This window comes from Mesocricetus auratus, unplaced genomic scaffold (genome assembly GCF_017639785.1).
Source record: "Mesocricetus auratus isolate SY011 unplaced genomic scaffold, BCM_Maur_2.0 Super-Scaffold_100006, whole genome shotgun sequence".
Lineage (NCBI taxonomy): Eukaryota > Metazoa > Chordata > Mammalia > Rodentia > Cricetidae > Mesocricetus > Mesocricetus auratus.
Genome location: NW_024429190.1, coordinates 104,273,203 through 104,342,088, shown reverse-complemented (window position 1 = coordinate 104,342,088; position 68,886 = coordinate 104,273,203). Strand labels below are relative to the sequence as shown.

Below are 68,886 nucleotides of genomic sequence, written 5' to 3'. Positions count from 1 at the left end.
TCTCTTTTTAAAAAGGTTTTGCTTATTTTTATTTTATGTGTATGGGTGCTTTACCTGTGTATGCGTCTAGTGCCCGAGGAGACCAGAAGATGGAATTGTAAGCCCTGGAACCGGAGTTAACAGATGGTTGGGAGCTACCACGTGAGTGCTGAGAACTGATCCTGGAGCCTCTCTCTTCAGCTCTGGAAATACCTCTTTTGATAAAGTGCCCCAGGAAGGAGACCACCTCTAGTTTGTTTTGGGTGGAATTAAGTAATACAAACAACACCCCTGCAAATACAAAATGACCAACCAACAAACAAAACACTTCAAATTCCTGATTCTAAAGGAAGATATGCTTATTGTAAAATCCCCCACCCTCCAAATGAACCAGGCCTGTAATTCCAGATGTTTAAAGCTTTCTTGGTCCACATATTGAGTTCAAGTTTGGCCTGGGCAACTTAGTAAGACCCTGACTCACAAGAAAAAAATGATTATTATTATCATTATTATTACTATTTTGAGATAGTGTCTCCTGCAACTCAAGCTAGCCTTGAACTCCTCATGTGGTTGAGGGTGACCTTGAACACTTCGTTATCCTGCCCTCATCTCTTAAGTGCTGGATTACAGGTGTGCAACATGAAAAGAAAAAAAATTAAGGGTGAAGAGTCATGAATGCTGGCAGATGCCTGTTGTCCTAGTGCTTGGAGGTGAGGCAAGAGGACCATCGCAAGTTCGAGGCCAGCCGGTGCTGTGTAGTGAGTTCTAAGCCCATCTGTGCTTCATAGTGAGATCCTGTCACAAAGAAATAAAAGAAAGCTCGGAGCTTTCTTTTTAAAGGCTGTGTTTGTGGCTCAAACGGAGTACTTACTTAGTTCCCACAAGGCCCTGGGTTCAATCCCAGCACATTACAGAAACCATGCATATCCAGTATACAGAAAACTCATAAGTAAACTAAAATATTGTATAATTTCACACAAAGAGGATCCCTGTTAGCCTGCTCATTCAACAAATAATGATTTTTTTTTTTTTTTTTTTTTGCTTTTTCGAGACAGGGTTTCTCTGTGTTGCTTTGGAGGTTTTCCTGGAACTCCCTCTGTAGACCAGGCTGGCCTCGAACTCACAGAGATCCGCCTGCCTCTGCCTCCCGAGTGCTGGGATTTTAAAGGCGTGCGCCACCACCGCCCGGTACAAATAATGATTTTTAGGTTGAGCTAAGGAATGACTGCAGAATAGGGTTGGGGTACCCACAGGCACCTCAGATGGCCAATCATAAGGCTGTGTCTATGTCAGGGATGTTTGGGCTGTTTCCCCCTTTTCACCGTGATGAGTTCCTATGTCCTGGTGGCATGCCTTACGAACCAGGGCCCTACACAAGAAACTACCGGGTCAGAGGTTGGCTAGCCTTCTACAGCTCTGGATGTATTTGGCAAAGGGCACTCTGGAAAAGCTGGTCCTGCTGGCTCAGTCACCTTTGCCTTTAACTGGGTGTGAAGAGATCTCAAAGAGAGAGACCAAAAGCTTACTCTGTGTTGGATGGCTCTTTGGCCACTACTGGGCTTCAGATTCTTTGTGTCTGTAAAATGGGTATGTATCAGAACACCCATTGCAACCAAAGTTGGGTTCCCCTTTCGTGTCAGACCCTGTGTGCTGGCTCAGAGCCTTGGGGGACCAGTCTTCATCTGGGAGAAGTACGTACCACCAGGAGTGACATCTGGAATCTGCCAGCATGTTCAGACAATACTCTTTTTGTTTGTTTGTTTTGTTTTTCGAGACAGGGTTTCTCTGTGGCTTTGGAGGCTGTCCTGGAACTCGCTCTTGTAGACCAGGCTGGCCTCGAACTCACAGAGATCCGCCTGCCTCTGCCTCCCGAGTGCTGGGATTAGAGGTATACACCACCATTGCCTAGCCAGACAATACTCTTTTTAAGCAGTGGGATATAGGTGCAGGGAAGTTATTGGAGGCCCACCCTTCTTAGGCTTCAAAAAGCAACCTGGGGAGGAAGGAGTTCATTTGGCTTACACATCCTTATCACGGTCGGTTATGAAGGGAAGCCAAGCAGGATTCAAAACAGGACCTTAGAAGCCGGAAGGAAACAGAGGTCTTGGAGGAACACAGCTTCCTGGCTCGCTCCGCAGGGCTCTGGCTCCCTGGACCTCTCCAGCACCGAGGGGCTTGTCCAGTTTGCTTTCTCATACCATCCGGACCACTTGCTCAGGGATGGAACTGTCCATCATCAATTGTTTTTAAAATTAGCATTAAAAATTACCTACACCAATCATTAATTTAAAAAATATCCACAGACTAGCTGGGCAGTGGTGGCCCATGCCGTTAATCCCAGCACTGGGGAGGCAGAGGCAGACAGGTCTCTGTGAGTTCAAGGCCAGCCTGGTTTACAGCATGAGTTCCAGGACAGGCACCAAAGCCACACAGAGAAACCCTGTCTTGAAAAAAGCAAAGCAAAACAAACAACAGAAAACCCCAGGTATGTGCACAGGCCGTTTTTTTCCAGTGATATTTGTACAGATAAAGCCAGTCTGAAGATCAGAGAATGGAGCTTGCCTGCCACTAGTGGCACTAGACCAGACCTCCGCCATTTATGGAGGTCTTTTCTCAGCTAAAGTTCCTCTTTCCCCAACGACTCTAGTTTGTGTCAAATTGACGAAACTGAGTGGCACATGCCACACGGCCAGTGAGCAAAGGACCAAGGAGAAACCAGGAAAGCCTTATGGGTTTCTTGCTCTAGGACCTTTGCAGGCTCTGGGCTCTGTGCAGCAGCCGGGCCAGCCCCCGAGAGGAAGGCACGGACAGAGAAAGGGAACGTTGGACCCGGGAGAGAGTTGCTGCAGCGCCTCAGCTTGGCTGGGAGCCGGCTGGCGCAGGCGCACACTGCTTTCCCCTTTTCTCCCTGTTCGTATGTTGACTCTGTTGTTTTGTTTGAAAACCACAGTCTTATTGTGACACAGCAAACACACCATGAAAGTCACCCTTTGATTTTTTACTCTATTGTGTTTTTTAAGACAGGTTTTCAGGGGCTGGAGAGATGGCTCAGAGGTTAAGAGCACTGGCTGCTCTTCCAGACGACCTGGGGTTCAATTCCCAGCAACCACAGGGTCGCTCACAATGAGATGTGGTGCCCTCCTCTGGCCTGCGGCATACATGCAGGCAGAACACTGTATACATAATAAATAAATCTTAAAAAAAAAAAAAAGCCGGCCTTGAGTTTACCTTTTAGCCAAGGGCATACAATGCACTGATTTGGGAATCCAAGCACAAGTACACCAGCTGGAACCCTCCAATTCAATCCCATTCTGACTCCATCTGCCTAGAGGGAGTGTCTGACCTCACAGTTTGAGGTTCAGTCCCAGGACACTCCATTCACAGATCTGGATTTCCAGAACTTCTGATTTGAGGTTCGCACAAACCCCTTCAGGGGACAGACTAATTTACTAGGATGGCTCACATACTTAAGGAAACACTTCCCTTACATTTGTCCATTTTTTTGGAGGCTGTCCTGGAGCTCGCTCTTGTAGACCAGGCTGGCCTCGAACTCACAGAGACCCGCCTGCCTCTGCCTCCCGAGTGCTGGGATTAAAGGCATGTGCCACCAACGCCCGGACATTTGCCCTTTTGTCATAAAGGATACGGATGAACACCAGATAGGGAGAAAGGCCAGGTGAGGAATTGATGAGCAAAGGTTCCAGGCCCTTCCTAGGAGGGACCACTTTCAGCATCCATATGCTCAGCAACCCAGCAAGTCATCAAATCTTATTCAGAGGTGGTTTTTTTCTTTTATTTGTAGAGGCAGGGTTTCACCGTGTAGCTCTGGCTGTCTTGGACCTCACTCTGTACTGACCAGGCTGGCCTTGAACTCACAAAGATCCACTTGCATTTGCCTCCCAAATGCTGGGATCAAAGGCGTGTGCCACCACCGCCTGGCTCGTTTCCTTTGTTTTGTGTATTTTATTATGTGAACGTTTCCACACGCTGCGTGTATGTATGCCTGTGTGAGAGCCAATGTGGAGGTCAGAGGTCAACTTTCGTGGAGCTGAGCCCGCCTTCATGTGGGTTCCGGGGTGGGACTCAGATGGCCAGGGTCAGTGGGAAGTGCCTTTCCGTGCTGAACCATCTCACTAGTCCCTATTGAGTTTCGTTTGAGGCAGGGTCTCGGGCAGCCAGACTGGCTTCAGGTTCTCTACGTAGGCCAGGATGACCCTGACTTTCTGCCTTCATGATTGTGTCTCCAGAGCACACAGCGTGCCCGTTTTATGTGGTGCTGGGCTCACAGTCAGCCAGAATAGTGTTCTGCCAACCGAGCTACACGCCCAGCCCTCCAAAGTATGAAAGTGGTGGTGTGGCACTCAGGAGGCAGAGGGCGACCAACGGATCTCTGAGTTTGAGGCCAGCCTGATCTCCGTAGTGAGTTCTAGGACAGCCAGGACCGTTTAGAGAGACCCTATCTCCAAAAAAAATAAAAAAAAAATTAAAAAAAAATAGAAGAACAGCTGAGAGATGGTGGCGCACACCTTTAATCCCAGCACTCGGGAGGCAGAGGCAGGCGGATCTCTGTGAGTCTGAGGCCAGCCTGGTCTACAGAGCAAGTTTCAGAACAGCCAGGGCTGCACAGAGAAACCCCTCCCATAAACGTAACAAAATTGAATCAGTCTAAAAGAGAAACAGAGCTCACACAAAGATGATCTCAGCACTTGGGATCCCATGCCTTTAATTCCAGTACTAGAGAGGAATCTAAGGCGGGAGGAGACAGGAGCTCAGTGCAGCCTGAGGTTTGGTGGAGTCAGACGCAGCCTGGAGATGCAGTCTGAGGACAGGATCGCCCCTTTGGTCTGAGCATTGACAGAGTGAGAACTCTAGTGGATGGCCACGTTGTGTTTCTGGTCTTAAGCACTAATCCCAGTGTGTGACTTTGAGCTTTTATTACGAAGAACAATCAGAGACGCTTGGGTACTGCCTCCCCACAAAGAGCCCTGGCGCCATCGGGAGCCGTTCTCTCTTTCCTACTCTCCACCCCAGGCCTCCGTGGTCATCGTCTTTTTCATCTCTGTGTAGTTTCCTACTCTGAACACGCCACGCTTCTTTCACTAAGAACAATGCTACCGAGGTCCGTCTATCCACACACGGCTGGTGCTGGTTCCCGCCTCCTTTCCACAGACGTGTCGCACTCTACAGTGTGGCGAGGCCACGTTTTGCTTATCCAGCCGCTAGCTGACGGCCCCTCCTGCTCTCGTTTCCACGAATGCCACTCTGGATGGCGATAGGAGAACGTGTGTGTGTGTGTGTGTGTGTGTGTGTGTGTGTGTGTGTGTGAGAGAGAGAGAGAGAGAGAGAGAGAGAGAGAGAGAGAGAGAGACCGTGTTCCCAGTTCTCTTGCGTGGACGCTCGAACTTGAACTGCTTTTTCTTGCCCTCATCCTTCCAGTGCTGAGGTTACAGGGGTGTACCCCCCCAAATCAGGCTGCCATTGTAGGTTTCAATCATTTGAAAGTCTACCCACAACTGTTTTCCAAAATAGCTATTATTTTGTTATTTCACCAATGATAGGAGAAGTTCCCAAGTTTTTTTTTTTTTTTTTTTTTTGTCTGCAGTCCTTTCTTTCCTTGCCCCCTCCCCCGCCATGCTGGAGCTCCAACCCTGAGCTTTGAGCTTTGTGCGTGTTGGGTTTTTTTGTTTTTGTTTTTTCGAGACAGGGTTTCTCTGCGTTGCTTTGGAGGCTGTCCTGGAGCTCGCTCTGTAGACCAGGCTAGCCTCGAACTCACAGAGATCTGCCTGCCTCTGCCTCCCAAGTGCTGGGGTTAAAGGCGTGTGCCACCACCGCCTGGCGCTTTGTGCATGTTGGATAAGCATTCTGCCACTGCGCTACAAGCCCAGGCCCCCCCCCCCCAAGCATCCCAGGTTCTTCAGGACCTTAGCAACCCTTGCTACAGTATCTTCTTTGTTGAGTGTGTGGGGGACCTCAGGGAGGTTTTGACATTTCTTGCTTTTTATATTTTGTGATACCAAGGACCAGACCCGAGGCTTTGGAAATTCTAGGCAAGAGTTCTACTACTGAGTTATAATCGTATCCCTCATTGCTTAAAGTTTTCTTGGAGCAAGGAGATGGAGCAGGAGGTCATGGTGCTTGCTGCCCAAGCCTGACAAGATCCGCTTTCAATCTCCAGGATTCACAAGGAGGGGTGGGGGGTGGGGATGACTTTTTTTTTAGATTTATTTATTTATGAATACAACATCCTGGCTCTATGTATGTCTGCACATCAGGAGAGGGCAACAGATCTCATTATGGATGGTTGTGAGCCACCATGTGGTTGCTGGGAATTGAACTCAGGACCTCTGGAAGAGCAGTCAGTGCTCTTAACCTCCGAACCACCTCTCCAGCCCTGTTCTTGACTTTTATGTGTGTGCATGAATGAGATAAATAAAGGTAATTTTTAAAGTTGAATGTGTGTGTGCGTGCGCATTGTGGGTGTCTGTGAATATTCATATGTGTGTGCGTGCATGCGCATGTGAGTGTGTGTGAGTGTGTGCGTATGTGTGAGTGTGTGTGTGTGTGGTCATGTTTAAAGAGTTTATGTAGCTAGTCCGCACCACAGTTATTCAATGAAACGCTTAGCTGTCGCTGTGCTGTTATGCAGATGTGACTGAGGAAATGAGCTACCCAGATGATCCACGGAGTCTGACCTGCTCGGGTGAGAGGATAGGAAAGAGTTCCTCTGTGGAGAAGAGCTTCAGTGCTGAGAGTCCAGCACCCTGACAAATCTCCAGCTCGCCAGTCAGCCTCCAGGTTGACGGGGACCCCTCTGTGCAACTCATCTCTTAGGGCCCACTTCCTGTAGGGTCTATTTTTGAAGCAGGGTTTGTTACATATCCAGGCTAGCCTTGAAGTCACAATCCTCCTGCCTCTGCCTCCTGAGTGCTGGGCTTAAAAACCTGTATTCCCAAGCTGTCCCTTTCCCTTCTGATCCTGGATTACTCCTGGTACAGAGGAAGATCAACCATGTTTTCTACTGGGTAAACTATTGCAGGGTTTTTATGCTTGCAACACATGAACGCTCCAACACACACACACACACACACACACACACACACACACACACACACGCACGCACACACGCAGGCACGCACATGCTGGCCTCAGGGTGAGGAGCTTGCATGTCATCCCATAAATGCAGCCGGCCCTGCTGGCCTTGCTTTCCCTGAAAGTACAGAAAAGGTGCCAGGCATTCTAACTTGTAATTTCAGAAGCCATGTCCTGCTGACATTGCCCAAGGCATGGATATCTCCCTGGGGAGGGCAGGCATCCTCTGTGGGCTCTGCTCAGGGGGTCATGTTATACAAGGCTGGACTGGGGATGATCTCATCTCTGATAGCTCCCGGATTATCCTGTGCACGAGGAGGTGGTGAAGGGTCTGCAGTGCTCCCATGGATGTAAAACTGAGTTGTGTGGGGCTGGAGAGATTGCTCAGTGGTGAGGGGCACTTGCTGCCCTTGCAGAGGACCTGAGTTCCCAACACCCACATCTCGGCTCACAACCAATCCTAACTCCAGTTCCAGGGAATCTGATAACTGTCTTTTGACCTCTGGGGACATCAGGCACACATGTGATATACATGCAGCCAAAACACTCATACACACAAAATAAAATAAACAAATCTAAACTTGTTTTTTAAAAAGATGAATTTTGTTTTGCTTTGTTTTGTGGGCGGATCTTCTCCGGGCCTGGTCGTTGAACAGCTTGCTGACAGTGGATGACTATTTGGGGTAGTGCCAAGAAGCTTGGGAAAGAGTTAGGAAAGGGGCTCAACTCTGACCCACAAGCACCCCTGGGACACTTGGAAACCACTGACTGCATCTTAGTGACAACGTTGGGGCAGGGACAGTGAGGAGACACGCTAAGTTCCAAGCTCAGGTTCTTTGTCCCACCTCTCAGAATCCTAATCCCCAGCCTCTAGATCCCGCAATGGCGTTCGGCTGGCCCAGATGAAGAGACCCTCGTCACGTGTCTCCTGCTCTCCCACCCGCTCGTCCGCTGATCACCGGCACTTATGTGTGTGTGTGTATGTAACACCCGTGGAGGTCAAGAACAATCTGGAGGACCTGTTTTCTTTCTGCCACGAGGGTACAGGGATTAAATTCAGGTTATCAAGCTTGACAGCAGGTGTTTTACCCACGGAACCTCGAAGACTACTCTAGTTTATAGCCTAGCCTGGCCTTGAGCTACCGAGCTTGTGATGGCAGCAGATGTCGGATCCTTCTGCATGTGTCTCCCAAGGGCTTGTCAATTAAATCTGTGAGTTATGTCATGTGGTGCTGGGGATGGAACCCAGGCCCGCGCGTGTGCGTGTGTGCGCATGTGTGTAAAGTAAGCTGCATCTACAACCGAACTGTTAATGACTAGCAGCAACACGAATGACCCAAGAACATACAACCCAGAACAATTTATCAGGGAGGGAGTGGAGTGAAGAGAAACTTTTTAAGAAAAACAACAGAACAAAGGAGGCTTTTACTATGTAGCTCAGGCTGGCCCCTTTGGATTTGCGAATCTTCCTGAGACAGGTTTCATTCACATAGCCCAGGTCGATCTTGAATTTGCTATGCCGACGAGGATGACCTAGAACTCACGCTCCCCCTGCCAAGTGCCAGGACACAGGTGTGAGCCACCAGGCCTGCAAGGTTCTGGACTTGTGTCAGACACAAACGTTTTCTTCTATTCAGCGGCTGCCTTCACTCTCTTGATGTTGCCCCTCAGCGCACAAAACACATTTAAGGATACAGTGTTCTTTGACAACTTCCAGGCAGGCCCCTTGCAGCTGGCACAATTAGGAAGTGCCATCTGCTCTAACCTCTGTAAAGAGTAACTGTGAATTAATTTGCTTTCATTTTCTGCTATAAGACCAACCTCGTAGGAAGTGGGACTATGGTTCAACCCTAGAGTGTACATTTAGTGCAACACAGCTAGCTCTGGGTTGAATTAAAAACAAAAAGGAAGCATTGAGGGTTCTAGTTACAAGGAAAGCCAATTTAGATCTTAAGCAGAACATGGTGTAGCGTGGTCACGTGACACACCAAACCCTTTCCTGTACAGACGCACATCTTTGCCTGCGTATGTATGCCTGTGGGCACATGTAGAAGCCAGAGGTGATATCACATGTCTTTCTAAATCGCATTTCCACTTTATTCTTTTGAGACAGGGTCTCTTACTGAACCTGGAGCTGTTTAAACCAGTTGGCCAGTGAGCTCCCAGGACCCATCTGTCCCTGCCTAACTAGTACTGGGGTACAGTGGCGTGCATTCATACTGGCAACAAACAAATCCAAACCAGTTGTTAAGGGTGTGAACTCAAGTCTTTATAGCCACGCAGCAAACACTTAACCACAGGTACACACATGTCTGCTGGTTTTCTAGAGAAACATATATGACTTGTTTTAATTTTGGCTGGTTTTGTTCCCTGTCCTTATCTGAGAAGTACAGGGCTCTGGCAAGGTACAACTCATTTGACAGTTCCCATTTATACAAACGAAATAAAAACACAAGTAGAATTTTTAGTAGGTGCTAAAACTTGGTTTTGAAATTTTATTAAAAAAATATATTTGCAAACATATAAAATTTAGGATGAAAAATGCTCATTTTAAAACATGTAATAACTTAATATTTGCAAACATACACAGATGGTATAAAATCCACTAAAAAGGTTAATGAGGTGGCATTGCGTTCATGGAACAAAAGGTCATGGCGGCGCAGGGCTTCTCACCTCCACGAAGGAGCTGAGGGCCCGGTACAGCGAGAGCCACACGGTCAACGCCATCGAGGAAAGACCACTCACAGTACGCACACTAACACGCTTCTTAGGGATTCCAGATAAAAGGGAAACACAAACTTTGCATTTTTCCCACTTCAAAGTGATCGCTATTGCAATGCAGCATTTTAAAGAGTGATGCCAAATCTGAATCATGTGAAACATTGCACATCTCTTCCGCTGAAACTTGAAGAAAAAACACGAAAACAAAGTAGCCCCAAACCTAAAACCCACAGGCTCCTTGAGGCCCTGGCTGCACGTGGAAACCTCTCAAAGGCGTCTACTGGACGGTGTTCCACTTAGACCCGAGGGCTTTGGGTTCTGAAAACAGGGCACTGTTAGTTCTAGAAGGTACTCTGAACACAACGGAAGGAAACCAAAGGCAGGCAAGAAGAACACATGGTCCACAGTAGATGTGCCAAAAGGACTCAGGACTCAGCCATGACCCCTCCTCAGTCCTTGTCCCCACAGGGTTCTGCTGTGTCTGTGCCCTTCTCTTCCCTCCACGCTAAGGTGGGATGGCTAACTCTGCTTTGTAAGCAGCTAGGCACCTTCAGTTTCAGGTTGCATTGTTAGTATTACAATGGCAGTTATGGCCTCTACTGCCCAAATGAGAAAACTTCAAACAACATTCTTTGGGGGAAGGGAGCAATAAAGCTGCATGGTTTCAAAAGACTACTTACTAGCGGACTCGATGGCATTTATAGTTCCCACAAGAAGACTCAGGCCACAAATAGAACCAATGCTTGCACATGCAAAATCTGGTCACTGGTATGTAACCCAAGCCTGGGCCAAGGCCTTGAATGAAACACCACTGTCCAGGGCAAACTGTGGACAATACATATGAGACTACAGGGGATGCCTCTCCTGACACTGAGGGTCACTTGAGATTTACAGCTCAAAGTCAAGTAGATCAAGTGGCAAACCTTATGGGGCCCAGGAGAGGCATACAATTGGGAAAAAGGCAGTCTGAGGGACTGGGGGTCAGCTGGGGTGTGCATCCATCCAAAGATATAACATTAACTACAATGAAAAGAGCAGTGTCACTCACCGGTGACATCCCAGACACAATGCATTCCAAACGCTGGGCTGCTAATCCCAGACCCCTTGACCATAGGAGTCAGGGGATGGGGTGTATACACAGGCAGGCAGAGTGGCCTGAATGCGGTCTCCTGGGCTCTGTCAACCTAGCAAGAAGCATCTCCAATGTCCCTTTCAGTTCAGCTAAGGTTCCAGCAAGGACACTGTAAACACGCACGTTATGCTGGCAGAGGTTCTCGATCGCACGCCTGAATGAGGAATAAGGCAACGGAGCTGACTTCAAGGCCAGGCTCATCCAATTGCAGCTATCCAGGCCTGGCCTGGTGCTCTAGGGGGGGACTTCCTAAGAATCATGATCTGGGACTTCTGGCTGCTGAATTTTATGTAAATGCTTGGAATATATAAATCTGGGAGTTGAAATAGGTTTGCCCTTTTCAAGTCTCCGTCACTTCGGCACTTAGAAGTTTATGTTTACACTGAGGAAGCCTTCTAGGAGACTCTCCTTCACTGTCTGTCAGTCATTCCTAGGAACAGATGTGACTGCAGACGCTCTTTAGAGTAGCAATTCTTCATCCTCTCCTAACATCACACACTCGGAAGCATCAGCCAAATCCAATACCTGCTGGAAGAAGAGTGCTTCGATTCCCGTTTCCTGATGTCCGCTGAGACCCGCGCGGGGATGATCACACCCGCAGGAGCGCTCATGCTAAAACAGCCCCGTGGTTCCTTGCCCCCCACACCTCCTACCGTCAGCAACACATCTTCCCACTACAACTTCATCTTCCTTAGATGACGCGTGAACAATTCATTTTTGGTTGCTAAATTTACACACTATCATGAAAACAAACTACCCCTAACTGAGTATGAAACGTCTAGGCTTCCCTGAATTCTGCACACTCCACACATAACTAGGTAGACAACAAGAGAAGAAAGATACGGAACTGAGAAGCAGAAACATTGTCCAGGAAGCATGTTGAGATCAGCACGAGCCAACCCAAGTATTCTTTAGGCTAAAAAACTAAGACCAAACTAAAATAAGTAATTAATAAGTAGTTATCTAAAATTTCACTAGAAAGAAAGCGATGAGCCTTTGATTGAGTTCCCATTAAAGCTTAAGCGACTATTCCTGTGGGACTGTCACGCCGTCGGTCAGCGCTATTCACAGCGAGTCCTTATGCTAGCTGGTTGAGCCAACTGGGTTCTTACCCATCATTAAATAGTGCTCAGAAAAGTAAGCAGTGCATCTTAATTGGTTAAATACTACAAAATGACCTGTATCATAGAAACAAAGACACTTCTCATTCAAAGAATATCTCAAAATTACTATTGCTGAAATCATCAAATTCTACATTAAAATATTACTAAACACCATTACATGCCATAAAAGAATAAATAGAAACCATGGCAGATCAATAGCAGCATCACAAAGCATCTTTACAGTTTCACACCGAGGCTGGAGGAGCTCAGCCTAGGAATATACTGGTGAGGCTCTGCGTCTCACACGGGCTCTTTGACTCCATATTCTACAACAAAGGAAGGCAGTGTGAGCACAGCTCCCTTTTCTGCATAGCTTTAAAACTGCTCTCAGCACGTTTGAGGAATGGAACCAGAATGGCTTTGTCAGATTGGTCCACTGGTCCTTTTGTCAAAGTGTTAAGGAAAACAATCAACAATAACTTTAACTGTTGAGACAGAAAAGGAAAATAAGGCTGTGCTTCACACACCAACTTGATACTTCCAAACCACTGGAGAGTTCACTAAAAGTGGAGCCTTCTGGGAGGATCTGCATCTGTGCAGCCCCAGCCTCTGCTTCAAAGGTTTCGAGCCTCCTCCACGAGAGCCCAGCCGGGCCCTGCCCAAACAAACAGCCATACTTCACTGGAGTTTGCACACGGCAGGACCAGGGACACTGAACGAAATACAAAGAAATCCCAGAAGTCTTAAGGCCCAAGAGGGATGCTCATAGAAAACATACTTCACTTGAGAACAAACACCTTCTAAAGAATCAACTTAAGCTCCGATCCTTAAAACTTGAAGGTACTCTGTGGAGCTGACATCCGTTCAGAGCTTGTAGGGCCAGAAGTGGAGGGAGGGCGCGGGCTCCACGGCGTGGCTCAAGGCTGGTGGCCCCTCCCAGGCCTGGAGAGCAAGCTGACAATCAGGCTCCTCATCCCACACACACCCACGGGACTCAGCACAATGGTCGTTTTTGTCAAACAAAGGTCTGCTGGTGATGCTTCACAGTGAAACCTCCATCATCACTGAGAACGTCTCTAGAAAACATCCTTAAGGAACAAGGCTCTCTCAAAGGCTCAAAGTCAGGCTTCTCAAAGCTCCAGGTTCTGCTGAGATGTGCAGGAGGAAGCCTGCTTGTTTCTGAGGTGCACCCTCTACCCCACACTGACTCTACTCCAGTCATAGGTTGTGCTTGTCTTTGTTCTTGGTCAAAACCTGCAAGTAGACTTCATGAAGTGTACTTAGGAAACTAGAGTCATTCTGGAAGAGACGGGAAAGGTGGAGATGCAGTGTCAGTTATCTCTTCAGAACTTACTTCATCAGCAACAACTTAGGAAGACACAAAAATGATTGGTGTAACCAATCCCCCCAAACCTCACCCCAGAGACAGTCTTGGAGTTTACAGTCATCATTCCACCAGGAGGGTATACCTGGGAAGAGAGATGTTTCTCCCAGGCAGCAATTTTATCGGGATACGAAGTGAAAAGCTGACGCCCTCCTACCTTTATTAGATGTATGAGGGTGTCCTGCAGCTGAGACTTGCTGAGGATGATGGAAGGCCTCCTCTGATTCTCGGGCGTTCCCACAGTGAGGGGAGAAGGGGAGCTTGCCTTCCTCTCTAGGTCTGTGGACCTGGGGACTGTTTGCTGGAACACACTGGGGGACAGCAGGATGGAAGACACTGCTGCGGTTGCTGCAGTAGCCAATGCAGGGCCTGCGATCTGCGGGAGACAACAGAGCCACAGTGACTTGCACCGCAGTGCAGCAGCAAGCACGCAGGCACAGAAGGGACACACGGCGAGGACCACTAGTGTGAGACTGCAGCACAGGGCGGCTAAACACTGACCCTGCCCTCTCTCCTCTTTCTTTTTAGAGAGGGCCCCACTATGCAGCCCTTGTTGGCTTGGAACTCACTATGTAGACGAGGCTGGACCAGAATTCCACCTCCCAAGCGCAGGGTTAAGGGGCACCACCACTCCTGGTGTCTTTCTTTTTAAAGTGTCTGTACTCCATTATGAGTCCCACGGAGCAGGTATGGGGGCGTCGCCTTCCTTTCCCTGGAGACTTCATGTATATGGCTTTGCCTGCGTGTGCGCCTGTGTACCATGTGCATGGCGTGCCCACACAGGGGCCAGAAGAGGATGCTGGGTCCTCTGGAACTGGAGTGACAGCTGCCAGTGCTGCTCAGTAGCCGCTGAGCCAACTCTCCAGTCCCTCCCTTGCTTTTCAGCATACAGCTGGGCTGGGACCTCCGCAGACAACAAGAGGACAAGCTAACCTAAGCAGGCTAACTTCTGAAAACCCGGGAGGGTACAGGCCCACCAGCAGCAGGTGAGCAGACACGGAAGACCTGCGTCTTTGAAGGACTGGGTGAAGGGTGGTGGACGACGTGTGTAAAAATGAGGCCAGCGCGTCATAAAGGAGGACTGAAGTATGCAGGCCTAGGAGGCTTTGTCATCACAAGTGAGGACTGAGGCGGGCAGTGGTTGTCTCCTGGGACTCTCTGCTTTTCCAGGTCAAGGAATATCTCTTAATTACAGAACATAAGGTCTATAAGCAACTCAGTCCTAGAAGGGACACCTAGACAAGCCACAGCTTGAGTGTCAGAGCTTTCACTAAGGTGGTAAGAAGAGTGTACCTCACACCAGCAGAATCCAAAAATGTTCAATGTGCTCTTCAGGGAAAAGGAAGTCCCAGGGTTGGGAAATGGCTACGTGTTTGCTATGTCTGTTTTAGGTTAGCTTGTGAGGACCTGAGTTTAGATCCCTAGGAACATGCAAAAAAAAAAATCCAGATGCACAGGAGGTGGGGACGACAAGGTGACCAGGCTCAGCCAGAGACCCCGGCTCAGAGCATAGTGAAGAACTAAGGAAGACACTTAAAGTCAGGGATAGCCGCGCGCGCGCACACACACACACACACACACACACACACACACGCACACACACACGCGCACACACTGTGAGGTGGGTAGGTCCTTACCGGGACGGCACCGGGTAACACCTTAGGCTGGGCAAATACTTCAGGATCCTGGTTTTGCTGCATAGACTGAAATGTTTAATGGGAAAAAACGATCAGATACAGGAAGTTTTGTTAGTTATTGGTGACAAATCTAAGTTATCAACAAGGAATATTCAGAGGCTGGGAGAAACTGGTGGGCCAGACAGACAAAGATGCCTTCCCACAACAAGCTTTGGACAGCAGTTCCCGTGGAGTCGCCCTGGGGTGAGGTTTTCCCGTGACTCTAAGATGTGAGCTGGGGACTTGCAGGCTCTACTAGTGAGCCATACCCTCAGTCCTGGGCTTGGTGTCTAAGTTTTTGAGGCTGGCTTCCAATTTACAATCTTCCTGTCTCAGCCTCTTAAGCAGCTGGGATTTTTTTTGTTTTGTTTTGTTTTGAGACACAGTTTCTCTGTATAGCCCTGGCTGTCCTCGAACTCATAGATTTCCTTTCTGTGTGCAGCACCACTGCCTGGTACATGTGTTTTTTTGAGACTGAGTTTCACTGTGTGGCCCTGGCTGGCCTGGAACTCACTTTGTAGACCAGGCTAGCCTTGAACTGGATCTCCCTGTCACTATCTCCCAAGTGTGGGGATTAAAGGTTTGTGCTACCATGCCTGGCTTTGGAACATGCATCTCCTGTAAAAGCTGGGGATAGCCCAGGCTTATGCTTGCTGCTGAGTGTGTATAGACCACATGATTAAAAAATATCTTCCCAAGCTGGGTGTTGGTGGTGCATGCCTTTAATCCCAGCACTTGGAAGGCAGAGGCAAGTGGACCTCTGTGAGTTCGAGGCCAGCCTGGGCTACAGAGCTAGTGTCAGGATAGGCTCCAAAGCCACAGAGAAACCCTGTCTCGAAAAACCAAAAGTTAAAGAAAAAAAAATGTTTTCCTTTGCATACTTTTCCAGGCAAGTGACTCTACTATGTCCCCAGTCCCATTTCTTGAAAGGTTGTTTGAACTTGGATAGATGGCACTCAACAGACTTCATCCTAAGTCACATTTTAAACGCTCAGTTTTCTTGAAGAGAATTTCCCTTTGCTGTTGTTTCTTTTGAGACAGGGTCCTCCAAGCTGGTGTCTAGCTTGAGATTCTTCTGCCTCAGCTTTCTTACTATAGTGTGCATTGTCAGAGCCTTTGGGAAAGAGTCAGTGCTGCACAGGGTAGACCAATGTAGACCAAGGCTGCCTGCCTGCCTGCCTCTTTCTTCCTTTTTTTTGAGACAGGGTTTCTGTGTAGCTTTGGAGGCTGCCCTGGAACTCACTCTGTAGACCAGACTGGCCTGGAATTTAGAGACCCTCCTGCCTCTGCCTCCAGAGTGCTTGGATTAAAGTCATGTGCCACTACTGCCTAGCTAAGGTCTTTTTCTTTTGAGACAGGATAGCCCTGGCTGGCCCAGAGCTTGTTATGTAGACCAGGCTGGATTTGAAATCACAGATTGCCTACTGAGACTAAAGGCATGTGCCAGTACACCAGGCAAATGCAAGATCTTAGTCAGCTGCTTCCATCTAGATGCGTATTCACACGCAGGAGTGTGGTTTCTGCCAGCACCACGCAGGAGTGTTGTGCCGTCTTTCAGGATGAATGTGGAGAAGGCGGGGGCAGGACCACTGCCCAAGTTCCCAGATGAAGGGAGTGGTGGGACAGACTCTTTCCCTCTGCAATCAGAAGCCCTGATAAGTTTTCTTCCACACATTTCTTTAGGTATTTTATCACAGCAAAAGAAAAGTAGCAGGGCCAGGGACAGTGGTGGTGTACACCTTTACTCCCAGCACTTGGGAGGCAGAGGTCTGTGAGCTCAAGACCAGCCTGGTCTACAAGAGTGAGTGCCAGGAGAGGTTCCAAAGCTACACAGAAACTCTGTCTCTATAAACAAACAGACTGAGAAAGAAAGAAACAAACAAAGAAAGAAGGAAAGAGAGAGAGAAGTAGCAGGAACATTTCAGGGTTATGGCACCTATCTCCCCAGCAGAGTCCAGCCCACAGCGCAGCACCCCCCAGTCCTTCTGCTGTGACCACTCATCTGAACTCAACTCAGTTTTTTTTTTTTTTTGGTTGTTCCAGACAGGGTTTCTCTGAGGTTTTGGAGGCTGTCCTGGAACTCGCTTTGTAGACCAAGCTGGCCTCGAACTCACAGAGATCCGCCTGCCTCTGCCTCCCGAGTGCTGGGATTAAAGGCATGCGCTACACCGCCCGGCTCCCCCCTTTTTTTTTTAAAGATTTATTTGTTATGTATACATGTTTTGTCTGCATGTACACCTGCAAGCCTGAAGAGGGCACCAGATCTCATTACAGATAGTCGTGTGGTTGCTGGGAATGGAACTCAGGACCTCTGGAAGAGCAGCCAGTGCGCTTAACCTCTGAGCCATCTCTCCAGCCCAAAATCCACTTTTGTTTTGTTTTTTGAGACAGGATCTCATCCTGGAACTCTCTCTGTAGACCAGGCTGATCTCAAACACACAGAGATCCGCCTGCCTCTGCCTCCCAAGTGCTGGGAGTAAAGGTGTGCGCCACCACCGCCTGGCTCATTTCCTCACTTGTAAACTTGCCATTTATGAACTACTTCGAAGGAGGGCAAATGTCTCCCTTTCCCTCCACAGCACTCTACTATGAAGCCTCACTGACTGGATATTTTAAAAATTCACTTGTCCATGCTACCCAGCCCAGGTCCCTATTGCTCACACACACGTCTCATACTACTCAAAACCACAGCTTCTATAGTACACACACACATACAGTGTCTCATATTACTCAAAACAACAGCTTCTATAGTACACACACACACACACACACACACACACACACACACACACACACACAGTGTCTCATATTACTCAAAACCACAGCTTCTATAGTACACACACACACATACACAGTGTCTCATATTACTCAAAACAACAGCTTCTATAGTACACACACACACAGTGTCTCATATTACTCAAAACAACAGCTTCTATAGTACACACACACACACACACACACACACACACACACACACAGTGTCTCATATTACTCAAAACCACAGCTTCTATAGTTTCCCTGCGTCACTCCCTCCTGCTCCGGTCATTACCTGGAGAGTTGGAGCAAGCACCATGTTGCTCAGGGAGGCGGAGTTCGCTGCTCTCGCTGCTGCTGTCTTAGAGGGAGGCTCTATGAAGCTCTCGGGGGTGGCCAGTTGGCCAGCTGCTGAAGAGAAGTTGGGTGCCATTGCACCTTTTCCAAGAGGCTGTGCCTGTATTTGGTCATGCTGTGAGGTCAACCTGAGTTTCTGGAGCAGATCAGCGCTTGGGAGGGATGTGCCAGTTGTACTTGACAGGCTCACCGGGGCCCTGAAGGGGCTCTGGCTAGCAATCAGACTGCTGTGGCTTAGCTCAGGGACTGGCTGGTTCAGGAGTGGAGACTTCTGTCTGGGTGTGGTCTTTACTGCTTGCATCATGGTGCTATTCCGAGGTAAGTGGGGAACCTGTGTGACAGGAGCTTCGGCTGGCAGTGTAGGACTTAGGACAGGGCTCAGGGGGATTGTGTAGTTTGGGGCATGCTTTTCAGCCGACTGTGCAATGGAGGCAGGAGTGATGAGCACTGGGGTGGCGACTTCAGGCTGGACGACTGTGTGGTGAGCAACAGAGCGGACACCTAGGCTGTCAGACTGAGGCGTGCCCCCTGACTGCTCAAAGGGCAACGGGAGAAATGAGCCGGGCTCTTTCTGAGATGCATCTCCAGGCAGCTTCTCCACATCCTCTGACTCTAGACCCACGGCTGCTGGCTGCTCCTTTGGCAAAGAGGTGCCAAACAGCTCTTCCACTGTCAGATGTTTGTGACCAGACGGGGCAGACTGAAAAACAGAACCAAATGACACAATGAAAGAAATCTCTGCCAATCAATGCAACCAAATTCCTTTTCATTACACAAAGATATATACAAGTAAGGATAAGAGTGTGAAAAGACAAAACCCTGTCTGGGGTAACTTAATATGCAATAGGGTTCAAGTAGCTTCTATCAAAGCAGATAGAAATCTAATTACTAACAAAGCTCTGTACTGTGGAGTTCCATGTAAATAGTTTAGTTTACTTTCTTCCCCCTGGTGAATGTGGCTAAGGTTATATCACAACAAAGCTCCCAGCACCTAAGGGCCCATTGTTACTAACATACTGGGACATGATGCCAGCAAGAAAGGGGACCAAATTCTAAGAAATTCACTTCTATTGTTCATGACAAAAAGCTAGCATTGAACTGCAGGAACCTAAATATCCCAAACAATTGTGACCATGTATTACCAAGCCTTTCCTGTTCCATACCCTCAAATAACAGACCCTGAAGGAGAAGGAAAATATCTGCACTGAAGATTAGAGCTAGGGAAGAAGCTGGGTGGTGAGCCTGATCCAGCACACGTACATTGCAGAGGATATTTTATTCCTCTTACTTTGTGATGTGCTCTTTAGTTAAAGTGAGGTTCTAAATTTGGAGTGGCTTTTTTTTTTTTTTTTTTTGACACAGGGTCTCTCTACATAGCCCTGGCTGTCCTGGAACTCACTGTGCAGACCAGGCTGGCCTTGAACTCAGAAAGATCCCCTTATATAGTGAGGCTACATCAAAACCTGTTTATAAACTGTAGAAGAGGAATAGTAATAATTCACATGGTTCAATTTCCTTATATTTTTACTTCTCCAGAGTCCTGTATCTAAATAAAAAAAAATACCAAGGTTAAATTCTCAATTATTAACTGGAAAATTTTTGTGTAAACATAAAAATTATATAATCATACACATAATTGTGACAATTATTTCACAGCTCTACTACCAAGCTGTGTATACTTCAGATCTTGGGTTGTTTTATTTTTTTTGGAGGGTGTATCCGGGCTGGCCTTGAGTTTCCAACAATCCTGGCTTTAGCTTCCTGACTGCCAAATGCCTAACAATTAAAAAAATTCTTCATGATAAAACAAAATGGCTCAAGACTGTGTGACAAGAAGACCTGTGTGCAGCAGTTCGTGCCTATAATCCCTGCCTATAATCCCAGGGTAGGGAGAGGAGGCAATAGGGTTAGTCTGGATCTAAGGGAAGCCTAGGCTACACAGTGCTCTATGGACAACCAACCACAACCAAGGCCACGGCCAAGCCAACCAAAACCCCAATCAATTCTACTAACCCTCTAACCTGGGAGTAAAGCACAACTGTAACACTACAGTTAGGAGATAGCGGTAGAGGATCATAAGTTCAAAGGTCACCACTGTGTTCTTGAATACATAAGACTATCCCCGACAATCTAATCTAATCCAGTTCAAGTTAACTTAAGCAAAACAAAACCAAAGCAAAGTACTGGAAAACGATATTCATGTTCATTAATAGAAATTAATGTGGATCATAAAATCATGCCATATATATACTACATATATGACCAACATTTAGATACTCTTATTTTGAAAAAAGAAGTACTGGGGCTATTCTGCAGAAATTTCAGATAGGAAGCCATACTTCTTTTTTTTTTTTTTTTTTTTTTGGTTTTTTGAGACAGGGTTTCTTTGTGGCTTTGGAGGCTGTCCTGGAACTAGCTCTTGTAGACCAGGCTGGCCTCGAACTCACAGAGATCCGCCTGCCTCTGCCTCCCAAGTGCTGGGATTAAAGGCGTGTGCCACCAACGCCCGGCTAGGAAGCCATACTTCTATGTTAAATAGGAATAACTAAATCACATGAAAAAACAAAGAAAACACACGGGGAAAATATTCCCAAGAGAATTTAACAGATGAGTGGATTATGGAAATGAAGCTCATTGCTCTGCGGGTTGCACTTGCGGGCACACACATGTGCACATGCAGGTAATGTGCGTGTAAGTGGAGGACAGAGGACATGCTAGACATCCTCTGTGAACAGAGCTGACCTACTCAGCTGACAGTGAGGTCTGTGTCTCCCTCCTCAGTGCTGGGTTAAAGGATGAGTGCCACCGAGCCCAGCTTTTTTGTGTGGCTGCTGGGGATCCAAACTCTGGTGTCATGCTTGCATGGCGGGCACTGTACTGACCTGAATCACCTCAGCGGCCCTCATGAAATGGGATTCAATGCTGAAGTTTGACAGTATCAGTTGCTACTCAGCACTAGATGGCAGTGTTACCAAATAGATACAGTATCTGTGTAGGTCAGAGTAAGGATTTGTAATTGTTTTAGACAATCACACAGCTTTTGACAATGTCCAAATCTCAATACTTTATAATCTGTTGGTTTTAGCAGAAAAAGATGCAATTTTATTTTATTTCATTATTTTGAGGTAAAGTCTTGCTATGCAGCTTACATAGCCTTCAAACGTGGGAGTTCCCCGCTCAGTTTTGCATACTTGTAATTCCAGCCCTAGGCAGGTGGAGACAGGTGGAAACAGGGACTTGCTGGCTAGCCTAGATAGCTATGGCAAGCTATGGGCTAGTGAGAAACTCTGCTTAAAAAAATAAGTTGGGCAGTAGTGGTGCACGCCTTTAAACCTGGTACATGGGAAACAGAGGCAGGTGGATTTCTGTGAGTTTGAGGCCAGTCTGGTCTACAAAGCAAGTTCTAGGATGGGCTCCAAAGATACACAGAGAAATCCTGTTTCTAAAACCCCAACACCACCACCACCACCACCACCACCACCTCCACCACCACCATCACCATCACCATCACCACCACCACCACCACCACCACCACCACCACCATAGATGGAGTATAAAGAGTGGCATTTGAGGTGGCAGGGTCCTTCTCATGCGCATGTGTGAGGGTACCCTCACACACATGTGCACACTTCCCACATGCTCCTAGAGCAAACAAATCTGTGGAGATGTGCATGGTGGTGCTTGCTTGTAATCCCAGACCTTGGGAGAGAGAAGACAGGATAATCAAGGTTGATCCTAGGTTACACAGGAAGTTTCAGGCCAGCCTAGGCTATGAGACCCTCTCTCAAAACAACTGAGAAGACAAGGGTGGAGAGGTAAGGCACTGGCTGGTGTACTTCATATATACAAGACTGTAACATAACAACATGTATAATCCATGCTAATACACACAAACTTAGAAATACTCAAAGATAATTTTTTGTTGTTTGTTTTGTTTTTTTGAAATAGGGTTTCTTTGTATAACAGTCCTGATTATCCTGGAATTTGTAATCCAGGCTGACCTTGAACTTACAGAGATCGACCTGTCTCTGCCTCCCAAGTGCTGGGATTAAAGGCATGTGCCACTAACACCTGGCCATGTAATTCTTAATAGCTAAAAAACTGCATACTACCCAAATGTCCTTTAGTGGGGAAATATTTCAGTCAAAATGGTTAAATTAAGTTACACAGGTTACGTATTCCTAGTCTAAAAGGTTCCCCAAATCCAAATCCTTTAAACCCCGATGTGAGGCCAGAGATGAAAAGTGCACTTCACCTGTGGATAGCGCTTGTGTATCGTACATGGAGGGGAGGAAACCAACCCCACACACTACAATTTCAGTAAGTTTGGGAACTCTGCTAAATGGGAAGGACTCTCAAAAGACTGCATACTATGACTCCATTTGCATAACACTCACATTCTTTATCTGGAAAAACAAGTGGTTGGCAGGGGTAAAAACGGGGGCTGCGTGTCGTGATGCATACCTTTAATCTAAGAACTCAGGAGGCAGAGAGAGGCAGGCAGATCACTGAGTCTGAGGCCAGCCTGGTCTACATAGTTCCAGGACAGCATGCACTACAGTGAAAGACCTTACCTCAAAAAACAAAAAATGAGAAGATGGTGGAAGAAAGGAAGAGCACGACAGGGAAGGTAGTGTGGCTACAAGAGGCAACACAAAGGATCCTCGTGCTGACTGAAACAGTGTCTACTAACACAGGACAAAACTACAGACCGAGTGCACACACACACATTTAAATGAGAAACTATGAGCAAGATGGTGTGTGGCTTGTGTCAACATCCTGGGTGTGTTAGTATACCACACTCTACAAGATGTTATCCATGGGGAACAGGGGATGAGCACACGGATTCTTTCTGTATTATTTTATATGTATATTTAGTATTTGATAGGATCTGCTTTTGTTATCCAAGGTGGCTTGGAAAAAGTTATGCAATACAGCAGACAGGCCTCAAATTCATGACCCTCTGCCTCAGCTGCTGAAGTTCAGGGGTTACAGGTGTGCACTACCAAGTCTGGCTCTTTCTATCCAACTTATCACTTTATTCCTGGGTGCTAAAGCCACAACAACAGTACAAAGTGAATTCCAGGGTGGGCTCACAAAGAGAAACCCTGTCTCAAAAAACCAAAGACACACCATTGAACAGGGAGAGAAAACTGCTGGTCCTGGGTGGGTGTGATGGTGTATCCTTTAATTTCAGCACTTGAGAGGTAGGGGCCAGCCTGGTCTATACAGCTAGTTCCAGGTCAGCAAGGGCTACAGAGTGAGACCCTGCCTCAAAAAATAAACAAGGAAACAAACTGCAGATCTCATTAACATGAGAAGTGAAAAAAGAAACAAAAAAACAAACTATGCTAGCTAATTAAGGTCAGCGAGAAAACAAAGCAAGCAGGACAGAGATGTTTGTTCCAGAGGGTGCTGACTAAATGAAGGATGTTGGAGACCAGCAGAAAGAAGACTGCACATTCATGGAGAGAAGTGCTATAAGCCAAGGGAAACACCAGGTCAGAGGCCTGCAAGGAGGCAGGGGCTAGGTGGGCAAGACAGATGGTAGGAGTGGTTGGCACAGGCAGAGGGAGGGACCAGATGCCAGGTAGTCTCGTGGGCCGTTATTATGAGCGAGACAGGACACCACTGGGGAGTTGTAACAGCAGAGGAATGGACGTTCTATTTACCAGGATAACTCTGCTCATCTGGTTGAGCATAGAGAAAGAAGGCAATATCAATAGGAAAAGCTAGGGGACTAGAAAGGAGGCTGCTGCATAGTCCAGAAGAGGGTTTCGTGGGCCTGGGGAAGGAGTTGGATATATGTCATTATGATGTCACACGTGATCTGACAGACAAGCCACGTACCAAGCTTGCACAGTGGTTCAAGTTCTTAAAAAATGTCACTGTTCTGTTACTTTGACAAAGCCAGGGCTTTAGCTGTACAAACCTTATCTTGTAACCCAGAGGGTGTCTCTTCTAGAGTCTCGGTGCTTCCCAGATTGGAGAGCTGAGTGCTTGGCTGTAACCCAGGGCTGGAGATATTTGAGCCGCCCATCTGATTCTTGGAAAAGAATTAAAAGAAAAAGTCTATCATCTGAAAAAAACGATTGCTGTCTAATCTGGTTCACATTTGAAGTTACCAAAAATTCCTTAACTAAAAAATAAGCAAAAAAATCTGTATGTTTCTATCAATTTTCATAACTTCTCTAGTAAAATTTCTATGAAGTGGAGAATCTATTTCTATACATGGTAGCTCTAACCATCACACATTTTAAGGAAAAGATGCCATGATTCTAACATATTTTTCCATGATTTAATTAGACAGGACACTGTAACTGTTGGGAGACACAGCTCTACCTGTATGCCCACCTCTACAATCAGGATGCAGAGCACGTCCGTCAAAGATGCTCTCCTGCGATGGTCCACTAACATCATGACCCCGATGACTCCAAGAAGCCAGTGGTTTGTCCTCTGCCATGGCTTTGTCTTTTAAACAACGCCACACAAAGTGGAATGGAATATAAGCCTGGTACTGGTTTCTGACACTTGGCATAAAGCCTCTAAGATTCACGTATGCTAATTTATAGTATTCCTTTTTAAATGCTGAGCACATAACATTTGGATTATTTTTAAAGAATTTTCTTTTATGTGTATGAGTGTTCTGCCTGCACGTATATATGGGCCTTATTACGTGTGTCTGGTACTCAGGGAGGTCAGAAGGAGACACTGGATTTCCAGGAGCTGGGGTTACAGATGTGGTGAGCTGTGGGCGCTGGGAACTGAACTAGTGTCCTCTGTGAGAGCAGCGGGAGCTCTTCGCCCTGGAGCCATCTCTCCAGCCCTTTGTCTATGTATAGTAACCACATGCACGGGTGAGCGCCTGTGTGGAAGGAAGCCAGGAGGGTCTCAGAATGAACCTGGGTTCACTCTGGGCTGTTTGCCTACACAGGTTGGTCAGCAAACCCCTAATCTTTAATTAACCCAAAATACTTACTCCTCCTGTTCCTTCCAGCCTTCTGAGCTGGGGGTATAGGCTGACACAGCCATACTTTTTACAAACGGAGTCATCTCCCCAGCCCCCTTTTCAGTTTCACTTATGAACACAGCTTGAATAACTTGTGTAGACAAAAGTCTTATTTCACTAGCGTAGACAACAAGCAAAGACCAATCAGGGTATGATGGTAAGTATCATTTTCTTCTAAAAGATTTTTTTCTGAGACAGTCTTGCTATGTATTTCAGATGAATCCATGATCTTCTTGCCTCAGGCTCCTAAGTCTTGAAATTACAGGTGTAACAACTACACTTGACTCAGTTTTTTTTTTTTTTTTGCGTGTGTGTGCATGTAGTTGTTTTTTATGTGTGCATGTGGAGGCTGGGAGTTGCTGTTAGATATCCTCAATCACTCTTTATTGAGGAAGGGTGTCTCACTGAATGGGAGCTCACAAATTCTGCTATACTGAATGGCCATCAAGCTTCAGAGGTCCTTAGTCTCTGCCTTCCCAGCACTGTCCTGAACCCCAAAACATGGGCATGGGGAGTCCAGCTCAGGTCCTGATGCTTGCATAACAAGTGCTTTTCTGACTGAGCCATCACTCCGGTCCTTAGTTGAGCAGTCTGATGTTTTCTTGCCATTTAATTTATGGGTCAGTTTGAACTGAATTTTGAGTAAGATGCTACAGTTTGGTTAAGACTCATTTTGTGTATATGTATATACACATGAACACCCAATTATTTTAATACCACTTAAATTCAAACTTGTCAAAAGTGATACTATGAAGAAAACAAAAAACAAACAAACAAAAAAACCAACCCCCCAAAACAAAACAAAAAACTGCCGGGTGCTGAGGGGCGCACACCTTTAATCCCAGCACTCGAGAGGCAGAGGCAGGTGGATCTCTGTGAATTCGAGGCCAGACTGGTCTACAGAGCTAGTTCCAGGACAGCCTCCAAAGTCACAGAGAAACCCTGTCTCGAAAAACAAACAAACAAACAAAAAACTGATACTACGATGACAACGGGTGATGGTAGTGCATGCCTTTGATCCCAGCACTCAGGAGGATCTCTGTGAGTTCGAGGTCAGTCTGGTCTACAAAGGGATACCCAAAGCTGCTACACAGAGAAACCCTGTCTCTAAAAAACAAACGAATAAAAATATTTTTATTATAAGGAATCTTTAGTTGGGTACGTGGTTTATAGTGGAGTGCATACCTAGCATGTCCAATGTTCTGGGGCTTAAGTTCCAATATTGCAAAATAAACAACACAATGTAACATACATAAGAATCCTTAAAGATGACCACTGGTGGATATACAATTACAATGTTTTGGAAATGTAAGTTACATTTTAAAGATTTGTTCCAGCTTTTCATTAAGTACTGTCTGTGTCAAGATAACAAAACAAACAAACAACTTCAAAACAAGAAACATCTTCAAACTTCATTGTAAGACAGAACAATTCTAACAAGAAAACACGCTCAAGAGGAACAGGGTTGCAAAGGATGCATTTCTCTTATACAAGTGGTAATTCTCATATTATTTCAGAACATTTTTGTTTTTGTTTTAAAGACAGGGATCCTTCAGACAAGCCTGAAATTTACTATGTAACTAAAGCTGGTCTTGAACACTGACCTTCCTGTTTCTACTTTCCAAGAGTCAGGATCACAGGCATGTGCTACTATGCCTACGTAGCTCTAGAACACATTCAGTCAGGGCCACCCATGTGAATTGGGGTGAAAACAGTCTGCAAAGGCTATGAGATACTTTAATCTTCTAACATGCTGCTTTCTGAACAGGGTCATCATCAATTACTATCAACCCCACTACAGGGAATGACTGGCATTGATTAGAGGACATAATATTGTTCCCGAGAAACACTTAAAGCAGAAGGTATAATGCTCAGAAATATTAAAAATTGGGAGCCTCCCTAAAAATCCAGATCTGTCATTTTTCAGAGTGAGGCTGGATGATCTGAAATTCTTACAGAGTTTTAAGTTTCAAACAGTCTTTATAAATACTATGCAAAATGCTGGATTTGTGCTTCAATAGTCAGGAGGCTGAGGAGAATCACTTGTTTGGGGCTAGCCTGGGTTACAGTGAGACCCAACAAAAGGAGAGAGGGAAGAGAGAGACAGAAAGGGAGAAAGAGAAGCGATAAAAGAGAGAGAATACAAAAGACATGATTATCTTATATAAACTGAGTCGATAGGGAAGTTAGAATTGGAATTAAATCTCATTAAACCTGAGGCCTTGCCTACCCTTCCTGCCCTTGGCTGCCAGTCTCTTAAGCCTAGCAAAAAGAAACAGAGGGGCCATCTGTCTGTGCTGCTGGGGAGAGCCCATCCCAACATGAAGATCTGGGTCCAGAGTCACTTCTAATATCAACTCCATATGGCAAAACAGGCAAACAAGGCAGAAAGCAGAACTTTTGTTAAGGAAGCTCTGCTTATTTAGTTTTTAGAGCCAAAAAGCAAAGACTCTAAGTAAAATGTTAAAGATTTAACAAATCTTGAAACATTTCGTTTGAATCTAACCTTAGATAGCATCTTATATACTCCAGCATGCTTTTTTTTTTTTTAAACAATAGAAGGCTCTCTCTGTATGATTGCTTACCAGGTTTTCAGATTGCCCACCTGACACTAGAATTTCTAGTGTCTAGGGGCCAAGTGCAATGGGGACTGTTCAACACCATGGGAATGTCAAAAGAAAAAAAGAAATCTTCTTTTCTTTCCTTTCTGCCTCTCAGTCAGACAAGGAAGCATCCTTCCTACTTGACGACATCTAGTTTTTCTCTCATGGGTATCTGATCCAATCACCACCAGGCGCAGTGATGACCAGGACTCATGCGAACAGAGGGGTGATGAGAACAGCACAAGGTATTATGAGAAAGGATCTACGGAAAATCAGTTAGCCTTTAGACCAAGTCAAACAACTGTAACAAAAAATCAACAAACCTCAAACACCCTGGTCTACAGAGTGAGTTTCAGGGTAGCCAAGGTTACACAGAGAGATCCTGTCTCAAAACAACAACAACAACAACAAATTCCAGGGGAAGCCAGCGATACACAAAGAAACCCTGTCTGGAAAACCCAAAACCAAGAGAGAGAGAAAAAAAATAAAAATAAAAAAAGCAAAACTGACCAGATAGCCATGTTTTCAATTCAAGGCAGGGGCAGGTAGATATCTGAGTTCAAGGCTAGCCTGATTTACAAAGAAGTTCCAGGACCATACAGTGAAACCTAGTCTCAAAAAAACCACAACATAGCCGGGCGTTGGTGGTGCACGCCTTTAATCCCAGCACTCGGGAGGCAGAGGCAGGCTGATCTCTGTGAGTTCAAGGCCAGCCTGGTCTACAAGAGCAAGTTCCAGGACAGCCTCCAAAGCCACAGAGAAACCCTGTCTCGAAAAACCAAAAAAAAAAAAAAAAAAAACCACAACAACAACGATACAAAACATTCCCTAAGCTACCTTCCCCCCCAAAACAAAACAACAAAAGCCATGCCTCCAAACAAGAGACAGAAAACACTGAATTTCAGAAAAGTGTCACATCTGAGTAAAATTCCAAATGATGGGTTCAATTCTAGAACACAAACGTGCCATTTACTATTATGGGGCACAAATTACCATATTGTTTTCAAACACCACATAGGTCCTTAGGCATCTAGCACTGAACAGAACTGCAGGGGTGAAGAGGCGCTATACTGCCTTCCCTGAGCGATCCACTGAGCGTGAGCTTTGGTCCTCTGTGACCATTTACTCCCACAGTAATTCTATAAAGACTATAGGAGCAGGAGATGAGTTTTAAGATTTCCTCCCTAACCAATTGCTCTGAGGTAAGCAGACTTTGTTGTTTTCTAAATTAATGACTGCTTGGGTGCTTGAGGACTCTGCCGGCCTCTCAACTCCAGCAGGCCCCTCCCTCTCCTTTGGTGTTCCTGGTCAGCACTCAGGGAGCCTTACCTTTTCATACTCATCCTTGGCTCTGCTAAGCATCTCCAGGATGTCGATGGGCCTCTGGTCGCTGCAGCCATTGGCCTGGCTGGGACTCTGTTTCTCTCGAGCAGCCTGCTGGCATCTCCGCGTCTCCTCCTCTACCACACTACAGGAAGAGAAACAGGCTTCAGAAAGGCCACGCCACACAACTGGACTCCAGTGTGCTCTTGTCAGCTTTCTAAGGATAAAGTAAGAGTGTCACATGACACTGTCCTTGTAATAAGATAAAGAGCCTTGGTTACCTCCTTCCGGAAAATACATGACTTAACCATGTCAGCACCTCAATCCTAACAGTGAACAGTCCCTTACCTAAGATAGACAAAAATAGAATCCCTTTCTGGAGGTGGCAGAAGTAGCCACATTAAGAATTCCTTTCAAGCATATGCTTTTCTCCACGAGTAACTTAAAACCAGCACAACTAAGTTGTACATGGATATCACTAAGATGTGGAAAACGGAACCGCTCACTGTGACCTGGCCCTGAAAATGGGTGCTGGTGACGTCTCCATAAGCAGACAAAAGGCTCTGCACTAAGTGGGTGACCAAACTTAGGGTGGTTATGGGTCTGTACTTGTATTTTTACTGGCACTATTTAATTCTTCACTTTAAATTCCACAAGGCAAAAGTCTCAAGAAAGCCATTGTCAGGGTTGGGGTCTTCAACTCTTCTTTTTACAGGCTTCCATTTTATTTTTTTTCAACACACACATATACACACACACACACACACACACTCTTTTTTTTTTTTCGAGATAGGGTCTCTCTGTATAGCCTTGGTTGTCCTGGAACTTGCTCTGCATGTAGACCAGGCTGACCTTGAACTCAAGAAAGATCCACCTACATCTGCCTACCACCCAGCTTGAACAGGCCTTCTTTTTAAAAACAAAACAAACCCATATGGAGTTTATTGGTAGAGGGGGAGAAAGAGGGTTAGGCGTTGGCCAACCGGGAGCAGAGAGCTGAATAGGCCTTCTTGACATGAGATTTTATGGGTGTAAGTCTTGCTTGTTAGTTGTGTTAACTGAGAACTCACAGGCAAAGACAGAGTCAAACACTTCAGAAGCAAATGGCTTATTTCGAAAGGACATAAGTAACAGAAGTAACATGAGCAACAGTAATAAGGATAAGGCTATGTCACTCAGTGTCAGTTAAGACAACCTGACCGAGACTACTGATTAGTGTGTGTGCATATGACAACGGTGTTCATCACTTAACACTAGGTTAAACAATTCTACTTTTTAAAAAGATAGTGGAGCCATACTGGAAGAGACAGCTCAATTGTTATGCAAATACATGCTTTGCAAGCATAAGGATCTGAGTTGGAGTTCCAGAACATACATAAAAAGGATGGGAGCTGGCTTAACCAGTGAAGTGCTTGCTGGAGAAACATTAGGGTCTGGGTCCCCAGCAATCATATAAAAGCCAGGTGCAGCAGTGTGCATTGGCATCTAACTGGAGGGAAGTGGAGACAAGGGACAGCGGACCCTGGGACTCACTGCTCAGCCAGTCTAGCTGAGCCAGTGAACTCCAGGTGGAAGATGACAGAGGAACCCTTGGCTTCTACCTGCATATGTGCACACACACATGCACACTCACATTCATAGACACAAACACACAAAATAAAGTGATGGCGCATGCTTGTAATCCCACACTAGGGACTCACTGGCCAACTAGCCTAGCTTATGTGGCAGGTTCCAGGCTTGCTTAGCCTACTTTCTTATAGAACCCAGGGCCACCTGGGCATGGTGGCCCACACTAATCCCAGCACTTGGGAGGCAGAGGCAGGCGGATTTCTGTGATTTCGAGGCCAGCCTGGTCTGCTGTCCTGGAACTGATCTGATTGCCTCTGCCTCCCGAGTGCAAGAATTAAAGGAATGTGCCACCATGCCTGGCCTCAGCATTCTAAGTTTTAATGTTTAGAATTTTGTCATTGACCAAAGACAGCATTCATATTTTAGATCTAGTATAGGTTTAAGCAGTCACTCAATATCTTACATGGTCTTCCAGTTTTAAGTTGAAGAATTTTTATTATATTGTGGCTATCAAATGGGTCATAAGGACTATATCTAACAGAATGTGGACTGGCAGACATGCTTTATTTATTGTGATGCTGGAGACTAACCCCAGAGTCTGCCTGGAACATGCTAAGTAGTACTTTACCAATGAACTTCATTCCTAGGCCAAATTCACTTGTTTAAATGCATAAGGTGTCAAAGTTTTAGCAGCACTAGTCATTGGGGTGGTATTCTGAATTACACAGACAACAGAGGTATATGCAGGCAGATAGACAACAATGAAAGCTGTTCCCCCCCCTTTTCCTAATCTTTGGTGACCAGATTCATTTATCCCAGAGTTAGTGGTGATATTGTGAGGCATTTTCTTCAGATATAAATAGGCCAAGAATTCAAAAGTCACTATAAACTGGGCACCTTTTAATCACTTTTTGGGACACAAGGTCTCCTTCTTAGGAGGCTGATATGTGCTATGCCATCCAGGTTGACCTTGAACTCACAACCCTGGCATCTCATTACTGGGATTACAAACATCTTTAATCACTTCCAGAGTCCCATTTCTATTTGCATATCTATTTCCAGGATCAATTCAGATGGGCCTTCAGGGTTCAGCTCCAATAACCACTGAAGTTTAGTATCTGGAGTGCTGCCAAGGCCCTCAGAAGAAACTTCAAGATGGTTTTCCTTCGGCAGCTGTTAGGGCTCAGACAGACAGATTCTCTCATTTGGAACTAAATAACTCTAATTTGGCAGGAGAAAGTATCAATGTATTAATAAGTAAGTGCTTTGGTTGAGGTCAGGGCAGGGGCTCCAGGATATCAGAGCCGGCTTATTTGTTCTCTTATGTGATGCTCTCCACGGCTATAATACAGCAAGGGCCTTTGCCCATGTCAGCCCATGCTTCTGACTTCCACCTATACCATACCTACAAGCTTGAGCAGAATAAATATCTGTCTCAGCCGGGCGGTGGTGGCGCATGCCTTTAATCCCAGCACTTGGGAGGCAGAGGCAGGCGGATCTCTGTGAGTTCGAGGCCGGGCTGGACCGATAGCCTCCGAAACAATACAGAGAAACCCTGTCTCGTAAAAACCAAAATAAAAAATAAAAATAAAAAATAAAAAAAATAAATAAATATCTGTCTCTATAAACTAAATGAATGCCTTTGTTGAAAAGTAGTGTAACTTTACAGATAAAATGCCTTAAAGGAAGTGTGCTTCTAGAAAGTCACCACTTTCTCTAGTAAGACTGTCAGTTTATAGGCAGCAAAGATCCCCAAGGTGCAACTAGCAGTAAACACAACAGGTCCACCCTGCAAGCTCACAGACAGAGCGGATGGCAGAACAGTCAGTGGGTAAACATTCAATCAGGACACACCAGTAGTGCTGGGTTATAACCTGACATGTAAGCACACCTAGAATTGAAGCTACTGGGTTAACTATCATACTTTCAGGATGATTAATTAAAACTTACAGTTAAAAAAAGACTATTTTCCCCCAAATACATAGATACAAACCCTGAAGAGAATAACAGAATTTGGATTTGGTAGGAGTGAGAGTTCTCTGTAGATTCAAGCAAAAAACTAAAGAGGAAGCCAACACATGCCAGAAGACACTGCCCACTGCATGTTCTACTCCAGTTCTACAGGGCTCCAGGCCCCATCTAGCACTACAGTGTCTTGGGCTCCCAGAATTCAGTCTTGCATGATGGTCACTCAAGAGGTGGCCCCTACAGGCTAGCACAAAGACAATAAGCCATCCTTTAGATCATCAATTGAATGGAAACTATTTTCCAGATTTCAAAATTATGAGCTTTAAATATCTTTTGTAGACCTGGGCTTTCTAAACCCAGCCGATGCTCAAACCAAGTTCATCTAAAGGCTATATAATCTGTATCAAACTACTGAACACAGGACCACTCATTACAGTAGAACTTGGTACAGTCTCTGTATATGGTGGTCAGGCTATGTCCTGACCACCTCATATTCTCTGTCAGGCAATGTGGACTACATCTGAGTATCTGTTAGACTGAATTGTCTGTAGACTGGATACAATGGATAAATGCTCCAAAGGAAAATTTAATATTCTGAAAAATGCTGTTGATATTAAATCATTAAACAAATGTCCTTACATTTGTAGATAACAATCATACAAACCAATTTATGCATACTCAACACAGATTAAAAGGGAATAGACATTTGTAACTACACTGAGATCAGCAGGATTATAGGTACTTTTTAGAAAAAAAAATCTGCCTGTGTCAAACTTTTGACAATAAAAAGGGAATTAAGAGGGATAAACATTAACTAGAAGATGTTATCACCGAGAAGTTGGGATCAAAGTAAACATCTTATCTCTCATTAATCTATGGAGTATATATACTTACTCAGCCATGAGTTTCGCTATTCGGTGACAGTCATTCTTGTCATAAAACCAGATGCTGTATATTGACACTTGAAAAACAAAGGGGAAAAAAAAGATAAGCATAAATTTTTCAAGTCTGAGTACATGAACAACATAATACTGGATTTACTGTTAGATCTTTAAATTATTAGTAGTCCCTCTAAAGAAATAAGGAATAAAATGTAACACAAGGGCTGGAGAGATGGCTCAGAGGTTAAGAGCACTGACTGCTCTTCCAGAGGTCCTGAGTTCAATTCCCAGCAACCACATGGTGGCTCACAACTATGTAATGAGATCTGGTGCCCTCTTCTGGCCTGTGGACATACATGCAGACAGAACACTATATACAGTATATAAATAAGCCTTTAAGGCAGGTTTTGGATACGGTTTGTGGAAATACTGAAGATGTAAGTAAAAATAAACAAGGCTGGGGAAGGTCTACTGACTGTTATAATGCACCACTGGGGGGTACAGTCTCTCACTGGGGACAGGAACTTGGGGCATTTGCTCTTATTACCCCCACAGCCAGGAAGCAGAGGGATGTATGCTACTGCTTAACTCCATTTGTCTGGAAGTTAGGGAGGACTTCCCTCATCAATCAGCCTAATCTAGCTAATTCCTTATGGGCGTGTCCAGAGCCTTGTCTCCTAGCTGACTTCAGGGCCTGGCAGGTCAACAAGCAATAGTAACCACTGTATCATCTAATATGCCTGCCTTTTTTCTTAAGACACAGCAGCTTTATTCTATCCAAGAACCTCTTCTATCTTTTTAAACACCAGTGGAACTTCTTTTTGTATGCATCTGCTTATGGATTCTTCATTTCCATTCATTTGTCTATCCCTACAATGCCTTGACTAGTATATCTGTAAGGGGGTGGACTCCTTTTTAAAGTTTTATTTATTTATCTTTGAGGTAGGCTTTGTTTTGGTGTTTTTGAGACAGTCTTTCAAAGTAGCTCAGGCTGACTTCAAAACCCTTGACCCTCCTTCCTTTGCAGGCGTGTCACCAAACTCAAGTTAGGGCCCACTTTTCTTTTCTTCTCTAACATGGTGACTTGTTTTCTGTGGTGCCGGAGACTGAATCAGACTCTCTGCACTCTTTGAGCTGTACTACAATCCCTAGCCCTGCAATTGACTTGTGTGCACTGATCTCATATCTTGAAGACTACCAAACTAGGGACAGAGTGAATTCTACAGGTATATTTTTTAACTCATCACAGTGGTTATTCTCAGTGGTGAGCATGAACATCACCAGCTGGCTCTTGATCTCAGAGGAAAAGCATTTAGTCTGCTTACTGCCCCCCCCGCAACTATCAGTTTAAGTAGTGGATTTTGTTGAGTGGTCTTTTTAAAACTTCTCCTCATAAAGTGACCATAAGGCTGGGTATGCTACTGAATTGTGGAGCACTTGCCTAGCTTGTGCAAGAAACCAGCTTCAAAGATAAAAACAACAAAAATCATATGATATTTATTTCTTCCTTAGCTTTTTGACTTGGTAGACTTCGCTTGTTGATTTTTAATACTGAATCAGCTTTCCATATCTGGGCAGAGCCCCCTGTGAGACTGTGAGAGGCATCCTCCTGCTGGGTTGGTCTGTGTGCATGTCAAACCCCCATCCTCCTCCTCTGGTTAGCGTCATAGCTCTCCATTGCTCTGTATCATCTCTGGGTTTTACAGTTGTATTTATCAAGAAGAGACAAATCATCTGCTTGATTGCTCAAGTTGTGTTATGTATTTCTATGGCTGAAAAACAGGAGTCTAAGTAGATAACTAAGGGGTTTACTAATAAAGCCAGAGAAAAAGATTAGTTTTAGGACTATAGCTAGAACATAGGCGGGTACATTCCTAGAGCACCTGACTTGCCACCCTACACCTGGCACCTAGATCTCACAGCATTAAAAGTAAATAAAACAGCCGGGCGTTGGTGGCTAATGCCTTTAATCAGGAGGCAGAGGCAGGCGGGTCTCGGTGAGTTCAAGACCAGCCTGGTCTACAGACAGATCGAGTTCTGGGACAAGCTCCAAAACAATACAAAGAAACCCTGTCTCGAAAAAACCAACCAACCAAACAAACAAAAAAGTTAACAAAAAAAATTTTTACATTTATGTCTATGTCACAGCATGTATATAGAGGTCAGAGGACAACTTGTAGGGAGTTGGTTCTCTCCTCCTACTATGTGAGTTCTGGGGATCCAACTCAGGTCATTAGGCTTGGCAGCAAGTACCTTTATATGTTGAGTCATTTTGTCAGCCCCATAAAGTGCCCTCTTCCTAGTGTTTCTCTATGTAACAGCACTGGCTGTCCTGCCTTGTAGACCGGGCTGCTAGGATTAAAGGCGTGTGTCACTACCACTTGGCTCCATAAAACATTTTCTGTGTGTAGCCCAAGCTCTCCTGGAACTTGCTCTGTAGACCAGGTTGCCTTAAACTCAGAGATTCACCTGCTTTGGCTCCCGAGTGCTTGAGTTACAGTCGTACACCACCACACCCAAATCAAAGTAATTAATTTCAATTACATGTAAAGACTAGAGAAAAACAGAAAAATTAAGTTAAAATTGTACATTTAAAGGATATCATGAAGCTGGGAATGGTAGCATACATATATAATTTTGGCACTTGGGAGGCTATAAGTGAGGGAATCACAAATTTGGGCCAGACTGAACTATACCAGCAAGACCATGCTAAAAGAAACAAGAGCAGAGTGCTTGCCTAGCGTTCGCAAAGTTCTAGGTTTGTTTGATCCCCAACACTGCACAAACTGTGACAATGAGTGTCTGTAATCCCAGCACGGGGAGGCTGAAGCACAAGATTGGGAATTCGAGACCAGTTTCAGCTACACAGAGAGTTTGAGGCACGCGTGAGATACAGGAGGCCTTGTTTCAAAACAAACACACGAGCACTTGAGTGGCTCATGCGCCAACAAATGCATAAGAAACTATATTTTGTTTTTTATTTACTACTTTGTTGTTTTTAGGTATGTATCCCAGGCTGGCCTCACACTCCTGATTCGTCTTACTTTTTGCTTCCCAAGCACTAAGTAGCTATGAGTCATCAGAGCTGACTTCAATAAACTTTGAAATTAAAAATTTATTTTTATTAAACTTTATTCATGCATGTAAAGATGGCAGATAAAGAGTATATTACCAGAAATGAGGTGGGAGGGTTAATTTTTTCTTTTTTTTCCAGACAGGGTTTTACTATATACTGTAGGCTAGTTCAATAAATTTTAAATAAATTAAAAATGTGGGTTTTTTTTGGAGAATAAATTTTTAAAAAGTGGTTGTGCATAATTAAAAAAAAAACTAAAAGCCGGGTGTGATAATGGCACGGGCCTAATAACTCACGAATGAGGCCGAGGCAGGAGGATCCAGTCTGGGGCCAACCTGGGCCATATAAAGAGATCTTGTTTCTAGCAGTTCTAAAACACCCTTTTGGATAATATTAAATAAACTCTGCAAAGACATTAGAATATATCAATCCAAAAGCCAGTTAATAAAGGTTATTTTGATGGCAAACATTTGTTGCATCCTGAATTAAGCCCACTCTTCTGCAAAACTTCATGGCAAATTCTTTGACAATCTGCTGCTTAATTTTCATAAGGGTTAAGCTGAATTTTTCTACTGTTACTATGTGAATTAAGATATTGATAAACAGAATAAGCAAATGGCTTCATTTTAATGAATGAAGAACATGAACAAGAATTTTTTCCCCTACCATGTCTACATGTAAGGTTCAGTGTTGTGGCATGGAAAACCCTCCAACCACATAAAACTGCTCTAAATCTTCAGAGTGAGCCCTGTGTGGCCACAGACCCTTATAGTACTCAGGAATGGGGCTGCCTCCCATGCCGGGGACCCATCTCTTTAAAGTGATCCTTCTATTCACAGAATTTCAAAACATTACACGTACTTCCAGTGAACAAGGGATTAACCAACAAATTAACTCAGCTTTGACATCTCAACGGAAGGACACAAAAATAGGCTTGTTAGAAAACGATTATGCATGATCTACTACTGGGTCTAGAAGCTAAATCTCACCCCAAAACCAATTTAGAGTAAAACACACTAAGGCTTTCAAAAGATTCCATATATGGTAATTACAGGCAATCACCTTTCTTTAAATATCCCTCTTTCCAACCATGGTTCAGAACACCTAAAACACTAAAGCCCAAATACAGAAGAGTCAGGTTTTCACATGCTACATGATCGCCATCTGGACACAGCCACAGGAGCTGCAGCGCTGACAGCGTGCGGATAATATGCGGGCCTCAGGTGTGGAGAGTCGGAGACTTGCACAAAGCTCTTTCTGGGTTAGAGAGCCAGGGGACTCCATATTAAACTATTAGAATTTCAAACTGAAAACCAAAGTAATTTCACCAGAGCGGCCAGCCTAAGACAAATCTTTACCTAAGCTACCTGTTTCTCTTTCAAGAAATTCAATGTAATTTAGAAATAAGACATTTGCTTCTATACTCGTCCATTATCAAACAAACTGCCAAAAAAGAACCAAACACTTTCAAAGGCTTGTCTGCAGAAGAAACACAGATAAGGAGGCCAGCACGATAGCTTAATGGGCAAAGGATAAGAGTCACACTCAATTCTGCCAGAAGCAGACCTGTAGAGGTTCAGAGACGCATCCAAGAATTAGCGCTGTCTGCCAACATATCAAAAGTTCAGTGCACGCCACTGGCAGGAGAGCTCAGGGAGCTGCCACTAAGCCTGTCACTGCCACTAGTGAGGAAAAACAGATAAGTCTGCCAGATAGCCGAGACCACAGAGGACCCTGTTTCCAAACCCAAGTTAAGTATTCTTAAGAGAGCCCACACTCAAAGGTCCTACACATGCTGCCAACAATCCTGCTGAGACGTCCCAAAATAATCTTCCCTCATTAACTGTCCCACAAAAGACTCAGGCTTCTGGTAATAAAGCATTATTCTGCCACAGCAAATAATGATTTGTAGCTGTTTCAGAAATGGTTTTTCTTAGGATCAAAGGAAGCTAGTTGGTGGATACCCACCATACATCCTGTCTGCTGGGCCCAAGACAATCATGCGTAACAGCAGTCACTGAAAAAGTAGGGAGTGAAATGTAATATGGTTGCACTTCCATGAAAAATATCAAGAGGCAAAATATCCCAAAACAAGTGTTTCTCCTACTTTTCAACTGGGGATCCTTTCCTTTGGAAACTGAAAAAACAAACAAACAAAACAACAAAATGCATTTGGATTATCTGAAATTGAGAAAAACTTAACGGACAGGGAAAATGTTCTAGTTCCCAAGAGTCCTGTATGATGACCATGCTACTTATAATTTGATACTATATTTTATTCAGTTTTACTTAAGCTGTATATGGTACACATAAGATCAAGAAAATTAAAAGTAATTTGGAGACTTTGGCAAAGCCTTGAAGAGTTCTAGAGCTACGTAGACCCACTCTCATTTATTGTCTTTTTGATTCATTTATACCTGACCTATTTTCCAAAAGTTTCTGAGGAGGCTGCCACTCTTCTTAATACAGAGCCAAGGAGAAAAAAGAGAGTTCTAAAACTTCTAGGAGGTTGAGAGATGGCTTGGTAAGTAAGGGCGTGGTGGGTGGGAGGGGGGAGGGGGAGAGATGAGAGGGAGATGGATGGGGAAGGGGGGGGGAAGAGAGACCAAACCCTAAAGTGGAAATAGCTGTAACAATACAGAGGGGCTGGAGAGATGACTCAGTGACTTAATGCTCTCACACAGGACCTGAATCCAGTTCCTTTGACCCTTATACCTGCCTGTAACTCTAGTTCCAGGGGCTCTAACAGACTCTGACTTCTGAGGGAATGAGTATACATACATGACACGTATAAACTCACAGTCACACACACACACACACACACACACACACACACACACACACACACACACAAGACTGACAGATACGAAGATTTCCTATAATAGGAAGCAAAACTAAGCAATTGGACTTTCAATACAGTCAAATATAATTTAATAATCAGAAATGGGGCACTGTGCTACATGAATAGCACTCTGCTCCAGCTACTAAGAAAACAAACGTCTGCACACCAACAGATCTTTTCAGAGAAGCATAAGCTGGGCAGCCTCTGGACAGAGCCAAAGACAGACTGGCTTTTGATTCTAACAGGAGATCCGTGGCCGGCTGCAAACACTTAGGTAGACGAGAGGATGCTGTGTACCGCAAGGAAGGCTGCTGAGGTGATGCAGGGGCTTCCCCCTTTCAGTCCGAAGAGCAGTCACCTCAGAACAATGCACACTAAATGGTGGAGGACGAACCCAAATCCTAGATGCTAAGTGGGAATCATTCGACTAACAAACAAACAAACCTGCTACTCTGCGAGCCTCTCAACTTATTGTAAGTGTTGCTTTCCAAAACTGAATGCTACGGAAGCAGTGTGACAGGAGTGGGGCACAGGCCAGTGGGAAGCCACTGAATTTGAGAACCAAGAAAACAAATTCAACAGAACTGTGAATGATGTTCCCATTTATCAAAGCTTTTTCCCCCTTTGAGTCACGGTTTCTATGTGTAACTTCCTGGCTGTCTTGGAACTTGCTCTGTAGAGCAAGTTAGTCTTGAACTCATAGATACAACGCCTACCTCTGCCTCCTGAGTGCTGAAATTAAAGGTGGGCGCCATCGTGGCCCAGGTCCCATTTGCCAAAATTTTATTTTTAAATGAAGGGCAACTCCAAATAAAGGGGAGAGTCCTAAGAGTTTCCCTTGATACAGGACTGTAGCCACCATTATTATCACAGTGCTCACCACCAGAGGCAGGGCTTGGAAAGACATGCTAGGGATGACTTACGGGTGTGACAACACTGGGCATGACCACCACTCGCTAGCCACCTACTTACTCTATGTCCCACCAATCTACCATTGTAACATACTGGATGGGAAAGATAAAGAATGGGAAATGGCATTTGGCATTTATAGGTCTGAATTCTTGTTTTTTAGATTTCTAGGAATCTACAGTTAGAATGTCAGGATATAGGTTTGATTATGGTTCAAGACACAAACCTCCCTTTCCCTTGACTTATGGTTTCCTACACATTTTCTTATTAGTAGGAGACCATCCAACTCAGAGTTGTAAGCACAGGTGCCTATGGGATATAAGACCTCAAAAGTGTTGTGTGATTATCGATGGGCATGTCCTCCTTAGAACTTTGTGACAGTGTGTGCAGTGATGTTCTATGTGGTCACAGAAATGCAGGTGTGGGGATGCGCCTGTAGCTCAGCTGGTAGAATGCTTGCCTCGCACGCACACAGTCCTGGGCTCCATTTTCAGTACTGCACAAATGGCATGGCAATGTAAGCCTGGTATCCTAGCACTTGGGAGGTTTACTAGGAGATCACTAATTTAAAGTCAACCTTGGTTACAGAGATTTCAAGATGACTCTTTTTTTTGGTTTTACGAGACAGGGTTTCTCTGTATTGTTTTGGAGGTTGTCGGTCCAGCCCGGCCCAAGTATACAATTTTTATATGTTGGTAGCAAATGCTTATCCTGTGTTTACATAAAAAGACAAAGCTGGCCATGCCTGGGAATGGCGACTTTTTGTAACTGAGATCTGCTTAGACTCCCCCAGGGCACTGAGCCTGCAGAGCTTAGTCCTGAGGTTATGCTGCTCACTGCACAGGGCTTAGTCCTGAGGGTTATGCTGCTCACTGCACAGGGCTTTACTTCTTGGGCGAGTAGTTAACTTGTGCTTCACAGTTTATAGCAAGCGACGGATTTCATTACGTAAACACAACATTAAATCTATATACTGCATGTTATATTTTTCTATCACCTAGATATGTGACTATACTTAGTGACTTCTCAAAAGAAAAAATTCAAAGTATTTGCTAAGCAACATAATTATCTAACTTACAACCAAGATAACACTGGAACACAAAGATAAAAATTGCTTTTACTGATAAAACTACCTTAGGGGAGAAAAAGCCAATAATTAGTGAGCCATGATAAAATTATTCCTTTTTGGAATTTCTAAAATGCTGGAGGACTCAAACATTACCAAGAGGGTGTTTGGTAGCAGAAACAATGAGCAGAGCAATAAATACAGTGTTTATTTATTTATTTTTTTACAAAGTCTGACCTCATAGCCTCAGAGTCGGCTCCCAGCCTGAGTTCTGTGTGTCCTCATGGTGTTTTACCTCTTCAATCTGTAACTGTGGCAAGAGTGAGGAGGCTCTTTCCTTATCTTGGTCCTGGAGGCCAGGCTAATGCAGTTGCCACAGGTCCTCTCTCCTCCCTTCAGATTGCAGAGTCAAAGCAGCCTCAGGGCTGAGCTGCTGGAGACCACCGCCTTTCCTCAGCTGCCAGCAGCAGTGTGCTGAGATCACAAAGAATCAACTGCTGCACTTTTTTTTATTGTTTATAAATTCCTTTTTCTGTCTGGAGGTAGAACTCACATTTTTTGACTTGATAAATTATAAACGCATCCTGTGAGGAAACTTCTTGCACTGAGCTTTAAGTCTTGAAGATCCATTCCAAGTGCCAAGAGCACTCGCCATCTCTACTGCTGTGCCTTGCCCTTGAACTGAGAAAGGACACGGAGAAAGAAAGAACGGCAGGCTGCAGCATTTTCCCACTAAAACTTTCCACTTGGCAGCTCCATTTTCAACACTATGGAAATGAACCTTCCGACATTTTCTAGTGATCTAACTTTAATTAAAAATGCTCTTTCACAAAAGACCGACATCCGGTATAAAGGCAAAGTTGTGAGTGAAGTGGAAACCGAGGAGGAGGAGGAGGACGTCTCCCGGGCCTTTCCAGGTGAGTTCCACAGCGGCATTCTCACTACCAGCCATACTTGTCGGTAGCTGACTGTTGTTGGGAAGCCTGAGGAGTAGCATACGAGACTAGCAGCTGTACGCCACTAACACTCTGGATAAATTACAGATTGGGTTTTATCTGAATGGGATTATTTTTATACTGCTTTATTATACAAGCCAGATTTGTTACTGCTTAGAAGGGTCAGGTAAGATGAAAATCAGGACACATCCAGGTGTTCTTAGGAAACCAGAAAAGGACTTTGCTCAATTGGGATTACAGAAAATATCGTAAAATGAGGGAATCGGTTCAGCAGGAGGCCACCTTTAGATAATTCCTTCCAGTAAAAACTGTAAGTCTAATACAGATAATAAAATAATCATTCCTTTTTTGGTTAAAAATACTACCTGACTTTCCCCAAGACAGAGTAAGGTTAGGACTGAGAATTGAAAATCTGAAATATTTTTTTCTAATTAGTGGATAAATAATTAAAACTTACTAAGAAAAACATGCAAACTGTCATCGCATCTGACAGATCAGATTTTCAGCACCAAAAGCCTGATCTTTCAAATTTACAGACCTTAAATCATCAGATTTTGCCACTCTTCTACAGCTATTTAAGATTGAACATGTATAGCTCTAGCCTTAATGAAGTAGCATTCCTTTATTAAGAAAATCTCTCCGTGTGTGTGTGTGTGTGCGTGTGTGTGTGTGTGTGTTGTGTGTGTGTGTGTGTGGTGTGTGTGTGTGTGTGTTGTATGTGTGTGAGCACACACACGTGCGTGAGTTGTGGGCAGTGGTCTGGTCCATGATCCTTACTGGCCAGGTCTGATACCTGCTTTGTTGTTCAAGCTGGTTTCAGCGCTGGTCAATCCTTCTGTCTCAGCCTCGGTGTTGGGAATTACAAGCATGAGCTGCCATTGCTGGCTTCACTAAGAATCTTAGCCCTTCCGAGCAAGACAAACAAATTACTAATTACTGAAAGCTTGAGTACATTTCAGTAAATTTTACTTATAGTTTCCCCCCAAAAAAGGTTCTTTGAAAGAACGGAAAAGCCTTAAAATTAACAAGGCATGGCATCTGATAAGGTGCTAGGAAGATAAATCATCTTTGTTTAGTTAAAAACAAAGTAAAAAGAAATTTGAGGTTTTTATGTTTTTGTTTGTTTGCTTTTCAAGACAGGGTTTCTCTGTGTAGCCCTGGCTGTCCTGGAACTTGCTTTGTAGGCCAGGATGTCCTCGAACTCACTGAGATCCACTGCTTCTGCCTCCTGAGTGCTGGGTCAAAGGCGTGCACCACCACCGCCCAGCTGAGGTAGTTTTTATCAAAGGAAATCAATACAAGATAGCTTGTATAAAAGAAAATGACTGAATGCCAGAACTGATTCTACAAAGCTCGAAGGTATCATAAACTCAGCATTTCCAATTTACTGGGTTATTACAGTCTAGCTGTTAAAAAAATTGCCCGTTTTTTCTATTTTTGTGCTGCTGCTCACAACATACTCTTACAGTATACTTTTGGTGGTGTTTCATCATTAATAAGGAAGCATACGTATCACTGTAAGTCTGTGGTGTCCACAGAAGCAGCTAGCAATCAATGGACCCTCAACCCTGGGGACAACTCACCTAGAAGTAGTGAGGCGTCTTGCTGAGGAACAGTGGGTAATGGAGCATGGCTTCCTCAGCCCAGAGGCACAGCCTAACAGACAAGTGTCCTGTGGTGACAGACCAGAAACACATGCGACCTCAACCTGCCCTTTAGAGTCTGGTCTACACAGAGAACTGTCCTAATATCATGACCAAACACAACATGCCTCTGGGAGTATCTTTAGATGCCATGGGGGAGATTTCTACATTGTTAGACCATTTGTTGTGCTGTCTGAATCCATTTCCATTTGTTAAGTGGGGCATTTCTAGGAAATGGCCTCTCATCTAAGTTTGAAACTCAGGCAAAAAGTTCACTGCTTGTTTCTAAAACTGGGTGTTAAAAACCCTCACCCCCCTCCTCTCTCATCCTTCCCTCTATTTTCATTTGGTTTATTTATTTTTTTGTGGTTTTCTGACACAGGGTTTCTTTTTGTGGCTCTGGCTGTCCTAGAACTTGCTCTGTAGACCAGGCTTGACTTTGTGCTCATGTAGATCCACGTTGAGTACTGGGATTAAAGGTGGGTGTCACCACACTCAACTTCCTTCTTCCCTTTAGAAACAAGGTTTCATTTCGCAGCTCGGGCAATCATAGCAATGACAGCTTGAACTCATTGAAATCATTGAGTGAGTCTCCCAGAGTGCTGGGATTATATGTGTGAGCTATTCTCATTTCAATCTTGGAATGTTTTCAGTGTGAAAAACTCTTGTTGTATGTGACTGCTCTCAAAACCTTTGCTGCAGACCTTGAGCACATTAAGCAAACAGCAGCTGCTCCACCACGGGGCAGCTTTGCTTTGTCTAATACCTCTATTAGAACGAGGCGTTTCATTGTTTTATACAGCCACTGCCTATCTTGACTGGAGTCTTTTTCTCTGCTCATTCTTTCTTAAAGAAAGATTTCTATTATTTTTAGTTAAATGTGTTGTGTGTCTGGTTGGGTATGCAAGTTTGGCCTTGGAGGACAGAGGTATGGGATCCATCTGGTGTTAAGGCAGCTGCAAGCTGCTTGATGTAGGTGCTGAGAATGAACACCAGCCCTCTGCAGAGCAGCAAGCGTTCTTCCTGGCTGAGCCATCTCTCTAGACTAACCAGTTTCCCTTCTCTTCTGCTTTCTTTTCTCTAAACTCTACCTTTGGAACTATGCTTTTTAAATTAATTGAAATTAAGGATTGGTGATTAAAATGAAACATTTAAGAACTCAGCAGCACCGGCACCATTTCAGGGCTCGACAGCCACACACGGCTGGTGGCTTGCGCATGGCACAGGCTGCTCTGGAAGTTCCTCCAGTCGGGGTCTCCCAGAGCCACATGCTGTGCCTTTGTTGGAAAGGCCTATGTTCTCCTGAACTACTCACTGGTTGGTTGTTTCCTCAGCCCTCAGAGCCACAAGTGGTCAGCAACCTCAATCCACCTCAAGCAACCTCGGGTTCCCACTGTCTCTGCCATAAAGCAGCAGGGTGAGCATTTATTCCCGTCACGCCTGGGCCTATTCCAATGCCCAAACCTAAGACTTACATCCTTTATAGATTCTGGAAAGTTCTCCATATAGTGCCTCTTTTGAATCAACTTTAACATCCTGAAAAACTTGTCTATCATGTTAGACTTTATAATTGTCCTACTTTCCTTCCTTTTTCCCTTCTGAGGGATTCATCCTCAATTCCCTCAGATAGCTTTCTAATTTAGCAATGTGTGTATGTGTATTCAAAGCTGTTGTTAATTATAGTTATTGAATCCAGGTAGAGAGTTTATTTCAGGATTTATTTTTATTTTATGTGCACATATGTCTGTGTGAGCATGCCAGATGCCCTGGAACTGGAGTTACAGACAGTTGTGAGCTGCCATGTGGGAGCTGGGAATTAAACCCAGGACCTCTGGAAGAATAGCCAGTGCTCTTAACCACCCAGCTATCTCTCCAGCCCCTGAGAATTTATTTTAGTAATTAAAATTTTAATTTCTGTAAGTTCTACTTGGTTACTTTTCTAGTCTACTTGTTATTTTTAATAGCATTTGATTCTGTAGTTAATTCTTCTTTTTAACTTGTAATCCACATTTGATAGTGGATTAAGTTCTCCAAGTGGTTATTCCATTAACTGAAGTTCTGGGGAAGGGCTGTCTAATGCTGCTCTTTGTTGTACAGGACCTCTCTGTGCTCATTGTGAATTACCTCCTGTGTATCAGTAACTTTGAACCACAAAGCTTATGTGACATTTGTGGGCTACCTGGGTTGTTACAGATATATCAAAGAGTCTTGCAATTGCTTCTGCCCAGTATTTTCGAATACTTACTGGATGGTGATTAGTTTTATGTTAATTTTTGCCTTAGTAAGACTGCATACCTAGCAGTTTAACTCAAACTCAGAATTTGTATGATGAAAGGCCTATGGTTACAACTTTTGGGAATACATTTTGTAGTGAACCTATAACTCAGACTTCAATATACTTAGCTGTCATCTCACGAGGCTGACAAAACATTCTTTTCAATAACTGACATGTAGAGAGCATTGGATCTGGCTAGATACTGTGTCTGTGTCTCAGCTCAAGCTTTCCACATTTGTAAAATCTTGCCTCCTCATGCTATCACACAAAATAACAGCATCCTTAATTTAGAAGACTTTCCATCCCCGAGGACCCCATAACAGCTGGTAGCAATTGTTAAGCTCACAGGCCTCTCATTAAAGCTTTCAGCCTTCACTTCATGAAAGGTCCTCCATTCCCTCTTTGGTTTCTGCTATGTATTTAATGTTTCACATTGCAAAATAACTTTGTACACCATGGCCTACTTGTCAGAAATGTTTCTACTGAGTTAAAAAAAAGATTTGGGAATCTGGGCATACCTATAATTCCAGTAGAGGATCAAGAGTTTAAGGCCATACAGTGAGTTGGAGAGCATCCTGGGTTATGAAAGGCACCGTTTCAAACAACAGTAACAGCCAATCAAAAGTTGGGCAGGAGGGGATGTAGCTCAGGGGTTACCCACTGCCCTAGAATGTACAAAGTCCTGGGATCAATTTTCAGTTAAACATGGACTACTTGAATAAAAAGTAGCCTTAAAGACTTAATTTTAGCATATGTATTTTTCCCAATCTCTCTCAATCTGTCTGTATCTAAAGTGTCTGAAAACATTTGTAGAGAGGAACAAAGAGCTGCAGGTGTAGCTTAGGGGAAGAGGAGTGGCCTCGCATGTGTAGGGCGCTGGGCTGTGAGCACTACCACTGTAAGAGAGGGGAAGAGGAGTGGCGTGAGCTTCCTAAGTAGCAGCTTCCTTGTGGTTCCCGTGAGAAGTGATAGAGGAACACTACAGGCCTCGGTTATAAGGGAACCCTGGTATACTTCAGTATTTACAGTTGTTTCACTAGTAAGATCATCAAGGCTAGAGTCCAAGATGCAGATACAAGCCAGCACTTGGCAACAGGTTTAAGGGATTCATCCATGGTTAGAGAGAGAGTAAGATGGCAAAGCCTGTTTGTAACCAAACTCCACTCTAAGACAGCACTACCACGATAGAGCCTTCTTCAGGGATTTATTCTGCAGCTTTTAAATGCAGAAATCATTTATAAATTTCAAAAAGGAATGACTAAATGAGAGGCATAAAAGCCTCCTAAGTGTGTGTCTTATTTAAATAGAACACAATAAATGGTATGCTGGGGTGCAGGTTCAAGCTTTAGACTTCATTATTCAATGTCAAACTCAAATGGGCCAATCAAATTAAAAACATCATTCCTTACATAGATTAGCCACGTCCTGGTGCTCAGTGTCAGTCACTGTAAACAGCTGGGGAAAGAGGAGTGGCGTGGACTCCCTGGCAGGGGTCAGTGTTGGATAGTGCTAGTCTAGAAGCTATCCATCACTGCAGAATCCCAGCAGACAGCACCATTCTAGACCAAACTGTAATTTCATTGTTGCAGTAGTGAAGGAACACTGGCTTTGAGGAGCATCAGTGTTAGACTCCACATCTCCTACTAGCTTCGTAACTCCCAAGCACGTTTCTAAACACTTGAGTATCTTGTCTGTTCATCTTTTAAGATGGGAATCAGAGACGTGGAGACAGGAACATCACCACTGTTGAGTAACTACAGAATCTGCAACCCCTCGATTCTTCACTGAAGTCCAATTAAAGCCTTGTGTAGCTACCAAAAGGCTCTTGAACAGAACGAAAATACAGTTGTTTCTCAAAGATTCATGAGAATCACCAAATCCAATGAAAGTATCTTCTCTAAGATTTTAATATTATGCCCAGATTACAGAGTCCCCCAAAGACCACCAAGGAGACTGAGTCCTGTACTTTTATAAAAGCAAAGAGCCTTTATTTAAGCTTAAGCTCGGACTCCCTGTCTGTCCAGTGCCTTTTTCTTGGGAGAGAAGTAGGTAAACAAGTATAAAGAAAAGCTAAAAAACAAACTAAATAAACAGTTTACAAATGGAAAAAGTTACAGTTCAATGTTTGTTCCCTGCCCTCATTTACTCTAAAACTGAACCCGAGTGAGAAAAAGCTGGACATGAAAGTATAATTTGAGTTAAATGGGTCAGGTATCTTGGTGGCATCTCCCATGGGAGAATGACAAAAGAAGAGCTACAGGATCAGGTATAATTACCCACATGCAGAATCAGATCCTAGCGTTTATTTAATGGACAAGTCCCCAAACAACTCATCAGCTTCCTGACTGACAGTTATGTTCTATGTTTGCGACTCTTTAGACAACTGTACACTCAAGAGTCTCAAGACCCTACATTACCTATGCCAGTACTTCTCAGCCTGTGGGGCGTGACCCCTTTGGGAGGTCAAATGACTTATTCACAGGGGTTGCCTAAGGCCATTGGATATATCAGAAATTTACACTACAATTCCTAACAGTGGCAAAATTACAGTTATGAAGTAGCAACAAAAATAATTCTGTGGCTGGGGGTCACCACAACATGAGCAACTGTATCAAAGGTTGTAGCATTAGGAAGATTGAGAACCACTGTCCCATGCTGCCCTGTCACCTCTAATACAGCTCTTCCTTTAAATGGAATAACAGGGATAAGTGAGTTCTCGGTTCAAGTAAGGAAATGTTTGTTTCTGTACTTTTTAAAAGCTTTAAAAAACAAAGACAGACAAAACAAAACCACTAACAGAAAGCATTAGTTCACTTTTCTCCACGAGAATATTTCAATCAACGTTATGGATACTGCTAATGGTTAAGATCTACTAATCTACGATACTGTAATGGATTAAGCTTACAGAACACTGACAACTTCATGTTGATCCTAGTTACAGTCTTGATAGCAGCCAAACTTTCACATAGCAGAAGCAGACAAGTTCGTTTGCTTATAAACCTGCCTTTATTTGTCGTGCACAAGGACTAGAGAATCACTTCCAAATGACCCAAACTCTGGCTTTTCTGTTTGTTTGTTTGTCTTTAAAGACAGGGTTTCACTATGTAGCTTTAGCTGGCCTGTCTGGACCAGGCGGGCCTTGAACAAGCAGAGATGCTCCTGCTAGGAATAAGGGTGTGTCCATCTCCAGCATTCCCAGTGTAAGTCAGTCTCACAGGATTGTAACTGTGACGGAGCCAGACTTATGCTACAGATAACCAGGTGCATCAGTCTCTTGACGATTTCCCCCAATGGCTAGGAGGAGCAATACAGAATCGTCAAAACAGTAAAAAGCAGGATTTATCCAATGTAACACTAAAAGTTTGTGTTTTTTTCTTTGAAGAATTTTCTCACAATGGAAATTTAACATAAAATGGCTATTTATAACATTTCACTCTTCCTTAGTAGTTCACATAAATCCTGAACTTAGAGGTGTTAAATAAATGGCTTTTTTTGTTTGACTCTTTGAGATCTTACAGCACAAGCTGCCCAGCCTCCTGAGTGCTGGGATTGTGAGTGTATACTACCATTCCTGGCTCAAAATGTGTCTCTAATATGTCTGTAGGATTAAAATCTGAGAGGATTTAAAATCCTGAGAAATAGTTTATTGAAAAACCAAAAGACAGATCTTATTTTGCTTACTTAAAATAAGCAGAAAGAATTTGGGACTTCCAACTTTCTAAATCACTGTTTTGATATCCTATGTGGTTCCTGTCTGTCTGTACAGACCTCATGACCTCTGTGGTTAGCTAGTGGCAAGCTCCATCCTCTGATCTTCAGACAGGCTTTATCTGTACAAGCAAGATGTCACCATGCCTATGGGTCAAAGACAAGCAAACTGCCCCTCTGTCCTCAATTGCACTTCTCATACTCACACTGAACATTGTGTAGGTGCTGCTGGAGCCTATGAATGCTAAGGACTCAGCCACCTCTGAGCAATATCTTTGTCCTTTAAGTACACCGTTTTTGTACAGATGGTCCCATCCTTACGACAATCTGACTTAAGATTCTTTGCTTACGCAGTGTTATGAAGTAGCATGGACTGAGTAAAGGAACTTACTTTGGAGTGTATGTTACCTTTGGAACAGTAATAACGGGAGACTCTACTGCAGTGCTAGACATCCAATAACCAGCCACAGCTCCTACGCCGTGTGCTCACAGGGGCAACCAACAGGCCACAGAACCCTGGGCTGCTGAGCTATGATAACTGGTAGCTTAAGCATATTCACAAATTTTCAATTTGCCAGGCAGAAACTCCACGGTGAGGTGAGGAACATCTACACTTTTTTAAGGGCTATTCTGAGCTCTGTTGGCTGCATTTCAATCACAGCTAGAACCTGTAAAAATGCTTGAAGAGGCCCTGGACTGGGACCTCTTCAACTACCTGTGCCCGCGCCCTTGTGTCCCACCCAGGTGCTCTCTAGCTGAGAGCGCAGCAGCTCTGACACAGGGCTGGCATCTGCTGGACGCTCTATTGAACACCCACAGGAAAGAACTTTCTCTGTGGAAAGCATGGGTATCTGCTCTCATGTTGTGTCTCCCAGACTATGTTCTGTTGCTCAGGGATATGAATTGACAAGAATTCAGCACTACAACAAAAACAAAGGACTAAATACTTTATAACAGAAACAAATATAACGTTAACAACCGGGCTAGGTAGTATAGTTAACTAAAATAACCTAGACTAGTTACCTGCAAAAGTTTTTCGATCTTAGAGCTAGCTTGAAATGTTTGCTTTTTGGGCTGGAGAGACGGCAGTTAGTGAAGGGACTGCATGGAGCCTGACACCCCGAGTCCACACCTGGGCCCCACACGGTAGGAGGGGAGAGCTGAAAGCTGTCCTCTGACCTCTACACATGAGTTGTGGTATGTGCACTCATGAGTACACACAGTCACATGCACAGAGAAGTTCAAAAGACTTTGATCTGTTACCAAGACATACATCTATAATCATCAAGTAGAGTGTAGGCCATGTTTTGCATAATTTGAAAGCCCAAAATCCAATGTCCTGAAACAAAAGTCCCTCTGGTAAATGTAAACAGATATACTCACAGCTTGCATTTCTATACAGGAGGAATGGTTCATGGAGCTGAAATTCCAAATCTTTATTCACTGGTTCAACCAGATTGTGCATGTTCAGTCGGTTGACAATGGTAAAACCATGGTAAGGCGAAGCTGACCTTAGAGTTAAAGAAACAGAACACGTGTTACCTTTTAATCTGCAGAAATTTTATCTACTACTTCATTTTCACTAAAAAAAAAAAGCCTACATTGACACATCACATGACACAATTAGCATTTGAAATTATCAACAAAAATAACAAGGCTGTGGATATAGCTCAGTGGCAGAGTGTTTGCCCAGCATAAACAAAGCCCTGGGTTTAGGTCTCAACTCCTAAAAAAGGTCAGAGTATTTATAAGGATCCAACTCCTCAGCATAAAAGTAGAAATTCCCAAGGTCCCCCCCCCACTTGACCCCAGTCACTCTCTGCAGGTGCGCTGCCACCTGCAGGCCTCTGGCTGAACTACTGCCCCCATCGCATCTGCAGCAAGCATCTGCTTCCAAGACACCTTCTCACTTCAGCCTCCACCACTGCTTCTCTAGTTAGCCTCTTTCCCCACTACCAGAAGGGAAGCTCCCTGTAAGAGAGGACCTTTGACCCCCCATACAAGTGCACCGAGATCGACACAGCACGTAACACATATGTGCAGGAAGAAATACCATTTTGTTTTAAAAATACAGTACAAGTATGTCTATGACTGGCACCCATTACAGCAATGATGCTTCTCCTGAGTTTTTTCCTGAGTTAGATGGACTTGACTTCTATAGTAAGAATAGTTTCCTAACCAAGGGGATTCAATACACAAAGCACTCTTCAACCTAACTCAGTACAAAAAGAAGCAGACATCAATAATCTTGCTGCCACCACTCTAAGTTCTAGAAAACAAGGGAAGGGACCTGCCTCCTCTAGGAACAAGACCTATAGGCATCTAGGAAGACAAATGTCCCATGACTGCCACATACTGTGGTCTGTCCTTTAGGCCCCTATGTGGCTAAACATGGTAATGCTATAAACTATTGAAAATCAACAATTTAAAGAATTTTCAGAAACTTAAAGTAAAATATATGCAATTATGAATAACCTAGGCACCCTAAACAACTCTCAAAGTAAAACAGATATGATAAAGACTATAAAACCCAGAACTTTGGGAAAGAAATGGGAAAGGGGCAGAACCAGTCATAGAAGACAAACTCTCATTAGAAACCACAGGTCAGCAAGACTGATGTCTCAACTGCTATAGTTAAAGTATTGTATTCACAGACACTCATATGTGCATATTCTTAATACGGGGTAGTTCGGCAGGCATCTTTTTGGCATGCATTATTAGAAAAGGCTTTCTACCCTGAGATAATTTTGTCAGGCTTCGAGAAGAGAAGTAGCCAGGGTAGCATTGGGAGAAAGTTGGGTGGTGGTGGCCCATGCCTTTAATCCCAGCACTGGGAGGCAGAGGCAGGAGGATCTCTGTGAGTTTGAGGCCAGCCTGGTCTACAGAGCAAGTTCCAGGACAGCCTCCAAAACAGAGAAATTCTGTCTTAAAGAAAAAAAGAAAACAAACAGGAAGGTTCCAAAGACAAGTACACAATAGAAATGGATCACGCTACATGAGACTGATCACCATTCAAGTGAAATAGAAACATACTTTAAAAATTTACCTTCGATATACAAATAGGGTCCCTTCTATATCAGTCTTCTCCTGTAACAGATAATAATTCTGTTAGTTTCCACTAATAATCCAATGTCAAATGGTTCCAGTGGAGAAGAAATGCTTTGAGGCCCATTTGTGTTACTTATTGTGAAACCCGTCGTGTTGGTGTGTAACTGTGTAGAGGTCGGCAGTCACCCTCGTGTCACTCCTCAGCTGTCCTTGTTCTTTTCAGTCAGTCTCTCACTGGCCAGGAGCTGGGCAACTAAGCCAGGTCTGCCCCAGGGAGCCCCAGGAACCATCTGCCTCCACTTCCCCAGTGTCGGATTGACGCACAAGCCACAACACCCGGCTTTTTACGTGGGCACCTCGGGTTCTTTACAGATTGTGTATCCCTTCAACTCTACAGGTGTTTACATAAGTGTGTATGCAATGTCCAATTCAACATGTCTACATCTATTTTAAACCTTAAGGACCATAAAAAAAAACCACAAAATGAGAATTAAATTTTATGTTTTATTTTTATGCATTAACTTTTTTAAAATTAAAAAACCAAACATGCATGTTTTGCCAGCACGCATGTGTGCGCTGGGAGCTCACAGAGGACAGAGGAGGGCACTGGAGTGACAGCTGGGTGTGAGCCGCCACGTGGGTGCTGAGAACTGAGCCCAGGTCCTCTGAAGAGCAGCCAGTGCTCTTAGCTACTGATGAACCATCTTTCCAGCCCCAGCTTTAACTTTGCCAAAGCTAAAACCTTTCAACAACGTATCCTAATGTTGAGTTGAAGTATTTTGTGTTGCAACTTCAAAAACAAACAAACTTTTAAAACCCCACCAAACTTTAACAGTCTATCAAAGTTAATAGAAAAAGAAAGCAAACTTATAAGAGGGCCGTAGTCAGGGCCTGGGGCTGATGACACACAGCTGTACACCCCTGAGCCAAACCCCCAACCCTCAGGAAATGTTCTTATATACTTTGTTTCACCTCTGGAGAATTTAGGAATATTTTCATTAGTAACAAACTTTGTGGTTAGTTAAGGACTACTACCAAACACTTTGTTAGGAATTCACGGATAGAAACCATTCTCTGACTTAGGCAATTCTGGTAGGTTTTTAAAATAAACACTTGAAAATATGATTAAGAAATTGAAACTTGGGCTGGATATATATAACTCAGTGATAGAGGTACAGTGCTCGCACAGCATTATGAAGCCCTAGGTTTGATCTTCTGCACTGCAAGAAATGAAACAAGAAAATACAGCCCATTAGTATTCTTTCATTTGTTTCGACAAGGGTATAGTCAGGTTTTAAGCACAGGCAGAGTGTTTTATTTTTTTTTTTCTAAAACCAAATAATCCTGCCAGTCTGTAGTTCACGGCCTACACTGAATCTTGATATTTTAAATGTAACAAGATTATTAAAATGTAATGTTATATCAAGCAAATCTGTTGTGATAAAAAAAATTAAAAATAGCCGGGCATTGGTGGCACGTGCCTTTAATCCCAGCACTGGGGAGGCAGAGGCAGGCGGATCTCTGTGAGTTCGAGACCAGCCTGGTCTACATGAGCCAGTTCCAGGACAGCCTCCAAAACAATACAGACAAACCCTGCCCAGAAAAAAAAAAAGATCCAAATAAACAGCAGTTTAGGTTTCAATTTTAGTTTTAAACAACTCCACGGTTAAAAAAATCCTCAAGTGTCAGCAAGCCTGGGTGAAAAACTACAAACAGGTAACAGTGATAAACGCTCCTAGTACGTTCTCACCAACTGTCTGCGGCCCTTACGTTACAAGTTTACAGAGACCAAGCAGAGAAGGAAAGAAAAAAAAGATACAAAACGCTTCAAGCCGAGGCACTGCTCAAGACAGGCACGCCAGTGACAGTTTGTGGTCTCCTTCTCCGTGCGGCTCCCTGCATCCCTTTCCCCTCTAGAGGGAGGAGGGGAAGGCGCGTGGAAAACTTCCTCCAAGTTAACTTTCTCACACCCGACGACGCACTCCCGCCGAAACTACATCTGCCGGCGCCGCACCGGACGGGGAAAAGCTACAAAAAACACCCCCGTCTCGGCGTTCCCCGAGTCTGCGCGCGGTGAGGGGCGAAGCCCTGCGCCACCCACGGCTTAAACGGGGTGAAAAAGCGTTGGAGGGGTCGGTGGTGAGGAGGCGGCGGCGGCGCCGGGGGTTGGGGGCGCCCCGGAGAGCAACCGAAAAGCGGTGCAACTTTCTGGAGCTGCACGGGACCCCCCCACCCCCCAAAAAAACCCGGAAGGCCCTCAGGATGCGAGCCGTCAAAGAGGAGGCAGGTGTGTCCCCGCGGCCCACCCTCCCCCACGCCCCGGACGCCTTTGAAACCCTCCCCCGAACTCCAGGAGTCGCTCGACGGAGCTCCAAACCCTTCAGGCGGGGTTGGGGTGGGCGGGCTTGGACCCCGCGATTAGACGCGCGCGGCGCGAGCTGACAGCCCTCGATGTCTGTCTCTCTGTCTCTCTCTGTCTCTCTCTCACACACGGGGGGGGCGGCTTCCGTCGCTTCAGGAAGAGAAACTTGTCTCACACGCCGCTTCCGAGGCGACCCGAGTCCCCGGGACCCACGCCGCCGCCCCCCCCCCCACACACAAGGGCTGGGCCGGCCTCGTCGTCGCCCGCCCGTTCGCCCCGCTCGCCCGCCTCCCCTCCACGTCTTCCGCCGCTTTCCTCCCGCGCCGTCACTCACACACACACACACACACACACACACACACACACACACACACACACACACACGCCCGCCCCCCGCGACCCCGGCCGGGCCTCCGCGGTCCCGCACCCTCCTCCTCCTCGTCCCCCGCCGCCTGCGCGGCCCCTTTAAGAGGCGGCGGCGGCGGCGGCGGCGGCCGGGCCCTGGGCGGCCTCACTCACCCACTGGTTGGCCTTCGGGCAGAAAGTGTACAGAGCGACCTGGCCTGTGAGGTCGGCGATGCTGGTGATGTAGGGGTCGTGCTGCTTCAAGGCCGCCAGGCTCATCTCCTGCCCAGCTCGACTCAGCGACTCCATCTTGAAATCCCGGAGCCCCGAGCCCCCCTCCGGCAGGGGCGGACTTCCAGAACCGGAAGGTGCCGTCCCGGGCCAGGTTCCCCCAGCTCCGTCAGCCTCCTTTTTTTACACTTCCGCCTATCGGCCCGGCCTGGCGGAGGGTGGTACTTAAGCGCTTCTGTTCCGCCGCTCCCACATCCTGAGAGCCTGGTTCCGGTCTTCCCAAGGTCCGCCTCGGCCGGAAGGTGCTGGCGGCCGCGGTCTCCGCCGCGGGGTGGCGCTGTGACCAGAAAGGCGTCCCCGGGGCCCTGGGCTCACGCCGGCGGGAATCCCGAGCGCGCGCCCACCCCGCCGGCGCTCGCTCCCGGCTGCGCCCGGCTTCTGTCGGCCCGCGGCGGCGGAATGCTGCAGTGGAGATGAGGTCTCCACGGATCGTTTAGAAAACTCCGCGCAAAGAAACCCTGTCTCGGAAAAAAAAAAAAAGAAAAAGAAAACTGCGGGCAAACGAGAAAGTGTGCGTGCGTGCATGTGCGTGAGCGTGTGCGTGTGTGTGCTGTATGTTACCTCCGACCTCGGGTTGCACCTTCACAGCTTCAGTTAACAACTGGGTAGTTTTTGAAACAAATGTTTCAAAGCAGCCAAACCAGCCTTCCTGGGACGATGACGACACAGGACTCCTTTTCTTTTGCCCTTTGCTCAGATTTTTTCTTAGTTTCTTTCTCATCTGAATCCCAGGTAAATATTTCTATTGCTCTAGATTAAAGAACGCCGTTATCTAATACGGAGATCACTTTGCAAACAAGCAAACAAACAAAAAAAAAAGCAAGCGGGAGGTGGTGGCACAGGTCTTTGATTCCAGCAGAGACCCGTGGGTCTCTGTGAGTTCGAGGCCAGCCTGATCCACAGAGCGAGTTCCAGGACAGCCAGAGCAGAGTTACACAGAGGGAACAAAACAAAACAAACGCACTAACATTTATCGGGCACCTTAAGGAGTTAGGTAGTATTAAAAAGTAAACCAAAGTGCCCACCCCTATTTTCACAGAATTGCTTTTAAAAGCCGTTTTCCTTTATTAAAGACACCTTGGCGCCAATTGAACATTTTTGAAAGAACAAACTCTTATGTGTTCATCAAAAACTCCACCACCCATATTTGTGTTGCCGATAGTTTTGCATCCCAAGATCATTTACTAAAGGAAGGACCAACTTTACACTCGCTACAGAACCGTGGGAAGTGAGTACAGAAGCAGGGAAAGTAACCTATTTATTCACTCTTCTCTCGTGGGTGCTTTAATTGGGTTTGTAGACGAGTGGCCAGTTCTGAGCTTCCAACTCTGTGTTGGCTCTGGGAGAAGCTGAAAGCAAGCAAATTTCACCCTTGCTAGACATTTCTCTGACTTCCAGAGGGTAGAGCCTTCAATCCCATCTGAGTCAGAAAAAGCTTGGAGGAGGAGGTAATGTCTGAACTGGTGCTTTGCGAGTCTGTTCCCTGGGAAGGCAAAACAAGGTGCCGAGGTTCGCTCCACAGCCCAGTGGTGAGAGGGAAGCTACCTTTAACTGATGACTTAACTCAGACTCCAGAGGAAGAAGTCAGTGACTCAGGAGTTCCATACCAGTCAGGAGGATTCTGGAATTAGAAGCTCTGGGATCCTTTCCTTCACATCTAGACTGGCTTTCTTTCACCCAGAGGTGGGGAGGCAGGAGCCCCGTTACTCTCTGTACCCTCAGTTCCCCCTCTGTACCCTGACTTTAATGTTGTTTACATTTTTTAATCTATATATGTGTATATGTGTCTTCGTAAGCTTATGCCAGCACACGTGTGCAGGGCTGCTTGTGGAGGCCAGAAGAGGGTGTGTTGGAGCCCTTGGAGCTTAAGTTATCAGCATTTTGAGCCTCTGGACCTGGGTGCTGGGATCTGAACTTAATCCCTCATGGTTGAGCAGCAAGTGCTCTTAAGAGTGGAGCTATCTCGATAGCCCTTAATACATTATTTTAAACTACTTTTTTTTTTTTTGGTTTTTCAAGACAAGGTTTCTCTGTATTATTTTGGAGGCTGGCCTGGAACTCGCTCTGTAGCCCAGGCTGGCCTGGAACTCACAGAGATCCACCTGCCTCTGAGTGCTGGGATTAAAGGCGTGTGCCACCAACGCCAGGCCTCTTTTTTCTTATGTAGATACTCTTAAAACAATCCAAAATGTTTCCATTTGTTGCTAAATGTTGTTCCCCGTGCAGGATTGAGTTTTTGCTCCCTTAAACTCAGGGCAGCTGATTACCTAGGAGCCCCTCACAAGGTGGTGCCCATTAACACATGCCCTTGGAGAAAAGGGCAGGCTCACAAGTGGTCAGGAGACCGCCAGCGGGGCCTGAGAAGCCCAAGGGAGGAACTGCTGTGGCTAATCCTTCACCCCCACACCTGTGAGTAAGCAAGTTAGACCTGGGGAGAAACCTTTCCTTTAGTCTGTCATTTGTGCCCTATCTGGAGTAAAAGATCCTTTGTTCAAGTCTCCCCCAGGAAAAGCTAATGCAACACCTTTTAATCCACTATTTTAGATTTAAGCAAGGCTAGACTTGTGAAGTAGACCAAGCTTTTATATTTTGGAATAGAAAATTCTCTCCAAAATGCTTTGTTTTCGAGACAAGGTCTTGCTAGCCTGAGACTCACTAATTAGGCTAGGCTGGCTGCTGGGTGAGCTCCAGGGAGTCTCCTGTCTCCCCAGAGCTAGGATTGCAAATGTGCTACCACACCTGACATTTTTATATACGTTCTGGGGCTAGAACGCAGGTCATTATGAATGCAGGTTTTTATTGAGCTCTCTCCCCAGCCTTGTTATTTTTATTTATTTGTTTTGGTTTTCCGAGACAGGGTTTCTCTGTGGCTTTGGAGGCTGTCCTGGAACTAGCTCTTGTAGACCAGGCTGGTCTCGAACTCACAGAGATCCACCTGCCTCTGCCTCCCGAGTGCTGGGGTTAAAGGTGTGCGTCACCAACACCCAGCCCCAGCCTTGCTATTATTGTTATTATTTCACAGCTAGTATGGTCTTAAACACACACACACACCAGATTGATATCTAACGAGATCCTCCTACTGAATGGTGAGCTTGCTGGTTTGTGCCCCCATACATGGCTTCAATGATTAAAAAATAAATAAATATAAAAATAATTTAAAAAAGGAAACCCAAGAGGCAGTCAGTCCACCCCTCCTCTACTCTGATCTGCTTTGTGGTGAAATGTGAAACTTTCCTGTGGTGTTCAGTTTTCATTGTTAGGGTGTTTTGTCACAGCAACCGGAAATGAAATTGGGACATTATCATCTAAAATTTTAGGGCTAAGCTGGATGTAGTGGTACGCAGCTGTAGTTCTAACTACTCAAAATTCTGAGACAGAACCACGTATTGTGGCTCATGACTTTAGTCCCAGCATTTGGGAGACCGAGGCAGGCAGATCTCTCTGACTCTGAGGGCCAGCCTGGTCTACACAAGGTAAATGCTTGGGTCTACTGTAAAGGACGCTGGAAAGCCCATCTTATAAGCTGAGCATTGCCTTTTAGTTTGTATACCGTTATTAATGAGTTATCGTTTTCTCCGTTCCCCAGTGTAGAGTCCAAAGGCCTTGCCAAGGCCTGGGCAATTGATACTGTGCCATGCAGTGGACTTCCCTGTCCCCCCTCCCCTGCCCCTCACTTGCCCTCTCGCTACCTGTGACTTCTCTCTTACTGCCTTTCTTTTTCTGTTTCTCCTCTGCCTGTCCTCCCCATATGTGTTCATGTATGCAGTGAGTGGATGGATATGTGTACTGTGCATGTGTCCTCATGTGTGTTCATGTATGTGGTGAGTGGATGGATATGTGTACTGTGCATGTGTCCTCACATGTGTTCATGTATGTGGTGAGTGGATGGATATGCATACTGTGCATGTGTCCTCATATGTGTTCATGTATGCAATGAGTGGATGGATATGTGTTCTGTGCATGTGTCCCCATATGTGTTCATGTATGCGGTGAGTGGATGGATATGTGTACTGTGCATGTGTTCTCATGTGTGTTCATGTATGTGGTGAGTGGATGGATATGCGTACTGTGCATGTGTCCTCATGTGTGTTCATGTATGTGGTGAGTGGATGGATATGCGTACTGTGCATGTGTCTCCATATGTGTTCATGTATGTGGTGAGTGGATGGATATGTGTACTGTGCATGTGTTCCCATATGTGTTCATGTATGTGGTGAGTGGATGGATATGTGTACTGTGTCCTCCCCATATGTGCTCATGTATGCGGTGAGTGGATGGATATGTATACTGTGCATGTGTCCTCCTCTTATGTGTTCATGTATGCGGTGAGTGGATGGATATGTGTACTGTGCATGTGTGTCCTCATGTGTGTTCATGTATGTGGTGAGTGGATGGATATGCATACTGTGCATGTGTCCCCATGTGTGTTCGTGTATGTGGTGAGTGGATGGCCATGTGTACTGTGCATGTGGGGTCCAGAGGTGGAAGTCAGATGTCTTCAGTTGCTCACTAACTTAGTTTTTTGAGACAGGGTCTCTCCATGAACCATGAGCTCCCCAATGTGGCTAGACGGTATGGCCACTGAACTCCAGGGATCCTCCTCTCTCCCTACCCCCAGTGCTGGGGTTATAGGTGTGTTGCCTTACTTGCCTTTTTATGTGGATTCTGGGGGTTGAGCTGGGATCTTTCTGCTTGTATGACAAGCCCTGAGCCGTGTGTCTAGGCATCTCCACCCTCGTTTTTCAGGCAGGTCTCCATAGCTCAAGTTGGCCCCGGGTAGCTGTAAAGTCTCATTTCTCCTGCTTCTGGCTTCTCAGTACTGGGAGCAAAGTTAAATGTCACCACACCCAGATAATGTTCATCATCTGTCTGTGACAAAAATCTGAGAGAAGACCTAGTAATGTTGACAGAGCATTTGCCTGATTTACTTGTATTAACATAGTTATTCTTAGCTTGCATGCTTCCTAAAAGCAAACATACTGTTTTTAATATAGGCGAGAATAACCACTTAGCCCCTTTTCAATAAACTTCCCCACATGTGTTTTTTTTCTTTCTTTTCCCCTTATCTTTCTCATCCCAGTCACCCTGCTTAGATTTTTTTAAGGTTTATTCTAGAAGTATCTGTTTATTTCTGTTTTCACTTTTGAGAATTGAAAGCTAACTTTCCCAAGGTCATATCGTGATTCGTTTGCTGAGTTGGGATTAGAGTCTTTTAGTTGTGGCGTCCAGATAGGTCTGTGTCATTCTGCATGGCTCACTCTGAATTACACTGCCTACGTGTGAGGCTTGTTACCCCCACGCCGCTGCTCATCACTGACACCCGTTCTAATTCCTTTTGTGTGATTGCTGGCCAAGTGGTTTTGAGCTAATTGTGAGGGTCACAATTCAATCCTTACTGGATACTTAGGAGTAATTATTTCTTTTCCTTGAAAGGTCTCGGGCTTTTGTATTTTAAAATATTTTATAAAAGTGCTTTTTTTCTTAATATTAGGTCTCCCATTGTTGCTTAGACTGATTATGATCTCACCTCATTTTCTCATCATGCCTCGTTTATACAAGGTTCTCTCTCTAAGGCATGAAGTGTTTTCTAGAATTAGAGTTCTGATATGTGAACTTCTTTAGACTGTTGGTTCTGGAACAAATATACAAGTTTTGGGACTGGGGTGACAGCTCAGTCAGTAAAGTCTTGAATGCATGAGGATCTGAGTTCCATCTCAGAACTCAAGTTAAAAACAAAAACAGCTGGGCTTTGGTGGCGCACACCTTTAATCCCAGCACTCGGGAGGCAGAGGCAGGCAAATCTCTGTGAGTTCGAGGCTAGCCTGGGCTACAGAGTGAGTGCCAGGACAGCCTCCAAAGCTACACAGAGAAACCATGTCTCGAAAAACAAAACAAAACAAAACAAACAAACAAAAAAAAACCAAACCAAACCAAACCAAAAAACTGAAACAAACCTGAGTCTAGTGACTTATACTTATAATCCCAGTTGTAGGGAGGCAGAGACAAGAAGATTCTTGGGGCTAACTGACCTGACCTATCTAGGTGAGCTCCAGGCCAGCAAGAGACCCCGTTTCAAAAACCAAAGTGAGGGTGAGTGTCCTTTGAGAAACCCACATTCACATTCTTGGGCGTGTCTCACTTTCTCCCTGCGTCTTTTCTTCTCTTAACCCTAGTGCTGAGAATCTGTACTGAAATCTCCAACCTTGTTTCAAAACACCAACAAACACAAGACCTATGCTTGAAGATGCACACCCCTAGTGGATCACTGACTTTCACACTCATGCCTGTACAGGCCTTAAAACACACACACACACACACACACACACACACACACACACACACACACACACGCACGGAAGGGTTGGGGGCATGGGAAAAAATACAGATGCTTCTGTCGGGAAGAAAGAAGACAGGTCAACAATAGAACCTCATTTACTGGATCCATCGACTTCCAGGCAGAAACCACATTTAACATAGTGTTTTTGGTAATATTCTCGGTCAGAAAGTTCTGTGCTTTTTACTGTCACTTAATCCGATATAATGTCTCTGCCAGCAGTATTACAGCAATGTCCTAAACAGTAGCCACACAGTCGACTGACAGGCTGTCACCAAGGTGGTTCGTACGTTCATATATTAATAAGCTCTCAATATGGGTACTGTGTGCATTCTGTCACCTGTTTATAAAGAAAAGAGCCCAGAGGCCTGAGGAGATTGGCTGACTTGCCTGTGGCAGAGGTGGTTTTCAGTTCAAGCACAATCCCTCTTATCCTTTCCCATTGTGATGGGCCGTTTCTTTGGTTTAGGTGTGTGTGGCCCTGAGACCCAATTCTGCCAGTGGACTGTCTGGGAAAGTGACGTGGCTTTCAAGAGCCCATGGCCTTCTGCATCTCCTATGTCACCTTCCTTTAGTGCAGAACTATAAAGAATGTCTTAAGTTAGGAAGTAAAGATGGTGGACCCAAATCACCACAGGGAGTGTCCTGCTTGGGGTGGGGAAATGTCCTTCCCTGACAATTCTAATGAAAGGTAGGCCTGTTGGGGTCTCCTTTTTACCCAAATGTTCATCTGAAGAAGTTATACTGTTTAGAAACTCAGCAACAAAAATCCATTCTTACTGGTCGATGGTGGCGCACCCCTTTAATCCCAGCACTTGGAGGATAGAGGCAGGCGGATCTCTGAGTGAGGCCAGCCTGATTTACAGAGCTAGTTCCAGAACAGCCAGGGCTATACAGAAAGACCCTGTCTTAAACAACTAAAAAAAAATGCACTCTGAAAGCAGAGTAGAAATTAAACATATGATTTACTAGAACATACTGCTTTGTGCTTTGACAATAAGTCAAGATTTGAAAAGAACTCCAGTCATAGCTATGCATTTACAATTAGTTGCAGCCACAAATCTGCAGAGTCACAAAGTGGCTAAAAAGCAAAAAAAAAATTTTTCCGTCTACACCATTAAGCAATTGATTTTGCGTTTGCATCATGAAGCAATCTGCTAAGGGAAGCGGGAGGTTGTCATTTGAAATTTGCATCATGAAGCAATCTGCTAAGGGAAGCAGGAGGTTGTCTTTTGAAATTTGCTCTTCTGTGTCAACTCCGCAGATCTTCTTAGAGCACCTTCAACCCTGGTTTCTCCCTCGGCAAACTAAGATGTGTTTGTAAGACAACACAGCAGGGAGAATCTGATTACAGGTGTCTTTTTGCTGTGTCAGTTCTGGAAACAAGGCGGTGTCAACTATACTCTCCCTTAGTCTTCTCTTGTGTCCCAGCTTCTAGTTTTATATTAACCATTTTTCACTTTACAAATACTTGCTTTTCTGACAAAATTAACATGGTTTGCCTTACCTTGGATTTTAATTCCCTTAATGAGTTTTAACTGAAGACCGAGTGTCCGATCCAAGGCATACTGACAAGCTGTTGAATGCCTATGGATTGAATTCGCCCAGGAACTCAGATGAGGATGAATTATTTATCTTCAACATACTCTGCTACAGAGATAAAGCCACAGTGTCACATTCTTTTTTTTTTTTTTTTTTTTATTTTCCAGTTCAGTGTCACATTCTTTACCTACTCAGTTGTCTTTTGTTTTCTGCCTCTTTTTTTTCTCTCTCTCTCTTGAGACAGGGTTTCTCTGTGTAACCTTGACTGCCTGGCCTTGTTTTTTTTTTAATCTTAATTTGGATTTTCCAACATAGGTCTACTTGGAACCAAGCTGACATAAGATGTGCTGGATGGAGTCTTGCTTAGATAAACCACTCACATGGTTTCTGGAATAACCATATTTTGTTTAGCTTGAATTTACTTATCTAGGGAGGCTCAAGATTTAGAAAACGTTCTTACCCACTTTCACTTACATAAATGAATGTGAAATAGGATATATTAAAACTTACTTTGAACCCGGCGTTGGTGGCGCAGCCTTTAATCCCAGCACTTGGGAGGCAGAAACAGGTGGATCTCTGTGAGTTTGAGGCCAGCCTGGGCTGCAGATTGAGTTCCAGGACAGCCTCCAAAACAATACAGAGAAACCCTGTCTGGAAAAACAAACAAAAAAACAAAAACAAAAACAAAACTTACTTTGAGTTACTGAAATTGTGGCCTTTTATCACGGTAGAATTATCACAATATGAAACATTTGGTCATCTGTATGCTGCTTGTAGTTTAAGGAAAACATACCTGTTCTAAACCTTGAAGAAGATGTCAATATTTATTTAAAGAGAATAACTCAAATTATGCTTTGTCATTCAATAAGCACTGACTTATAATGGGGTAACCAGTTTCTCTTGTGCAATAAAACCCTCAGTGCTACTGTGATAAGAGATTGAAGTAGGTCAGATCCTTTTTACATTTACATTGCTCAAGATCAGAAGGATGATTAAAAATGCATGCATCACCCTCTAGAAACAATGATCTGGGGCAGAAACGTAATAAAATACCTTCTCTCTCGTGTCGCGCTGCACGGCTCCGTGTATCTCACTTTGTGACCGCGTTAGCCCGGCGACTTTGGGAGCTCTCTAGAAACCGCTAGCAAAGATGAAGATTTACAAAACCCAGGAAAACTTTCGCTGAAAAATCCAGAAGTGGATGGTGTAGAAAGGTAATGTCAAAATAAGAATAAAATAGAATTGTGTTTTCTATGGTTCCGCATGTTAAACGATATCATATAAATGACTCTGCGGTACAGTTGTTTGAAGAAACGCAGAATAGTTACTGTGTAAAATATTCCAACAGTTGAAACTACCAAAATGTCTTCATAAAAGAGCTTTATTGAGTTTGGAAAAGTTACTTGTTAATGCTTCATTAACTTTTCAGACAGTTATCAGTCTTTATATATTATAATAGTATTGAATGCCGAAAATAACTTGAGAGCTTTTTAGCAGCACAGGCAGCTGTCTTAAGGAATGTTGGGAAAGTGGAATTCCTTATTTGTAAACACATGGACATTGTGTCCTAGGAATTATTGATGTAAACGGGTGTTTTCCTACAGTGAAGTTGTTGCTTTTGTTTTCAGTGGCTCTGTTTCCTATCTTTTTCCATTATGGTGTTTAATGATGAAACACAGTTTCAAACCTTCCACTTGTCTGGTTGGGCTAAATTTCCTCGGTAGTAAAGGTGATTAAAATGACTTCTTAGGAAGAAATCTTCAAGGGTCTTTTTTTCTCTAGATTCCAACAGCTCAGTAATCTGATACTTGAGTGGAAACACACAGAATTCTGTATTTTAATATTCTTGGTATGTATGTGTTATAGACACGAGTGTGTGTCTTGTGTGTGTCGTGTGTGTGTGTGTGTGTGTGTGTGAGTGAGTGGTGTGTGTCGTGTGTGTGCTTGTGTGTGATGTGTGTGTGATGTGTGTGAGTGGTGTGTGTGTGTGTGTGTGTGTGTGTGCGATGTGTGTGCCTGTGGAGGCCAGAGGTCATTTCCCAGTATCTGCTATCCCCTCACTCTATTCCCTGAGACAGAGTCGTTCCCTGAACCTCACTACTGACTGAATAGAGCGGCTGGCCGCTGAGCACGCTTCACCCCGGTGTTCTCCATTCTCTGCCTCTCAGAGCTGGGATTGCGGGCATGCACCACGAGTCTGGCTTTTTTGCAATGGGAGCTGGCACTGTCTTGCTTGTACCCCCTGAACTGTTTCGTTTTTTTCTTTCTATCCCTTTTCTCTTTTGGCCCAGGGCCTCACGTGCTAGGTAGACTCTCTTTCCACCGAACTACATCTTAGTTCTACGTAGATAGAATTCTGAAACTCGTGAGTTACAGCTCTGGGTGGAAAGCCATGGAGACATCCGTCATACCGTGGAAACAGAGCTTGAAGCTTCTTACTGCTGAGAACAGATCAGCAGGACTGAACTGACAAGTAGTCTTTTGTTGTTGTTTTGAGACAGCCCTACTCCATACTTTAGGTTGGCCCGGCACTCTGTATTGTAGGTTTCCTTTGAACTTTGCTCTTACTGCCTCAGTTTCCTGAGTGTCACAAGCCCCCCTCCCATGCCCTCCACCCCCCCAGCTTCAGACAGGTAATTTTTTTTTTTTTTTGGCCTGGCTGTCCTGGCACTTGCACTATAGACCAGGCCGGCCTCGAACTCTTAGTTCCTGAGTGCTGGGATTAAAGGCATATGCCACCACTGCCTACCTAGCTCAGACAGGTAATTTCACTGTTGTACCTTGCCTCCTCTAAAGGAGAAGGAGCCTTTCTTCTCCCCAGTGGTACTGGTGGCTTTTTAGCGTTTGAATAGTGTATTTTCTGATGCGAGCAGGAAAGGTTTTAAAAAATACATCATTGACTATAAAAAGATCCACTCTTTGAATTTTGCCCTTCCAAACTGCTAACTGTATTGCCAAACAGTTTTCAGAGGCAACGCGGATTAGCTTACGTCTTTCTTTTTAAAATGAGTGGAGAGTCAACCGAGGTTTCCCTCAAGCCTCTTGTATTAGAGTTCTAATAAATCCCAATTTTTTAATTAGGGTTCTAATCCCACCGTGAGGATCCGTACCATGACCTTATCATCTCCCAGATCCCTCGTCTCTATGCACCCCTGCTTTAGGGGTTAAGTTTTGTTGAGACAGAATCTTACTATGGAATACCAACTCACAGTCTCTGCCTCTGGGACCAAAGGCATGCACCCTCATGCCTGGAAAGATTAAGTTTTCACCTGGGATTTTGGGACAAAGCTTTTCAGACCCCAGAAAGTCCACATGCTGAGTTTACAGGACCGAGTGGACAAACCAACACCTGAGTGATCAGCTGTGGCCACAGAGGCAGCCTCTTCCTCAGCTTCTGCTTTGGGGTTACCTGGCTCTTAGCACAATGATGAAGAGAAAACAGCATTTTGAAAGGGGAGGGAAAAAAACCGCAGACCTGGTGTTCCTTTCAATGTCTACACAGGCTTTGAATCCAGTTTTATTTAAAATGGTTACCGCCATATACACGTAAGGTATACTAAATTGCTAATTTTAAAGCAAAATCCCCAAACATCTTAACAGAATGTGGGAGACTGGGTAATCTAATAGGTCGAGAAGGTTATCCTGGTGTGTGTTTCTGGAGGCTGGGTAGGTAGGGTAGGCGCCCGCGAGGGCCTCACATTGTTTCAGTTCACGATGAAGAAATGGCAGGACCAGAGAGCACACTGAAGAGCACACAGAGGGTTAGAGTGCTCAAGACTGCTCACCAATGTCCACAAAAGACTCAGAGCCTCCGTATCCACGACCTAAATGCTTGCAATTAGGCCCTGCTTCTGAGATTGCCAGGTCGAGCATTAGGTATCCGACACATGAAAACACATACAAAGCAAAGGAACATACAACAAGCGTTGAATGACACAGTAGCTTCTCTCCCAGGAGGTATTCGACACCCCCATACTTTCCCAAGTTTATTAGGAAGCAATGTGGTTTTCTGACAGTATCTAGAAGAGTAAGAACGATAATAAAAAAAGCACAGTTTTGTCACGTACTAGCTAGGTGGTTCAGTCTTGTATGGATAAAAGAATCTACATTTCCAGCATATAATCATTGATAAATGGTGTCAGGCCTCTGTCACAAAGATCAATGCACCATGCTTTCGGTATTGCGATTTTTCAATATACTCCCTATCATAGGCGTATATTATTATTCACTTATTTAGGGTATCCAGACACATTATTTCTTGAATGCTCATTCTGAGCAGGGCCAGGATGTCATGGGGGAAAGCGGGTGCTCTGATACTCGAAGTGACAACCCTGTCTTTACAGAAGTGGGGGCCAGTCCTAATGCCGCCACAGTGCTCACCCCACAAGACTGCTCACTACCCATGGACTCATCTGGGGTCTCAGCTCTTTGGCTTCCTAGGTGTCACTTAGCTTCATAAACCAACGCAAATGTAGTCACGGTAATCTAAAGGTCCGTTCCGTGGTAATATGTCCACTACCCCAGCTACCCCGCCATTCACGGTGGACAGCCTGCCAAAGTGTGAGAGATGCTTGTACACCTGCATGCCAGAAGAGGGCACCAGAGTTCATTACGGATGGCCGCGAGCCACCATGTGGTTGCTGGGAATTGAACTCGGAGCCTCTGGAAGAGCAGCCAGCGCTCTTAAGCCCTGAGCCATCTTTCCAACCCCCCCTTTTTTTTCTGTTTTAGTTTTTTTTTTAAAGACAAGGTCTCATATAACACAGGATGCCTTTGATTCTCTTGTGTCATGGAGGATGACCTTGAACCTCCGACCCTCCTGCCTTTATATCCCAAATGCCGAGGCTACAGGTGTAGGCTGGCTCTCGAGTACTGTGTCTCGGAACCTTCTTGGAAAGGGTGTTGGCTGCTTCCGCCGACTTTTCAGACCAAGGCAGCATC

At 44.8% G+C, this 68,886-nt stretch overlaps 1 protein-coding gene across 2 annotated transcripts; it reads right to left on the bottom strand.

Annotated features, from left to right (window-relative positions):
- Positions 1-9,529: 9,529 nt before the first annotated feature.
- Dcp1a (decapping mRNA 1A) lies at positions 9,530-56,221 on the bottom strand. 2 transcript variants are annotated; one of them, XM_040747793.1, is made up of 10 exons: positions 55,953-56,218; positions 53,070-53,110; positions 51,407-51,534; positions 33,562-33,628; positions 29,137-29,275; positions 24,128-24,241; positions 18,134-18,895; positions 15,046-15,111; positions 13,566-13,784; positions 9,530-13,323 (listed from the first exon to the last, which is right to left on the bottom strand). In XM_040747793.1, exons 1-10 carry the CDS (start codon positions 56,085-56,087, stop codon positions 13,243-13,245), a joined length of 1,752 nt encoding a protein of 583 aa, XP_040603727.1. In that variant the 5' UTR covers positions 56,088-56,218; the 3' UTR covers positions 9,530-13,242. The 2 variants fall into 2 exon arrangements, with proteins under 2 accessions (XP_040603727.1, XP_040603728.1); XM_040747794.1 differs by lacking the exon at positions 24,128-24,241 and having other exon boundaries at positions 55,953-56,221.
- Positions 56,222-68,886: the final 12,665 nt, after the last annotated feature.

What these genes read in the sequence shown, in the direction of transcription:
- Dcp1a (XM_040747793.1), bottom strand. Translation starts at nt 56,087, where the DNA reads ATGGAGTCGCTGAGTCGAGCTGGGCAGGAGATGAGCCTGGCGGCCTTG. An exon ending in CCTGTATAGAAATGCAAGCT is followed by an intron (nt 33,629 to 51,406) that starts GTGAGTATATCT and finishes TTGTTTTTCAAG; the next exon opens with TGTCAATATACAGCATCTGG. An exon ending in CCTCTGGGTTACAAGATAAG is followed by an intron (nt 18,896 to 24,127) that starts GTTTGTACAGCT and finishes TCTGTTTTTCAG; the next exon opens with TCTGCCCCGTCTGGTCACAA.